This window comes from Cyprinodon tularosa, unplaced genomic scaffold (genome assembly GCF_016077235.1).
Source record: "Cyprinodon tularosa strain WSP-4 unplaced genomic scaffold, ASM1607723v1 ctg857, whole genome shotgun sequence".
In the NCBI taxonomy this organism is placed as follows: Eukaryota; Metazoa; Chordata; class Actinopteri; order Cyprinodontiformes; family Cyprinodontidae; genus Cyprinodon; species Cyprinodon tularosa.
The window spans coordinates 52193-106964 of NW_024039626.1; the positions used below are offsets into that span (position 1 = coordinate 52193).

At 39.2% G+C, this 54772-nt stretch overlaps 2 protein-coding genes across 3 annotated transcripts; one reads left to right on the top strand and one right to left on the bottom strand.

The window, feature by feature from the left end:
- The first annotated feature begins 3759 nt into the window (after positions 1–3759).
- zgc:56235 (uncharacterized protein LOC393186 homolog) lies at positions 3760–22581 on the top strand. 2 transcript variants are annotated; one of them, XM_038273096.1, is made up of 10 exons: positions 3760–3918; positions 8925–8996; positions 10552–10601; positions 10938–10940; positions 15570–15722; positions 15804–15856; positions 18900–19121; positions 19205–19355; positions 19439–19496; positions 21245–22581. In XM_038273096.1, the coding sequence occupies exons 1-10, from the start codon at positions 3789–3791 to the stop codon at positions 21334–21336; spliced, it is 984 nt and encodes a 327-aa protein (XP_038129024.1). In that variant the 5' UTR covers positions 3760–3788; the 3' UTR covers positions 21337–22581. The 2 variants fall into 2 exon arrangements, with proteins under 2 accessions (XP_038129024.1, XP_038129025.1); XM_038273097.1 differs by lacking the exon at positions 10938–10940.
- Positions 22582–35539: 12958 nt separating this feature from the next.
- On the bottom strand, positions 35540–48539 carry tor4aa (torsin family 4, member Aa). The gene is made up of 3 exons (XM_038273094.1): positions 48377–48539; positions 43962–44432; positions 35540–39210 (listed from the first exon to the last, which is right to left on the bottom strand). The coding sequence occupies exons 2-3, from the start codon at positions 44430–44432 to the stop codon at positions 38353–38355; spliced, it is 1329 nt and encodes a 442-aa protein (XP_038129022.1). The 5' UTR covers positions 48377–48539; the 3' UTR covers positions 35540–38352.
- Between the last annotated feature and the right edge of the window lie 6233 nt (positions 48540–54772).

Genomic DNA, 54772 nt, shown 5'->3' on the forward strand with positions numbered 1-54772 from the left:
ATATGGTAAAGCTGATCCTCCACACAGGAACTATATTATTTGGCTAATAGAAATCCCAGGGATATATCCGAGACATTTTCTCATAACCCTGAAGCTTCTAAGAGAAGCTGCACTACACTTTCAGTCCAGCAGGTGGCGGTAATGAGAAGATTACCGTCACCGTTTACATCGAGTGAGAGTCGATCAGGGTTAGGGTTAAACAAATTAATTGTTTGACATTGAATTAAAAGTAAATACAGAAAACATTTGTGGAGAACGGAAAACAATTGAACTCTACAAAAAAGCACCAATTTGATCAGATAATCATTTGTTTGTAATTTGACGTTATTTGTTCCCTAAAATTTAGGGACCCCTAGTGGGTCCTTGGAGGTACTGCATAGGGTTCACAAAACTTTTGGTTGATTAGACTTTATTTTATATATATACAGAGATGGGAAGTAACGAAGTACAAATACTTCTTTACTGTACTCAAGTAGATTTTTCTGATATTTTTACTTTACTTTACTACTTATTTTTATGGCGACTTTTTACTTCTACTCCTTACATTTTTACACAAATATCTGTACTTTCTACTCGTTACATTTTAAAAAATTGGCTCGTTACTTTAGTTTTGAATCATTTCAATGGAGTTACCGTTATTATTTTTCACGTCATCAATGCCAAATTCAATCTAATTGGATGGGAATCTACGTTGCATTTGACGCACCACTACAAGATGAATCGACAGATTCGGCGGTATTCATTGGCGGCAAATCATTGCAGCTTGGTGGCGGTGGCGTTAGCATAGCAGTATGGACGACGAGATGATTGAAAAAAATGAACACAACCGAGATCTAGTCCTATTGGCAGACATCCATTTAAAATGTAGGCAACAGCATGAAAAAAGTGGTTTCTACTTTTACTTTTATACTTTAAGTAAATTTACAGCCTGTACTTTGTTACTTTTAACTTGAGTAAAGAAGTTTAATCAGTACTTCCACTTTTACCAGAGTATTTTTTAACACAAGTATCTGTACTTTTACTCAAGTACGGACAGTGAGTACTTTTGCCATCTCTGTATATATATATATTCCCCCTGTAGTTTTTTCCAATAATTGAAATGTCTTTAAATCCACATTAACATGAATTCAACACACTGTAGTAAACAGATAAATGGAGGCAGAAGATGTCTTTCAGTCATCAATGCACACATTCAGCGACACACAGGAGCTCTTTCAAGCTGGGCACCGTTTCATTCACAACACCTGTCCCATCAACCAGGAATCAGAATCAGAAATACTTTAATAATCCCAGGGAGAAATTACTTTCATTAAATTAGTCCATCTATAATAGAGTGACTATAGGACCAGTTTGATAATAACACAATTTCATACAATATATATAATTAGGGGTTCCCTGCTCCATCTAGAGGTCCTTGGCCTTGAAAATGTTGGAAGACCCCTGACCTAAATTATAAAAATCTAGTTGTATCTCTGACTGATGTCTCCTTTTTTCTCTTACTGCCCTTTGTGTTTAAGGCTAGCCTGCTTCTGCCTGTCCTTTCTTTATTAAGGCTAATCATTTCAACATAATGAATGAAACATTAAAAATTAGATGTCTCCAGTTCATTAAAGGTTTGATCTTATTTGGTTTGTAATACCTGCAGTACATTTGTATTTTAAAAAGTTTTAAAAGTGATTTTGCTTTTTCTAAATTACATCTTTTGTTATCTTCCTTTCATCAACAGAGTAAAATTATGTTTTAACACAAGTCATTTCGAGTGGAAGGACATCTATATTTATGAAAAAACAAATTTGTTCTATTTTGTACTTATTAGACGATAAAGGCAACATGGAGGATTTTAACAACAAATTACAAGATAGTAATAAAGAATATTCCTAACGCTTCTGTTTAGTCGGTTAACAGTAATTTATCCTACATCACAACTCCAATAAGATTCAAATTAATGGTTATGGACATTTTTGTTTAAAAAAGTAATGATACATTTTCAATTCAATAACTGAGTTTATTTTACCCAAGTAAAGCAAAGAAGAATCTTATCTTTTGAAATGTTGATCAAACAACAACAACTAAAATTATTACTAAATATTTATAAAGTCTAATTCCTTCTAAATATATTTTTAAAAAAATACATTTTAAAGTAATGGAAAACATATATTCCCTTAAAGGAATTCAAAATTATACCTTTAAACATTTTACTTCAGTCTTCTTGTCTTTCAAATCCATAGATATATGTTTGTTTTTCTCATTTCAAGATATACAGTTCAGCTTATTCCTAAAAGAAATAAATAAATAATATAGAATTTATGTACTGGAAAAAACAATCTACAAATAAGTAATAATGTCTTAAATTAAGTGTATTTACCCTTAATTTGAGTAGGTAAATGAGACAGTTTACCAGTGGAATGAGTATTTTTCCTCTTAAAATTAGATAATATGCACTTGAAATAAGACAATGCAATTGCGATTTCTTATTTTAAATGTAAATTGTCTTGTTTTATTGGCAAAATGTGTCTTTTACCTCCTCAATCCAAGAACAAAAACCCTTATTTTAAGAAGAAATTTCTTATTTCAGTTTTTTTCCAGTGTTGTCAATGTTATAATTATTCCAACAAAATACTACATACCGGTATATACAAGTGGGTTTGTAAAATGCCCTCCTTCTTTTCCTGCTTTCAAAAATGAGCAAAATTTGTTCAAGAGGTTTCTGAAAGAGATGCAAAACAATAGTGCAAAAAAGAATTAAACTGGATATTTAATATTGTAGATTAGGTTTTCCTTTTTTTATTTTCCTTTTCTTTTTAACTCTCTGGTTTGTGAATTAAAGTGTCGGTGTGCTTATAGACGAAATCTACTGGGTGGGGGTCATGGTGGGGCCAGTGGTTTTTTTACGGGGGCAGAGAACAAAAGAATAACAGACACATGCAGAAAGAAGCAAGCGAGAGCATATAGTTTTCTATAATGAGTGAACCACAGCGCCAAAATTGCAGACTCTTCATCTAACAGATGCATCCTATCCTAAAGCTGACCAGAGTTTATAAATAAAGTCAATCAATCAATCAATGTAGATTCCAAAAACAAAATAATAAGTTGGTACAAGGGAAGAATCAGTAATAGTTTCTTCTATCAGAGCTATCATAAGAAATTGATTTTATATTGTTATCTCACATTGGAGAAATCTACCTCTGTATTTAACCCATCCCCTTGGAGAGCAGTTGGCTGCCATCATGGGCCCCCCGGAAGTGGTGTGGGGTTAAGGGCTTGCTCAGAGAGCCAGAGTGGCAGTCTGTGGGAGTGGGGCTCGAACTCAGAACCTCAGTATTCCAAGCTTTACGCCCTAACCACTAGGCCTCCACTCCCCTACAATGCAAAGACTAATCTAAAAATGAACAGTTCTTAAAAGAAGTCAATATGTTCTCAATTAGAGTAGATCTGCTCAATTAACAAAAAATATATTCGATATTGAATAATTAAGTAGCTTTTTTCTTATTTTAAACATAAATCATCTTATTGCATCTTCTTATTGTCTTAATTCTTTAAATCAGGGGGAAAAGAACTTATATATATATATATATATATATATATATATATATATATATATATATATATATATATATATATATATATATATATATATTTATATATATATATATATATATATATATTTTTTTTTTAACACAAGAGTTGAAGTCGTAGTTATTCTTTATGTTGACTAACAATCCTTCTTAGTTTATTATTTTGTAAAACTAACCTGCTCTCATTAAGCAGTCGGAGCAGCCGCAGTGCGCATGCGCAGCGGCAGTCTCCTTCATCGTGTCTTGTTAGCATCGCCTAGCTCGGCTAACTGTCAATCCTCTCAGCAGCATCACGCCAGGGACGCTGCAGGCTCTGCGGACTACTGTCGCCTCTGCTGCACTGGTGAGAAGCCTTTACCGCCGCGAATCAACCTCAAATACTCCACACAGCTTTGAAATATGTATTTTATCACCACATTCCGCGGCCGTTTCTAGTGTTAGCCGCAATTGTTCCTAATTGTGCCGTAGCGCAATTAGCTAACGGTCTCCGTTATGCAATGATGCTGAGCCATGGAAAGAACAGCCTAATCCCTGTATGGTGGCTTTTCCACCTTTTAGTGCAAACAGTTAAAAGCGACAGTCAGCCATGGGGGTGGGGGTCTGGTGTGACCGGCAGCAGTGTCAGCTAGCAGCCCCTTAGGTTCCTTAGGTTAGCCCTGAACTGGCCCATCTGCTGTCCTTTGTCCCCCAGCAGAGAGGCTTCATTAGTTCAGGAGCTTTCATCTCTCAACCTCTATCCAGCTGTGGTGCTGAAGGTTTACCTGCTCTCAGTTCCTACGCTGACAAGAAGGCCATGAAGTTAAGATGAAGCCGGTTCCTACTTTAGAAATAGGATAAAAATAGTCTTTCTTATGTGTCTCATTGTTTAAAGGTTACATCCATCCAACAACTTTCTGTCCTTTCTTTGTCCTTCATCTTTCCTTCCTCACCAGCCACCTACCCTCATCTGTCCTTGTTCCTCTCTTCCTTCTGTGTTCTCCTTTTCAACCCTCAGTGGATCCATTTGTCTATTCTTTTATATACTTGCAAATGCATTGGGGTAATGGATCCATTTCTTCCTTACAACCATTCTTCACTCTTTCTACACATAAGGGCTAAAACCAGAGATGGGAAGTAAACAAGTACAAATACTTCGTTACTGTACTCAAGTAGATTTTTCTGATATTTTTACTTTACTACTTATTTTTATGGCGACTTTTTACTTCTACTCCTTACATTTTTACACAAATATCTGTACTTTCTACTCCTTACATTTTAAAAAATTGTCTTGTTACTTTAGTTTTGAATCATTTCAATGGAGTTACCATTATTATTTTTCACGTCATCAATACCAAATTCAATCTAATTGGATGGGAATCTACGTTGCATTTGACGCACCACTACAAGATGAATCGACAGATTCGGCGGTATTCATTCGCAGCAAATCATTGCAGCTTGGTGGCGGTGGCGTTGGCATAGTAGCATGGACGACGAGATGATTGAAAACGAACGCAACGGATATCTGGTCCTATTGGCAGACATCCATTTAAAATGTAGGCAACTGCATGAAAAAAGTGGTTTCTACTTTTACTTTTATACTTTAAGTAAATTTACAAGCCTGTACTTTGTTACTTTTACTTGAGTAAAGAAGTTTAATCAGTACTTCCACTTTTACCAGAGTATTTTTCAACACAAGTATCTGTACTTTTACTCAAGTACGGAAAGTGACTACTTTTGCCATCTCTGGCTAAAACAACTAATCAATTAATCGGGAGTAATCGTTTATTGAAATAATCGTCAGTTAATTTAGTAATCGTTAACTGGAGTGAAGAGACTGTAAAATGTAGCTGTAGCTGACAGAGCGACCCTTTTAGAGAAGTAATTATATTAAAATTGTTAAAAATATACAAACATTTTGAATTTAAAGTTGTAGGGAAGTCATATTAAATATCAAATCACTCTGGCTTAAACATTTATATAAATGTACTCTTTATCAGGCGATATTGTCCCAAAATAAAAATAAAAAATCCTGTCTTTAAATCTGTATTTTTTTTCGTTATCTTATGCAGATTATCTTATGAATAATCTTATGCAGATTAGTTATACGTCAGCCTGAACACCTAAATTCGGCCAATCGTATATCAACGGTCATGTTAATCACATTTTTTTGGTCATAGCATGAAAGCCGCAGTTTCTCAATTCACAAGGACACGAGTCCGGACTCGTGTCCTCGCCACGTATGTTCTTGAGAAGAACACAGGAAAGTCTGGACTCTGGGAGAACGGGAGCACGCAGCATAAATATGAGTTAATTGGATGACGTCATACACGCACCGCTTCGTTTAAAAAAATATAACTGCGGATGTCTGGGGGACAGTGATTCGCCTACATGTTATGAATGCTGGCGTACCATAAAGAATAAATTATGTACAGTGTAGTTTGTGCCTTCAAGTTGTTGCCCATAGGAAGACGTTACTTTGATATAATCTAACGGAATATCATCAGAACGGCTCCAAATGACGCAAAACTCATGGGTGAGCAGAACATGACGTAATGATATAAAATTAAGGGCCCAATTTAAGAAAAACAGCGTTTTCCTTTTTAAACAGAGCTCTTAAAGGAAAAAAGAAAAGTTAAATGGTCCAATGGAGCTATCAGTTTACTGTTTCTGCTCCAGCACAGGTCAGCATTGGATACTGATTTTCTTTTAGTATTTTATATTCAAGTGCAGGTGCCAGTTCTACAGGGGCACCGGCCCCCCATTGAAGCTGTCTAGAACCACCCTTGACTTCATCCCTTTTATCCTTTTTTCTTTACTCCTTCTTTACTCCCATCCATCCATTTCCCTCTGTCTTGTTTCCTCTCCTCTTCCACTCCTCCCATCTGGCTCTTCCATTATAAAAGTTTAATCCCAGTAGAAATCTTTGCAATAATTTTTTACTGAAATTTGGTTTAAATATGAGAACATAGAATTGGGTAACATTTGGAAAAATCTGTTGGAGCTCTGAACCTTTCTTGGGTTTTGTTTATTTATTTTTTAATCTTTCAATCCGATATGTAGGTTACGCAAGCTCTGTTTGACCTTGGATGTATTGCTGTGTTTTAAATTAGGCAAGAACTCAGAATAACACTTCCTTGTTCTATGTTCCCTTTGCTGGGTCTGAATCCTTTACCTTAGCTTGGTTACCTGATAAATCCACTTGTTGTCTTAAAATGTGCAAGAAACATCAAAAAAGTGTTTCTACTTATGCACATCATTCTTTTCATTGATATATTTAGTTCTTTATCAGATATTTTACCTTAAAAAGTCTTTTATAAAATGGGAAAAATAAATTGATAAGAGAATCTGAAATGTTTGGCATGCAATTATTCATACAAAGTGCCTTCAGATGTTATTTCATTAATAAATTCTATCAATGTCTAATGTACTATCTGTATAAATCCAGCTGTGTTTCAAACAAATAGTTTTCTTCACAACACAAATCCCAAGTATCTGTTAACAGGGCTGCCTGGAAGCTTCTGGAGATAGAAACCATTACTGTAACAAAGTCATAGCAGTTTCTGTCTGAGTAAAGGTTGTTAGAAGATGGTGAACATTTGGAAGAAGGTACCTTGGTTAGATGAGGCCGCAGTAAACTTCATTTCAGCCCTATGGCGGTGGGATCATCATGCTTGGGCGACATTGTTGGAGCCAAAGTTACATTAGAATGATTTTAGATGGAAACATAAGCCCCATTTCTACTAACCTTTTGAAACCGTGCAGAGATCAGTGCAAGCACGGTAACTGAGATAACTGTTGAGTGTAAATGACACGCAAAACTGAACAGGGCCGTGCCAGATAGAACCGAACCTCGGCTCTCAGATAACAAAGAGCGCATGAGCAGACCGCGTCATCTCCTTACAGTCAGCCTCCAGTGATGATTCTGCTTAGCAGTGTGAGGAACCTCAACTCCTGTTGTTATTTAGCCTAATAAACTGGCCCCACCCGCCAGCGGCCAAAATCATTTCTGCCTGCGAGTGTTCTGTCCTCGATCAATGCCCCAGGCCCTAGAACTGGCGAGCCAATCACAACGCAAAGATGTGTTCACGTCAAAGGTGTGACGAGAAAGCACAACAAGGAAGATGGCGACAACTATTGAACAGTTCTCGTTTGACTCAGCTTTGGAATCAGTTCTGGAAGGATTAAACTTGGGGTTTTGCGTTGAAACGTGAGCAGGAAGAGGCTCTACGCTCATTAATTTTTTTAGGAGGATGTATTCGCCGTTTTATCGACAGGCACTCCCCCACCAGCTTTCTGTCACGCTTACTACGTCACAGTCAGTTGCTCTCATTGGTCAGAGTGTTGGCCAATAGGCACAGACAGGGTTTTAAAAACAACGGATTGTTCTCATCGACAATCTTCCGATGTCTCATTAATCGGAGCCAGACTAAATTACACATTTAATCTCACATTTAATCTGGTTTATCAGGCTAGTTGTTGCTTCCTGCCTCTCTAAGCCCTGATTAGACCATCGTTTGTCGTATTAACCTCCCAAATGCCGACTCTGTCAAGTAAAATTCACCAAGGCTGCCTGCTTCGCCTGACTCTCAGCAGACTTCCTGAATGTTACGGCAGCCGCCATGTTGGTTTGCTTGATTCCCTCAAGAGACCAGTAGTACTGTAGATCGCCACTAGGAGGCGATCAAGCTTGCTAGCGTGATATGTAAACGGCGGTAAGGACCTGAGCTCGGCATGGTTAACTGATCCAAGCTCAGTCCGAACTGATCGGTTTTCAGAGGGTAGTGTTAATGGGGCAAGTGTTAGTTTCAGTTTTGATCTAATATCCTAATTAGAATCTGTGGAAACACTTTAATATCAATGGTTTCAGATGCTTTCATCCCAGCCGGACTGAGCTAAAAGGAGATCCCCGCCTCTAGATGTGCAGCAATGGTTGAGACATCACCTAAAGTCATGCCACATCTTGCTGGATTTATAATCACAAAATCTCTGCTGCTCAGTCAAGGCAAGTAAGAGGCAAGAAAACCAGCTGACTCAAGTTTTGCTTGTAACACAGTAATACAAAAAAAAAAAAAAAAAAAAGCTTTTTTTTTTTAAATCTGACCAAAGAGCCTGTTGCAGATAGTTGGGTAAGCTCTGCCAAGGACCTGATGAAATAAGTCTGTCACCATCAAACACCGCTTCTCTTCTTCTCCTTCATGTTTCATCTGTTCAACAGTTGTTCACCAAGATCTTTGTCAGGTTGTATTGCAAGCTGAGAAATTATTTTTGTAATCTTAACACAAAGAAAAGGGTTATTTCCTTCCTTCCATGCAGTCTGTCAGTTTATAAACGACTAATAACTGAACGATTTTTGTATTTTCTCGTTGTCAGAAAAAATGGCTGCCCCCCCTTCGTACGCAGACCTCGGCAAGGCCGCCAAGGACATCTTCAGTAAAGGCTACGGTGGGTAAAGCACAGGACAAAATTACCTGTTTACAATCCTTTTTTTTTTTTTTATTTCCTGTGAGGTGTCAGTGCAGATTATTGACATACGAAGTCAGCATGGATCAGCACCATCTAACCCCTAACAGCTGTGCCATGCAGTACAGTACCATAAACCACAGTGCTGATGAAATCATTACAGAAAAGGGATAAAGAAAAGAAAAGGAAGACATCCAGCAGACAGAAAAGGAGTTTTTACAAAGTTGGAAGAGACTGAGAGATAAATACGTGAAGTTCTTGCGAGTTCTGGAATAGCCTCCCCCTTGTGCTTTGGCAGGAAACTGCTGTGTGTCCTTCCAGACCAACAGTGCAGAAACATCAATACCAGCAATACTGGTTCGCAACCAGACCCTTTAAAGTTTTGTTTACCTTTTTACTAAATAGGTTTTTTGCTTAAAGTTTTGTGTAACATTTGTGATCATTGTTTAGGTTTGTAAATGGTGGAAGAAAAATAAGAATTGGCTCTAATACCTAATCCCATTTACACTACCCTCAGTAACTGAGATAATTATCGTGTGTAAATGGAAAGCAAACTGAACCGAACCGAGCTAGACACAACCGAACCAAGCTAACTGCAGACTATCCAGAGGTGGGCTCGGCTCGGTTTTTCCCTGGCTCGGTTCTCTGATAACAAGAGTGCATGAGGAGAACGCGTCATCTCCGTCTGGTTGCACATCCCAATTCACACTCCATTCCAGTAGTTGGCGGTAATGCCCCTCCGGAAGTTGTTTGCCAACCAACACAAAACAGAAGAAGAACAACAACTATAAACAAGTATAAACAACAATCGAAATCTTCCCCATGCAACATTTTGATTTGCTTGATGCCCACCTTCTTCGTCTTCTTCTTCTTGTGTTTTATAGCGGTCGGCAAATAACTTTTGGTGCATTACCGCCACCAACTGCTTGATTTCCTCCTTCAATACTGGCAGTAATACCGCAGATCGTCACGAGGAGGCGAGGAGTTGAGGAACCGAGATAGCGTGATTGGTAAACGGTCGTCAGAACCGAGCTCGGCCTGGTTAACTGATCCGAGCTCGGACCGGTCTGGGCATGGACACTGGAAAAAATATAAATCTAGAGAAGTCTTTTTTTCTTAATGAAGGTGCATTTGTTCTTTGATTGAGGAGGTAAAAGAGACATTTTGCCAAGGGAATAAGACAATTTAGATTTAAAATGAGAAAACAAAATTGCATTGACTTATTTCAAGTCCATTTTATCTAAATATCTTATTTAAAGAGTAAAAATACTCATTCCATAGGTAAACTATCCCATTTACACACTCAGATTAGGGGGAAAAGGCACTTAATTTGAGAAATTTCTACTTATTTCTAGATCGTTTTTACAGTGGATCGGTTTTTCAAGGGTAGTGTAAATGGGGTATAAGAATCAGCCAAAATGATTGGCAGCACATATAAAAGGATGCATACAGGGATATAAAGACATTCAAACAGTGCAGATGGTGAATAAATAACCTTTGCATTCACATTTGAATTGTTTTTCTTTAAACCCGACAGGCTTTGGCGTCGTGAAGCTTGACCTGAAAACCAAATCTCAAAGTGGAGTGGTAAGAAGCATTTTTTTTTTTCCTTTGCCCCCCCCCTGCCTCCATTTGTCCTTTCCTACCCTCCTTCTCTCCAACACTTGGATCTGGCTGCATAGATACCCGCTGACTTCCACTGCTGCTTGCTCCTTGAAGCACCAATAACTGCTGTAAATCTGAGCTTTAAGGTTTCCAGGTGGGCGATTGCTGCTGCTGCTGTGGAGCTGCTCTGCTTTCTCTGAGCTCACCAGTAGAGAAACATGACAGCCCCCCCATTGGCTGTCAGTCTCTCTGCCTTCCTTTCCTAACCACTGCTCTGTCTCCATGCTGCCACCCTGGACTACTCACGCTCTAATGTAGATGGTAAGATCGACTCCCAAGCCTACCGCTCCTCCCCCTTAACTCCCTCCTCCTTCTCGGTGTCGGACAGAACTCTCCTCTCCATAACTTTCCTGTTTATTCATCCCCTCCTTTGCTTCCTTTTATTTATTTTTTTGTCTCTAAGTGCATCATTTATTTGTGTGTAATTTCTATGTGACTCTTTAGTTATGATCTCTGACTAAAACTTAATTACCAACATTTCAAAGCTTATCTCTGGTTGCTAAATGATTTCCACACAGAGAGGAGTTCAGGATTCCTCATCTTATCCTCCCGTTAGTCCTCTATTATATCTACTCCAGATTAACCTGATGAAATCATGGAAGCTTGTTGCAGTAGTACACTGGAAAAAAATCTAAATCTAGATAAATCATTTTTTCTTAAAATTAGTGCATTTGTTCTTGGATTCAGGAGGTAAAACAGACATTTTGCCAATGGAAGAAGACAATTTACCCTTAAAATAAGAAAACACAATTGCATTATTATTTCAAGTGCATGTTATGTAATTATCTTATTTGAAGAGTAAAAATATTCATTCCATTGGCAAAATATCTCATTTACCTACTCAAATTAAGGGTAAATGCACTTAATTTAAGGTTTTTTACTTAGCGTGTTTTCACGACTATAAGGCGCATATAAACGTCTTTTTTTTCCCTCAAAATGTGCGGCGCACCCTATAGTGCGGTGCTCCCTATGTGTGTTGTTACTGCGGACGTTTGAGACCACCATGAGAACGTTAGAGGGGGAAGTGTGGGCGTGGATTGTGCATAAAAGAACAGGTTTGTGCTTTGTGCAGAACTCCTCATCTCCTCATTGAGGAGATGATGAAAGAGTGGCTGAGGGAGGTGAATGTAAGGAGACCCGGTGGTTAATCTGTAACTCCATGCGTGCCCATCTCACAGCCGATGTGAAAAACATGGTGAAACAAATGAACGCTGTGCTTGCTGTTATGACGCGCAAGACGCGCTGCTGCTCGAGATGGAAAAATTGAAGTTTTGCTGCTTGACGCGCCGCATCAACCAATCAGAGAAGCTGATCTGGGAGCTGGCAGCGAGACAGACGCATTGCTGATGATACAGAGCGCTGTGATCACTCCTCTGAAACAGTTTATTAACGCCTACATTAACTTAAAATGCAGAAACCTGCCGACAGAATATGTTCGCTTTTATAATCCTGCTGCCTGCAGTTTGGATTATTTTTATGAAAAACACCTACCAGCCGCCGCGGTGAACCGCGAGGAGGCGACCCGGCCAGAGGCTGCTGTTGAATTAAGTTTTCAGGTGGATTTTCCCACTTACAAAACATATTAAACTACTTTATTCCCACTGAATAAAGTAGTTTTTGCAGCCAGAGCAGCAAAGCTGCTTCAGCTGCGCGTCAGAACTAACTGGTACAATCTAAACTGTGGCGTGGAATAACATAGAGCAGACCACGCTTCAATATTGGGCATAATCCAAAAATATCTGTGACAAACTCACTGCAACACACTGCTGCAGGAGGATAACCAGGCCATAAGTTCTTATGATCCGTGACTCTTAAAGAATTGTATATATCGATGTGGGAAAGTATTTCCTGCAACTAACAACCAGTTAATCAATCTGCTGATTATTTTCTGATTAATCGATTAATAATCTGATGACAAAATGTTCCTTAAAGAAGATTTTACACAAGTGAAGCTAAAATTATGGCACTTGAGGACATTTTAATACAAGACTTTTGTTAATTTAGCTGTGTGCGTTCCTGGATTGCTTAAAATATTGTTAATTATTTTCTCAGCTTTGGAAAACAACTTTAGTTTTTGCATGTTTCTGTTTATGCTGAACTTTTTTTTCTCACTTGTGCAAGAAGGCACTAGATATTATTGGTCTAAAAATTTTGTTCATCTTGAATGCAAATTGTTTATTTTATTTTTTTTTTACAATTTTGGTTTAATAATTGTTTACAGTTAATTTCTCTTTTAGCTGATTGCATGTTTTAAAATCTCTGCTCAAGTTAACATCGATTACTAAATGAATCAGGAGTAATCCAATCAATTGTTTCAGCAGTAATCTATATCCTTACAAACTTTTTCCAAAGAAAGGAAAAAAAAATCTGGGTTGAGTTTAAAAGCCAAAGTCCAGATTACTTCCCTTTTAATGACTAAACCTTTTAAATAGAGACTGCCTGACAGATTGAGTTAGGCTAATAAAGCTCACAAAGCAAAGATCCTGCCCCGGTTTAAAGATTTAAACAACTGGCCATAGGAGACTATAGTTTGCCCTCTCCCAGAAAATCCTTTTGGAGGATGTCCGGCCATCTGTTCCCAGCGCTAAGCTTAAGCGCGCATAGTTCATGACTCGGATCCAAAGCCTGCCGGGTCCTGGAAGTCTTGAAATAAGGCTTTTTATGCTCTATTACCCTCCTCTGTCACTAAATTAAACTGTTTCTTTAACAACAAATATCATAATCATCTTTTCAAAGCTGATTGTTGTACTTATGCCAAGAGTCTAATATTTGAATTAGTTTGATGATCTGAAACGTGACAAAAGTAAAAATGGAAGGATCAGGAACGTTTCTGTAAATTTACAAAGATACGTTTTTTTTCTTTGTATTATTCTTATGGTAGGTTTGTTTATTCAGGTTTCCTACCTTCAAATTAAGCTCCAATTCAAAATTAAAGAGACTTCATCTGCTAGATAAAGAAGCAGCTCACATTTCAGAGTCTTTGCTGCTCTGGCAAAAATCAGACTGATTTTTTTTTTTGTCCACCGTTGTGCTCTCTGAAACGTTAGCTTCTTTTCTCTATAAAGATGTTTTCAACTCTGAGTTGATGAATAACATCTTTTTTATATACAGTTCTTATGAAGAGTCCTTTTAGAAGTCTATAATGTGTGTAGTTACTAATATCTGCCACTTGGGGGCAGTGTTTGAATGTTCTTAATTTCATCCTGCTACAACGAAAGAAGATACTGGATGAACAGCAGTTTGTTTCTGTTCTCTTAATGTTTGTTGCAGAGAAAACCAGGGTTGTCATCATAATGAGGCATAAAATAGCCTTACAGTGGAAATAATGCCTGATTTAAAGTATGCTTTTACGAAAGTATATTCTAGAAAATACGAAATATCAAATCAGTACAATATATTTAAAATGCTGGGGAAGATTCTCAGTCATCCAGGTCCTAGTCATTCCAAAAAAGTTGAAAAACAAACTACTGCACTGGAAAAACGATCTAGAAATAGGTAAAACTTTTTTAAATTAAGTTTACCTACCCTTAATTTGAGTGTGAATGAGATAGTTTGCCAATAGAACGAGTATTTTTACTCTTAAAATAATATAATTAGATAATATGCACTTGAAATAAAGCAATGCAATTGTGTTTTCTTATTTTAAATGTAAATTTTCATTCTCTATTAGCAAAATGTCTCTTTTTACGTCCTCAATTCAAGAACAAATGTAGTTATTTTAGGAAAAAAGTATTTATCTAGATGTGGATTTTTTTCCAGTGTGGACTTTCCAGGTTTGAAGACGTTCCGCTTCCCATCCAGGAAGCTTTTCAATTAAAAATGCCTGGATTAAGGTTGAGTTTTCTAAGCCATAACAAGGCTTTGTCGGGCCAATCTATAAAAGGCTGAAACTCAACACTAATCTAGATATTTTGAATTTAAAAAGCTTCCTGGATGGGAAGCTGAATGTCTTTAAACTTGGAAACAAAGTCCAGTGGATTTTTTTTCAACTTTTTTGGAATATATTTAAAATGTATTATTGTATTGCATATTATATTTTAAATGGTTAAAAAATACTAAATAAAAATGTATATAATTAGGAAAATACAACAAACTACTTAACAACATTAAACATGTAATTTAAGTAAATGTTCTGGATACTTTCTTTAAATCTGTGGGATTTTTCTCTCAAAGGGAGAATAAATCCAATATTTGACAATATAGACATTTATTTCCATTTTATCCCTTTAATTATTGTTAAAAACTTCTTTCTGTTTGCTTAAATGTTTTAAAGTTTAGATTTAGAAGATCAATATATGTGTTTAATGTATTGATTACAGAAAGCCGGGAATAACTGATCTTTATTTTGATTGATTTATTAATCATGGCCAGATTCTCTTCCATCTTCCTTTTCTGTTTTATTCCTGCATGAGTTCAGAGGAATCTGTATGTTTTAAAGTAGATGTTATGGAAAAAAGAAGAAAAAACTTGTTTGATCCTGGTTTTTTATGTATCAGGCTATAAAATTGATTATGTTCTAAAAAATGTTAAAGTTTAACCACATCTAAAACATGCAGGGCAGTTTTCCCTGAAGACCAGGACTGAGAACAGCTTCCTTAAACTAAGATTATGTGACCTTAAGTGTTGCGTTCCTGAAACAAATCACGTTTAAGGAAATTCCTCCCCCAATGTGAGACTAGTAAAGTCAGACTAATTTAAGATCCTGAATTAGAAAAGACCAGATCCATAGAACCCCAGAATTAAAACCTGTTTGGACTCATTTTTTCCTCCCTGATGAGTTTATTTCATTACTAATCCAGTTCAGTTGTAGTTGAAGGTATTTTCTAAGCTGTATTGATGAAGGAGCACCATCACCCCATTACTTGACTTTTTCCCCTTCTTGTTCTGCAGGAGTTTAACACAACAGGCTCCAGCAACATCGACACGGGAAAGGCTTCTGGTAACCTGGAGACCAAGTACAAGATGAAGGAGCTCGGCCTGAGCGTCAGCCAGAAGTGGAACACGGACAACACGCTGGCCACGGAGGTCACTGTGGAGGACCAGGTGTGTCTGGTTGGTTTTTCGATCATAAATATTCCAAATGTTCTTTTATTTTGAATGTGTTAACTCTGTTCTCCTCCTCAGCTCGCTCAGGGACTGAAGGTCGGCTTGGATACGTCATTCGTACCAAACACCGGGTAAGGCCACTTATTTTGTTTGAATGACAGCTGAAATGGGGCCGATTGTATTTCTTCACCCTAATAATACCTACTAGGATGCTTTTCCACCAACACTGTATCAGCATAAGTAAGTCTGAGTTGTTGGTGAATCCTTTTTCCACAATAGCAATGTTAGCTGTCATTAAATTCTTCCACAAGGTTTTAACAAATTGAAGCCTCCACTTGAACGCATCCTAAAGATGTAAGCTTAAGATCAAGATTCCTCAGGCCAGTTTCAAGGTTCTTCACTCCAAAAACTATAGTGGCCAAGAAAATGCAAACCACGTGTTAATGCATGATTTCACTGCATGTTTAAAAGGTCTTGCAAACACAAAAATTGGGCCAGCAAACATAACGTTTAGAGGAACTACAAACCAGAGCTAATCCGAACCACCTTTTAGAAGTCCCCTGCATGGCGTCCTGTTATGTTTTTGGCTAAAGGGCTTCGGTCCATGAATATAAACTCAAAGTAATGCCTCATCTCTCCGGTCGTCTGGAGCACTTCCATAATGTGGCACCGGTTTGCAGCTTAAAGGTATAGTGCAGGATTTTCCTTAATTTTTTAGAAGACCCACCCTCTGCATTTAAAAAAAAAATGCACATGGACAACCCTGTAGGGTAGGTATCCCCAACCTCGGTCCTCGAAGCCCGCTGTCCTGCAGGTTTTAGAGGTTTCCCTGCTTTAGCACAGCTGATTATAATGAGTGCAGTGGACCAAAAGCCTGTTAATCAGCTTTCAATTAAAATCAGCTGTGCTGGAGCAAGGAAACCTCTAAAACCTGCAGGACAGCGGGCCTCGAGGACCGAGGTTGGGGATGCCGGATGTAGGGAACTCCTATTAAACCCGTGTGAAAGCGTGCACAAGCCCATTTCTCCTCATGCACGCTCTGTTTAAAAGTTGTTGTTTGCATCGCTCATACAAGCTTACTTTCCAAAGGAAGAGGCCATTTTTCCACTATGTCAGACTCACCACCGGTACGTGAAGATGGGGACGAGAATGCAGGATGGCCTAACCCCTTGCTCACACTGGCTCCGGTCCGGTTACCGAGCCGACGGAGACCGCAACTCCCGCACACCCCCTCTCACACGCCCTTTTGACTACGGTGCGGTGCGGCTCTGCGGCTCCGGCAACAGGTCCGGAGATTTAACTCGCGAGAACAGAAGTTCACTTGAGTTCACGTAACTTCACGCGATAACACGGCCCAAATAAGGATATTTGCGAGAGCTTGTTGCGGAGGGCTCCGGCACGCTGCAAGGATAGCTTTCTTGCGGAATTTTCTGCAGCACTGGAGTGTCTCGGTAACCGCAGCCGGACAGCTCAGCAGCCGCTGAGAGAGGTTTACGTCTTTTTAATGACTTGGAATCACTGCGGCGCCACACCCACCGCACTGCAACGGTAAGACCGGAGTCGGTGTGAGCCTGGGGTTACGTAAACACATCACCAGAACGATTGACAATCAGGAGGACCACTTATTTAGATGATCCATCCGGAAAAAGAGCATCCTCCACTATACCTTTAACTTGCAGGTGTTTTTCCTACTTGCAATATCTTTCCTTTGCAGTTTTTCCTGTGGTTGTGTGTTAACATCATTGAATTTTTTTCAGCTTCTTTCCACTTTGCTGTTCGTTTTCTCCGATTGCAGCAAGTGATGTAAACGAATCAACTTTGTAAAATTGTTTATTAGATTCAAATTTGTTCGATCTGTGTTGCAAAAATGATCTAGAAATGAGTGAAAATGTCTTAAATCAAGTGTATTTACCCTCAATTTGAGCAGGTAGATAAGATGATCTGCCAATGAAATGAGTATTTTTACTCTTAAAATAATTAGATAACATGATCTGATAATAAGATATGCACTTGAAAGGAGACAATCCAATTTGTGTTTTCTTATTTTAAATGTAAATTATAAATTGAAAAAAGGTATTTAAGAAAAGAGGACTTAGTTAGATTTATATTTTTCGCACTGTTATGAATTATCTGCTTATATTTCTGCCGTCCACAAGAGGGCGCTCTTTATCAGAAGAATGAACCATCCAGAATCCTTTCCAGGATTATTTATGCTTTTATAGGATCAAGGATGCAGAGTGAATACTCTTTTTGTGCTCCTGTTTATAAACAAAAGACTGGATAAACTTTAGTTATCTCCTAAAAAAGTGTCCATTTAGATGTGCTGCATGGTCTCTGCTGTGATTGAAAGATGAGGATATGAATATAGAAAGTACCAATCGAATTACACTGAAAACATAGAGCTATCCTTAATTGCAGCTATTCGCCTTTAAAGGATTCGTGTTTTTTGTGTCTTAACTTACTTTTGCCTTGAATTTACTGTGGAAAAATGTATTTACACAGCATTTGCACCCCTAGGCCACTGTGCTAAACACATGGAGCCGTGGAAGTGATCTAAACATCCAGGTTAATTGATGTTAGTGGTGCTACTTATACTTTAAATGGTATAAGGATCCTCTAATTAAAAAGACAAACAGTACAACTACATGTATGTATGTGGATGTGAGGAAGCAACTTCAATGGTTCTGTCAGGACAGGAAGAATAGAACAAAATCTAGCAATATTCTGTGAAAGAAAACACTTGCAATGACCCTAATAGGAAAAGTTATATTCAATTTAGTTTATTTCTATAGCACCAATTTACAACACATGTCATCTCAAGGCACTTTATAGTTCACCAGATCATCTAGTAAAATTGATTCAAAGTTTTCCTTCTAAAGAAAACCTGTTGATTGCATGGACTCATCGACTCGAATGCAATCCATCATACTAAGCATGCTTGTAGCGACAGTTGAGAGGAAAAACTCCCTTTTAACAGGAAGAAACCTCCAGCAGAACCAGGCTCAGTGTGAGCGGCCATCTGCTGAGGCCGACTGGGGTTCAAGGAGACAGAAGCAGAGATATCTAAATCTGATAAAGATGTCAGAGATATCTTATATCTTAATAAATGTCTGAGAAAAAGTTTTGAACTGTGGTTTTGTAGGAAGATAACCTGATGTTTGACTTTTCTTAAAGCAAGAAGAGTGGTAAGCTGAAGACAGGCTACAAGCGCGACTTTGTGAACCTTGGCTGTGACGTGGACTTCGAGGGGCCCATCGTCCACGCCGCTGCCGTGCTGGGGTACGAAGGCTGGCTGGCGGGCTACCAGATGGCCTTCGATATGGCCAAATCTAAACTATCTCAGAACAACTTTGCCCTCGGCTACAAGACCGGCGACTTCCAGCTGCACACCAACGTGTGAGTGTTTCATGTTGACTCTGCTTGGAGCTCAGCATCCTGCAGCAGCGTCTCTGAATGCATTTCTCTCCTCACTCGATCAGAAACGATGGGACCGAGTTTGGCGGCTCTATCTACCAGAAGGTAAACGAGGGGCTGGAGACGGCCGTGACTCTGGCCTGGACCGCCGGCAGCAACAACACCCGCTTCGGCATCGCAGCCAAATACAAGCTGGACAAAGATGCCTCTCTGTCTGTGAGTCTTCAGCAGTCGTCACCGAGGCAAATTCCTTTAAAGTGTTGTCTTTGGTTCTCACCCTATTATGTTTCTGCCCTTAGGCCAAAGTAAACAATGCTAGTCTGATTGGAATCGGCTACACCCAGAGCCTCCGGCCAGGTAGGCTCGAACCCAAACTGTTTGAGACACACAAGTTCAGGCTGCATAGAAACAAGGATAACAAGGGCTGTAAAATCTAGTTCTAGGGGGATTGTGGGGCACAGACTGCAGGTTTACTTCACATGTAGAAATACAACATGACTGTTTAGTACATTAGTACAACCCTCTTCATGTCAAACTGTAGTTTTACTGTTATCGTAGTCATATTTATGGGCTAAATCATAAAATGTCTTTAGACGTTTATGTGTGTGAACCCTCGCCAGCAGGAGCGATCACTCATCCCCCTTGTTTTTCTGCTCATAAAAATTACAAATACAATTTTTCCAAAGTGTGGAAGAGAGATGCTGATGCTGGGAGGAGAGCCATGGATATTAAAATGGCACAATTTGGCATCAAACTTTAACCCAGGCATATAGAGTTATCCATACGCCTTGGAACAGTTTCTATTATGTTGCCATTAACGTGTTTGTAAATGTGATTGACCAACACATGGCTGTGAAGGTGAGCCTCCAAACCAGGGTTTCCGCAGGTCATTAAAAATCCTTAAAAGTCATTAAAGTGTTATTTTTTAAATTCATATATGTGTATGTGTGTGTGTGAAAAATGTATGAAACAGTCATGTTGTACTATATATATATATTAGGGGTGGAACGGTTCACAAAATCCACGGTTCGGTTCGATTCACGGTTTCTGGTCACGGTTTTCGGTTCGGTTCGATTCATGTTGATTGTTACACCAAAATCCCATAAAAATTTATGGAATGAAAAAATCCCCCAAAAAATAATGGATGGTAATTATTTTAAATGATCCGCGGAAACCCTTGATCATTTCCGTATGTTTTGCTGCTTTTGAATTTAATCATCTCGAGCATGCGCTCTACCGCCACTTTCTGCTCTGGAGTGTAAACACTTCGCCTATGAGAAAAAGGAGCAGCGCATGAACCGAACGAAACACACGCGAACCGAACCGAGACAGTCGAACCGAACGGTTCTGACGGTTTTCATAAATCGTCCCATCCCTTTTATATATATATATATATATATATATATATATATATATATATATATATATATATTTAACTTTTGCTGCTGAACGCGCCACATCCACCAATCACAGAAGCTGATCTGGGAGCTGGCAGGGAGTCAGACACAGCACTGCTGATGCAGAGCACTATGATCACTCCTCTTAAACAGTTTATTAACGACTAAATTTACTTACAATGCCGAAACCTTCCGGAAAAACATGTTCGGTTTTATTATTCTGGTGCCTGCAGTTTGGATTACGTGAAAAACGCCTTCCAGCCGCTGTTGCAAACCGCGAAGAGGCGACCGGGCCAAAGGCTGCTGTTGAACGGGATTCCCAGGACAGAGCGGGTGTCTGGGGTCTGAGTGGCTCTGACAGTGAAATGATATTTGAAGGCAGGATGTAATCTGGATGAACTGACTGCACAGATTAAGTTTTCAGGTGGACTTTCTCCCTTAAAAACATATTAAAACTAGTTTTTACGCACTTATAACAGCAAATATGGCTGCCATTGTTACAGGCAAAGAAAGAATAGGGAAGCTCTGCCCACCACACATCAGACACACTTTTTCCACCACTTTTTCCAAGCTTCTGTTTGTCCCTGTAAAAATGCACACCTCTAGCTAAATGCTCTGCTTCCAGGATCCTTTCAGAAGTAAATCCAGAGTCGGAAAAGGTCTGACTGATTCTCTCCTAATGGGATAATTGTTGCTGTGTTCTTGCAGGGGTTAAGGTCACCCTCTCAGCCCTCATCGACGGGAAAAACTTCCAAGCAGGCGGGCATAAAGTGGGCATGGGCTTCGAGCTGGAGGCGTAATAATGGCTGCTCTTCAGAACCCGACAGCTCCATCTCCACCTTTCATGTGGCTCCTCTCTGGACTCTCCTCACACGCCCTCCCCCTCGTCCCCCCAGTCCGCACTCCTAATGAGCATTTCTGGCACCGAACGTCGAGTCTGGAGCTGAGAGATCGACCCTGAAAGTGGCGGTGCGTGGTCGTGAAGAAATTTCTCACGTTCCGGGCGAAGTCACACTATTTATTTCCTTGTAGGTCTCGGATGACATAGATGTTGTTGTTAAAGAGTGTAGCTCATTACAGCAGTCGTACCTAAAAGCATGTGAGAATAAAACACGGATGCAGAGGCTAACGTTCATTGCTTGGTTAAAAAGGTGCAGTGTGTCTGCTTTTCTGTTTGTTTTCATTTTTTATTCCTTTTTCTCAGTTTATATGTAAACGTGTCTGCAAACTCAGTTATTCCCTGAAACTTCAGCCCCAACCAAGAAATAGACACGAAGATAAAAAATAGATCAGTTATCTAAAGTGGGAATACTGTTGGAATGTAGAGAAAAAGACTAAAGTTAATTAGGATTTGTAGCCCCTTGGTAGGTCACTAAATAAATCTAGATACAGTAAATAAAACCAATGACATATCTGAAGATTATTGTTGATTTTTAAAGGAGTGAATGTTGCTCTTAATAATTCAATCCACACATTTCTTTTCAAAATAAAATAAATAGAATATTGGTAATTAGTTTGATGCTTTCCATTTTCTTTTATACATTTTTCATGCTTTGGGATTCTAATGTATTTTTTTCACACACACATTAGCTGACTGCTGTTTTGACTAAACAGCAGAACAGGACGGACGGCGAGTCCAGACGCCATCTTGTTGCTCCTCGTTCTGACAGGTGAAATCAATGTGGTGGAAGTTAATGTGCATTTCTACCACATGGTTCTCATCCGTCCCCGCTGAGCTGCTATGAAGACGGCGACCATATTCTGCGTCTTAGTCGCTCTTGGTGTGCCGAGTTGACGGCCATCTTTCTTCTCATAAAACTCCAATTAGGTGTTGCGTCTCAAGCAGTTCATGTTTCTCGCACCAGTGCAGCCGCTTGTCCCAGTGATTCCTCGACACGGTGTTGTGATCCCCGGCAGCGTTGTCTCTACATCCACTTCAGTCCTCTAAATGTCTTTTATTTTATCCTCAGATTGTCATTATTTAGACACAGTAGCTATTTTTTTCCATTGTAAATTAAAACGTTCTAATAAAAAAAGGAAAATGTCTTGTTTTGTCGGCATGTTTGACGTATGTAGGTAGAAAACTTAGCAGAGAACCATAACTATTTTCCTACTTATCAAACCTGAATGTTTTTAAATTGTAAACTGTATTTTGGGGGATTTAATGTGACAGACAACAAAGTGGAGCATTTTGTAAAGTAAAACAAAAAAAGGTACTTAATTTTCTTTTGACTTTGCATATTAGAAAGTAATTTTACATAAAAACAGCCAATTTGTGCTTAATTCTAACTTTTAACCGGATATCTTTTAACATCATTTTCCTCTTGAAGATGAACGGATCAATTAGTGTGACACAGAGATTATTTGCTGTCTGTTTTCATTTAAGGCATGTTTTAATATTTACACTATGATTTGTCTACTAATTAGGGAACTTTGGAGGGAAGTAAACTTTATGTAGGGTTCAACAGAAATAAAGCTGAAGCATAAATTCACCTGGATCACCACCTCTGAAGATAATCCTCGTCCAAAAGCTTCATAAGCTCCACATCCAGCGTTTCCCCTGCGTGAACCTTTACCCGCCTCCTCCCTCTCTCTCAGGCTATTCTCAGACCCATTCATCCTCAGGCCTATTCCACTACCAGTATCCGGCCCATGAAGAGGGAAGACTACTACAATCCTTTACCTTAATGATCCATCAGTTCTCAGCATCAAGTCTTCTGATGGGCTCTAAACCCCAAAGAACTTATTTGATTCATGTCAATAAAATCTTTGTGTTATTCTCTCCAGGTTAAAATGACGCTGAATGCAGCATATACTTTGTAGAGTTTTATTTGAAAAGATAAACGTATCGCTTTCATTTCCACATTACAACTGTCCTAAACTATATGCAAAAAAGAAGCACATTGAGGTTTGCAACCTTAAAGTAACAGAAGGTGAAAATACAGTTTGGCCAAAAAGTATTTAGTCAGCCACTGATTGTGCAAGTTCTCCTAGTTGGAATAATAAGAGAGGTCTGTAATTTTCATCATAGGAACACTTCAACTATGAGAGACAAAATGAGAAAAAAAAAATCCAGGAAATCACATTGTAGGATTTTTAAAGAATGTATTTGTAAATTATGGTGGATTGAGTTGATCTTTAGTTATTGGCTTAATACTTTTTGGCCCCACTGTGCATATTTTAATAAAAGCAATTCCTGCACCTGGAGGTAAAAGACAAATCTTTGTTGTAGTTTATCTTAAGGAGAAGCATGTGACTACCCTGTAGTCTCCACAGCTTATTCTGGATTTGTATTGTTTTTGTTGAATAACTTCATTAGTATCTGTAAAAATGCATCATTAGCAATGTTTTAAAGCATATGCAGTCTTTTATTCAATTATGGTAAATTACCGGTACTTATATAGCGCTTTTTCGAGTCAGGAGACTTCAAAGCACTTTACACTGCATTAAATAATTCATGCACAGACACTGATGGTGGCAAGCTACATTGTAGCCACAGCTGCCCTGGGGCTCACTGACACCATCAGTAGGCAATGCAGGTGAAGTGTCTTGCCCAGGGACACGACATTGAAAGCTGGAGCCAGGGCTTAAACCGTCAACCCTTCGATTTCATGGAAAACTCCGGACGCCACTGTCGCCCGTTTTGATGTCCTTCAATAACCATCATATTAACGCACTCCTAATGAGCATTTCTGGCACCGAACGTCGAGTCTGGAGCTGAAAGATTGACCCTGAAAATGGCGGTGTGTGGTCGTGAAGAAATTTCTGATGTTCCTGGCGAAGTCACACTATTTATTTCCTTGTAGGTCTCGGATGACATAGATGTCATTCATGCACACACACTGATAGTGGCAAGCTACATTGTAGCCACAGTTGCCCTGGGGCTCACTGACACCACCATCAGTAGGCAATGCAGGTGAAGTGTCTTGCCCAGGGACACAACACTGAAAGCTGGAGCTTGAACTGACAACCCTTCAAGTTTATGGAAAACTCCTACATCTGACGCCACTGTCGGCCGTTTTGATGTCCTTCCATAACCATTATATTAACTTTTCTGGTTTAAAAACCTGCCCAGCAGACTCAACAAGTGCATTGATAGGAAACCAGCTTAGATGCTTTACTCCCCGGACAGGATGGTTTGTGTACGAAAGACATCCCCAAACTCGGTCCTCAAGGCCCCAAGTCCTGCAGGTTTTAGAGGTTTCCTTGCTCCAGCACAGCTGATTTTAATTGAAAGCTGATTAACAGGCTTTTGGTCTACTGCAATCATTATAACCAGCTGTGCTGAAGTAGAGAAACCTCTAAAACCTGCAGGACAGGGGGCCTTGAGGACAGAGTTTGGGGATGCCTGGTGTAGGAGAAGCCCTCCCTGCTGTGTTTCAGAATGTTTTCGCAGCTCTACATAGAGAAGAGCATAAATTAGTCTTGTATTGTCTCTGTAGCCCAGATATTTATTGGTTGGCAGTGACTTTCTGTCCATATTACTTACCCAGAGAGTTCACCAGTGTTGTTCATCTTCTGACATGACACCCATCAGCATTTATGGTAAAATCTTTACAATTTTAATCACAGGTATCAGGACTTTGCTGCATTTCCAAAGGTTTTTTTCAGCAGCTTGACCAGACAAAACCAACTTCTGGGCTTGTTTTATATAAATGTCAAGGACACGTACATCTCTAAAACACCATCATCTTGTTTTTCTGTCAGACTTGAAGGCTTTTTTTTTTTTTTATGAAAGAGAACGGCCACAGAACAAAAATCATGCATGGTTGTTTTGAGGTTACAGACTGGGATGCACTGTCAGACAAATGGAGGGGATTGTGTAACTGACTGTATAAACTGTGTGGATAATATTTTTTACCAACAGAACAGTGAAAGTTTCCCCAGTAATGAACCCTAGGTCACCAATTAACAAAAGGAATTGATAAACAAGAAAAAGAGCCATTAGAAAGAGAGAAAGGGAATTATTTAGGAGAATGCAGAGTCAAGTTAAGATAAGAAAAAGCAAGGAGGCATAGAGAGAGAGGGTGTAAAACAGGCTACAGCATAGTGACATATCAGGGCTGTGTGGGCAGGGATGATGATCAGACAGATGGAAGTCTGGACAGAGCAAATGAACTGAATACATTCTTTGACAGCTTCAGTTCAGGAATAAACTCAGCATCACTCTCTATTGCCAACAGTCACATGGAAACCCAGCCTGCCTTTGACCTAAAACTGCCCTCAGGCCTCAAATGTTCCATCTTTCATCTCTGCTATGAACCCTCCTCTCTTAATGTGTTTGTTCTCAACCAAATCAGAAGATGATGCTGTTCCAGTTGCCCCATCCCAGCCTGTTTTTATACACTGGAAAAAAATCTGAATCAAGATAAGTCATTTTTTCTTAAAATAAGTGCATTTGTTCTTGGATTGAGGAGGTAAAAGATAAATTTTGCCAATAGAACAAGACAATTTACACTTAAAATAAGAAAATACAATTGCATTGTCTCATTTTAAGTGCATTTTTATCTAATTATCTTATGTTAAGTGTCAAAATACTAATTCCATTGGCAAATCATCACATTTACCTACTCAAATTAAGAGTAAATACACTTAATTTAAGGAAATTGTACTTATTTCTAGATTGTTTTTCCAGTGTAGGTCAGCTACAGTGGCAACTGGAGAGAATGAACCAGATGGTTGGAAAAAATGGAATTCCAGATAAGTCATTTTACCTTAAAATAACTGCATTTTTTATTGGATTGAGCAGGTAAAGAAACATTTTGCCAATGGAGCAAGTCAATTTACATTTAAAATAAGAAAAGACAATTGCATTGTGTTATTTCAAGTGCATATTATCTAATTTTCTTATTTTAAGAGTAAAAATACTCATTCCAAACTATGTCATTTATCTACTCAAATTAAGGGTAAATACACTTAATTTAAGACATTTTTACTTATTTTAGATTGTTTTTCAAGCATTTAACAAGATTCAGCCAGACTTACTTTGTGATATACTCCAGAAGACTCAGGTGGAGGCATCAACAATCACCTGGATCAAAGACAAACAGATCCTAGTTTATTAGACGGCCAGTTTATTAGGCTGAAGGGTCAGCTGTCTAATCAATCAGGAGCACCACAGGGGGCTGTATTCTCACCATTCCTTTTTACTCTGTGCACGTCTGACTTTCACTACCAGGCAGAGTCCTGTCATCTGCAGGAATACTTAGATTACTTTGCAGTCAGTAAATGCATGAAAGATGGATAAGAAGCTGAGTACAGAGAGTAGGTGAACCGCTCTGAGGCATGGTGTGGAAACAACCATCTGATCCTGAATGGCAACAAAACAAGGAGATGGTTGTAGATTTCGGAAGAAACAGGAACAAGTTGAATCCTGTTAAATGGGAGAAGACGTTAACAGGCTAATAAAGAAGGCATATTTCTGAAGGAATTAGGATTAGGAATCTTTAGTGTCAGCACTTTATAAAAACCATTTCTAACATCCAGGTTACCCGACCCGAATGCTTTCATTAGGTTTTTGAATTTTCCAAAAATTAGCTTAAACATATATTTATTAAATGCTTTCCTTTTGTTGAGAACACAAGAGAACCATAATATACTGATATTTGTGTTATGTATATTTATAACAGCCGGTTCCAATGCCAAAATCTATATATGAAATGAGATTTATTTTGAACATGATACAAATATAAAAAATAAAAAAAATAAAATAGTGCACAGTAACAAGAAGTGCATAAAAAAGAAGAGAAAAATACAGATATTTGTTTCCATTAACATATCATGCTCAAAAATGGGGTAGGAAGAAGTGAAAACTTATTAACTCCTACCCCCTAAACACATAAAAACTTACAGTCCTACTGTTATAAAAAAAAAAGAAAAAAATCAAAGTCAAGTGAAAGTCAAAGTGGCAGTCAGCAGTTACTAATATTTACCTATAACATTTCCCTTTTTATGCTGGTTTGTCTTTTCAAACCCTTACACCAAGTTGTTATCTGTAATACACACATTTTTGCTTTCTCTCACTCATATGTCTATCTCTATTGAAAATGACCTCCTTATATTTTCTATTGAATTGTATTAAACTATTGCTTTGTTTTAAATCTTCATTTAAGTTGTTCCATAACTTTACACCTTTAATTGAAATACAGAAGCTTTTTCTTGTTGTTCGCAACTTGCGCATCTTTAAGTTTGAGTAACCCCTTAAATTATACCCCACTTCTCTTTCAGAAAACATGCTCTGTATGTGCTCAGGTAACAACTTTTTAGATACTTTGAACATAAATTGAGCCATTTTAAATTCTACAAGCTCGTCAAATTGGAGAATTCTGGATTTTTTGAAGAGTGGGTTTGTATGCTCATAATAACCAACATTATGGATTATTCTAATGGCTCGTTTCTGTAGGATGGTTACCGGATGTAAAGAGCTCTTGTAATTAACTCCCCACACTTCACAGCAATATGATAGATATGGTAAAATCTGAGAATTATATAGGATATGAAGTGATTCAGCATTCAATACATGTCTAGCTCTAGCCAATATAGATATGCTTCTACTAAGTTTACCCTGTAAATGTTTAATATGAGGTTTCCAACTGATTTTGTCATCTATTATTACGCCGAGAAACTTATTAGCAAATACCCTTTCTAAAGTTACGTCCTGTATTTGAACTTGGATTTCAGTATTTTTGTAACAGTTCCCAAAAACCATGATTTTTGTCTTGTCCAAATTTAATGATAATTTATTATTGTCAAACCATATCTTTAACTTACTAATCTCTGAGGTGACTGTTGAGAGGAGATGTTCTAAATTGTCGCCAGAGACTAGAATATTTGTGTCATCAGCGAATAAGATAAATTTTAATACATTGGACACTTTACTGATATCATTTATGTAGAGATTAAATAAGACTGGTCCTAATACTGATCCTTGTGGTACTCCACAGACAGTCTCCTGCCAGTCAGATTCCACATCTCCCAGTTTCACAAATTGTTTCATGCATCACAAATTGTTTCACAAATATCATGCATCCCTAGAAGTACAATTTAAATTCTATCTATCCATCCATCCAGATAAATCTGGATATGCTGCATTTTAAATATAGTATAGGATTTTTTTTCATGTAAAGTTTCTGGTAAAATTGGAATATATTTTTTATTGCATGTTTCATATCCCAGTAAATCTGTTTCACCTTTATATTTGCAGCTCTACCTGCTTCTCTCTGTGCTCTGTTTAAAAAAGATTTTTGAACCTCTTTACTAATATAATGATGCCAAAAACATTTCAAGATATTTAGAAGCTCTGCAGTCTGATTCTGTCTGTACAATAAGAAAACATGTTAATTTTAAGCTGTAACTGGGACTCGTGATCCTCAAAGCAGCCAAACATTTTGAAACAGGTAAAGAAGAACATTTACTCTGTTTTCTCAAGCTTCTTGCATTATATTACTAATTTGTCTGTTGCTATTTTTGCTGAAAAAGCTCAGTATGTCTCTATGGCATGTCTCTCTATGACCACTAAGAGTATCTATTTTGGCCTAATTAGACAAATAATCAAATTAATTATGCTAAAAGGAGAATGTATTGGTTAGAAATCAAAAGTGAGACATATTTTATGAGTGATTACATGTAATAATTACTGCAAATTTCATATATATGACATGTCTATACTTGCCCATAATATTAGAATAAAACATAATATCATTTCAAATATAGCACTATGCATTCTGATTTGCACCTTTCCATTTCACTCACTGATAATTAAACAAAGGCAAATAAAAACACTGCACATACAACAGTCAAGATGCTCTCCTTCTGCATTAAAAAGGAGCATCTTTAATAAAGAAGTAACTTTGGCTCTTCCACAGGAGACGCCATTTTGCCACCTGCCTTCTTCTTTAGCTGAATTTTCACGCCAATTTAGAGGAAGTTTGCCTGTTTCCCATAACTTATGAACAAAAAAACACAGAATATTAACCAAAAAAAAAAAAAAGCTGGACACTCTAAGCTTTGTGGCATTTAAACAGTCAGAACTATACAAAGTTAACAGATGTTGGGATCTGGAGGTCTGTCCACCTTTCTCCAGCAGAGGGCGTTCTAGGTCTCCTGGGGCTGAAGCTGACCACCACACCTGCGGCTCATGAGCTCATCAGGAGACCAGCATTTAAGGAGGGGCAGAGCTACATCCGACGCCAGAGTGTTTGCCAGTTATGGTTAGCAAGCCTGAGCCAACCTGCCTGTCTGAATCTCTGACTCCCTTGAAGCCTGAACCTGAACCTAATCTGCTTTTTGTCCTCTCTGCTTCTCAGGAAGAACCTGCCTGGAAAACCTGAAAACCTGGAAGAGTTTCTCAAGCGTGAAACCAAGCTGTCTGTTCTCAGAAGAACCCTGGAAATCCAACTCAGTCTGAAACCTGCCTGCCCGCTCTCAGTAAGAGCTGAGAGAGAAGCTCTGAACCTGCTCAGTAAGATTTACTGCTCTGCCCTGCCTCTGACTAGCCCTCTGCCTGCCTTCAGCCTCTGGACCCTCCTGGTTCCCCCCTTCTACCGCTCTGCTCATCTCTGATCAGGTATAGACCTGCAAACTCCCAACCTGCAAGTTCACTGAAAGACTGCTAACCAATCTGTCCCTCTCTGCAGTGAAAACCAGTCGTGACCAGACCCGGACCCAGTTTATCCCAGAAACCATTGTTCTTTATTGTGATTATTCTTCAATAAACTTTGTGAACTTTTTCCCTGCCTCTGAGTGTTCTGCATGTGGGTTAGATCCCTGAAAGCCAACATGACAACAGAGTCCCATCTTCGGGTCCCCCGGCACCTTCCTCGGTGCTTTGTGGGGGCGGGTCTCTGGCTCTCCACAACCACTATTGAGCATTTTTCCTTTCGATAACTTTTACATGCACAAGTACATTTTAATAAACAACTCCAGGTGCTTGGGTCCAGATACTTAGAGATTCACTTCCATGTAGAAAGCCCATATTCTTATTTCCAGTTACCACAGTATACATGTCAGATTAAATAATACTACTTATACTTCAATGATATTATCAAAGTGCTACTTTATTGTATCTCTTATACTATATATGTTGGTTGTGTTGTTCTCTTTACAGGTGATGAAGCGGACAGAAGAAGTTTTATCGTTATCTCCCTTTTATCTCCTTTCTTTCATCTTTTCTCCTTTTTTCTTTTTTTTTTCTTTCCTGTTCTACTTATTGCAGTGTCCATATAATATGTAAAACTCCCTGCATGATTATTATAAAGCCTTTTATATGAATAAATCAAGCGAAACCCTATGGCAATTTCCCCACTGCTCCACTTGTGAAAGTAAAATCTGTTGAACTCTTTTTGGCATCAAGACAATTATTCTTATTGCCACATTGCCAGACAGGACACTGTAGGAAAAATCAATAAATAAATAAATCGGCCTACAGGGTTCTGTTTTTTGCGGGTAGTCAAAGATGGTTCACGCGTACATGGTGATTTTGTAACCTCATCTAAATGTTAAAATATTTTCTGTTATTAAAGCAATTACTTTTTTTTTTGCCAACATTTGCATGTTTAATTAATAGAAAGTAGAAAAATATCTGAGTTTAGATTCAGCTGCACTGTGGAGGTTTGTTAGAGAGCATTAATGGCCAAGCATCACAAAGATCAAAGAACACAACAGACTGGTTATTTAAACAGAATCACATGCCTGGAACATCTTACAGATCTCTATCCATTATTAGAAAACTGAAAGTGGATGATACAGCTATAACTGTTTATTCCCTGGAAGTAATAGTCTTAGATAGTTCAGCCTCATTGAGCGCCAGACCTGCAGAGATCCTTAGCTCAGCTGGGACAACATTTGATTAAATGGGAACTTAGAAGTGAAGGAATCAGAAGTACCAAAATACTAACTTTCAAAAATGCTTTGCATCATTGGCATCATACTTTGGGGGTTGTTTTCTCCAGTAGGATGCTGGAACATCATCATCATCATCACCAACTTTATTTGTAGAGTGCTTTAAAACAACAATGACAATAAAAGTTGTCTAAGTCTAAGCTACAGCTTGAGGGATATTTAGGGCAAAGGTTTGGGCACAGTAAGCTTGTATGAGATATAAGAACATCAACTTTTAAAACAGCTTGCACAAGGAGAAATGGGCTCGTGCATGCTCTCGCACGCGCATTTTCTTTTTAAACTGGACAGGGCAGGTCTTTTAAAAAATTCACAAAAATCCTCCACAATACCTTTAAGTATTCAAAAGTACATGCAAAATAGGATTGTCTTGATTCTCCTCATACTTTCACTATAGAATAGAGATTAAATCTGTTACCACAAAGAAATTACAACTCTGATGTGAGAACTCATCCTACTGAACAACTTGGCAGCAACTAACGCCTTGATAAAATGAATAAACTACAATTAATATCTGACCTGATTTTCACACGTGTGGAATGTCATGCAAATCTTCAAATTCATTTCTAAGGCTTTCTATCTTCCATGTCGAATTGCATTTCAAGAAAGACAAACAGCAACAGTGGATTAGTAGAATGGGAGGCAGATCTTTTAGTTATCTGGCTCCTCTCCTGTGGAACCAACTACCAGTTTTAGTCCGTGAGGCAGACCCCCTGTCTACTTTTAAGGCTAGGCTTAAAACTTTCCTTTTTGATAAAGCTTGTAGTTAGAGTGGCTCAGGTTATCCGGATCTATCTCTATAGTTATACTGCTATTTTCTTAGACTTCTGGAGGACATGGGGACCCCTATTTCATCATTCTGCTTCATTCTATCTCTATTCTCCCACTCTGCAGAATCTGTTAGTTCAATCTCTAACGTTCTGCTCTCTCTGCTTTTTCTCATAATAGCCTCATCTGGTCTGTTCCTGTTTGGCTGTGACTCCATCCTAGAGAGAAATATCAGCTGTGCTGCTTCCAACAAAACCTTTGTTTGTAGATGTTGGAGATTGGCCTGTTTTTCCAGTGTAGTCCTGTTTCTCTGACTGTGACTGGCTGGATGTGCTCTCTTCATCCTCTGACATGGGAGCTGGCTCAGAGCTCGCCTGCCTGGCTGTGTGTTTCCTGGTTGGGGCCGCCTGTGGAGCTGGTTTACAGTTGCTTCTTTCTGTATCTCTGCTTCTGTCTCCTCAGCAGATGGCCGCTCACACTGAGCTTGGTTCTGCTGGAGGTTTCTTCTTTTTATAAGGGAGTTTTTCCTCTCCACTGTCGCTACAAGCATACTTAGTGTGAGGGATTGCTTTTGAGTCAATAAGTCGATGCAATCAACTGGTTTTCCTTAGATAGAAACCTTTGAATCAATTTGACTTTATCATTTGGTGAACTGTAAAGTGCCTTGAGATCACATGTGTTGTGAATTGGCGCTACTGAAATACACTGAATTGAATTAGGAAGCTAAGCTGAGCCAGAAGGAAGAAGTACCTAGCAGCTTCCTGGAAATGTAGTGGAGTAGAAAGTACATTATTTGACTTTGAAATGTAGTGGCATGGAAATGAATGAAGTACCCCCCTAAAACATTAAAGTAAAGATACTCAAAAAATGTAGCTAAGTACAGTGACGTACTTAGTAAGTCACTGTACGTACAGTGACGTAAACTGGAAAAATGATCTAGTAACAATAAAAAATGTCTTAAATTAAGTGTATTTACCCTTAATTTGAGTATGGTAGGTAAATTAGATAGTTTGCCAATGGAATAAGTATTTTCACTCTTAAAATAACATAAATAGATAATATGCACTTGAAACAAGACAATGGAACTGTTTGTTTGTTTGTTTTTGTTTTAAATTAAATGTAAATTGTCTCGTTCCATTGGCAAAATGTCTCCCTTTACTCCTCAGTTCAAGAAAAAATTCACTTATTTCAAGAAAAGATGACTTATGTAGATTGACATTTTTTGCAGTGTAAATGTACTTTGTCACTTTCCACCACTGCAGTTGAGGTTAGTTTTGTAAGCAGCTGCGGTGCCTCCTTCTCTCATTAAGATCTGCAACAAATTAAAATACCAATAATTCATTGGTGAAAATGGTCTGTCATGTCCTGCGCTCAGCCTGGTCTCCATTAAACACAGAAATTCAGGCTGTGAAGAAATCCCGCAGAATAAACCTTACCAAGGGATCTGGTGCTAAGTGAATACTGAGGCGTATCCTTGATGCTATCTTTGCATCATTTTTCTAATGTTAGTCTGTCCCTAAAGGTTAATGCAAAGTCCTGTAGTGCGTAATTTACTTCAGAACTACGATATATATATATATTATACAAACTTGCTTTAAACTAAAGACTATGACTCTACATGAGGACCTAAAATGATTCTAGAGAAAGCAAATAAATGCACAGCAGTAAGGTCATAAAGTGAGATAGTGTTCATAAACTCAGCAACACGGAGCAACTAAAGGGGAATCCAGAATGATTTGAAATGGCTGCAAAAGCATTGCAGGACCTTTATGACTGTCTCGGAAAAAAGATGTCGAGACGTCAACTCATTGTAATTTAGTCTCTTCACATTTTCTCTAGGTTTCTAAGGTATATACTGAGGGCCGGATTTATCAAGATCCAATTTTGCGTGCAGTAATTTGCGCTCGCAAACTGGAATTTTGCGCGAGGGGCTGGACCATGGTTTGCGGGTGATTTAACAAGAGCGATTGCGTAACTGGTGGAAGGTGCAAAATTGTTGGAGACGCCCTATTTAAATGATGGTTTTGCGCGTTTTGTGGTTTGCGGCAAAGTAGTTTGTAGTTTGTGCAAACTAATGCATTAAGAAATTTAAATCTTACAGTGATATATAAAGAAAATTCCGTAAAAATTCAAAAAATATCCACTGGACTTGGTTTTTGAAAACCAAGTCCAGTGGATATTTTTTGAATTTTTACGGAATGACTTTGACCTGGATGACTGAGAACCTTCATCAGTATATAAAGAAAAAACTTTTGCAACCTTTATTCCCTAAGGTGGTATGTGGCTGAATTTCTACTTCACTGCAGTAAAAAAAAACAAAAAAAAAACAACAACAAAAAAAAAAAAAAAAAAAAACAGGTGTTTTGTATTGGCCTGTAGAAAAATGCACATACCAAATGGCTCACAAGAAGTGACTGTGGATGAGATTACGCATCCCCGCAGCATTGGCATGTTGCTCCACAGGCGCAGGGGGAGAACCCCGACCCCGTCGGACAGCACTTCTGAAAAACGAGATTGGGAGATCCCAGCTCTCGCTGCAACCGTACGCAGGAATGACCCAGATGCAAAAACGTGCAACGTTGCAAGGAGTTTTGTGATATCTGGTATTGCGTGGGTCCTCCTTGTGGCTGGCTCCAAATCCATTCGGAGTTCCCCCAACAGCTCCAAAATGGCAATGCTGGATAAACGATATGTTTTGATGATCGTTTCCTCGTTCATTCCAAAAATATTCACACGGAGTGAAAAAATGCGTTCTCTGCGTCTCCTTGCTTCATTTCCATGTCTCCTTCTTGCGACAATAACCGCTGCCATGTGTGCGCAATTACGCATACAGACCATTTGCACCTTCTTTTGAAACGTGTTAAATATAGAGTCAGATACCGTTAGCAAAACTGATTTCAGGTTTAATAAATCACTTTGCGAGTGCTAAATTAATATATTTACATGTTCTCCTCCCACAAGACGCACTTTAGCGTGTAAACGCCCCATATTGCATATTCATTGCAGAAAAAGTACTAAATGGATAAGAGGAGCTATTTAGCACGTTTTAAAGACCAAATCCTTTTAGCACGCTGTTGATAGATCAGTTTGTACATTTTTTAGCGTGCGCAGTTAAATAGCTCACGTTTTTATACACGCAAACCTTTGATAGATCCGGCCCTGAGAGTTTACAAAGGACTGTGAACCTTTTAAATCAACAGTGTGTTTACATGTGTGATATTGCAAAGCTTCAACTCAAAGTTTGGTTTTGTAAAAAAATTAATAAAAACAATAGCCTAGAGACAAACTCTGACATATATACTGCACTGTCAGTTAAATCAAGGCAGATCCCACAGCATCCATGTTTATGAAGCATTTTAATTCATTTTTATGACACAGGAAATGACCGAACAATAAGAAAATCCATCCTCCCAGATCCACCAAACAACATGAGAACAGCTGGTGTCGGTCTGAGCTCCTTCCAAGTTCATTCTCTTGGCTGTAAACTTGCAGTAAATCATAACATATCTGAATGCGTAATAAATAAACACACGCTCTTTTTTAAAGATGTTTTTGATGCAAGCACATGTCCCATTGCTGCAGTGTAAAAATAGTGTCCGCAGCTCCTTCTCAGGCATGATGGCTGCAGGTCAGGCTGAGTGGTGAAACTTTAGGTTTCAATCATCAGAAAAATGTAGAAGGAATGTAGGTCCTGGATGAAAGTCTCCATTTATTTTTATGGTAATACGAAGTAGAGTAACGTATGTCCTTCAGTCTTCATGGAGTCTTTTCTGTTTGAGCTGCCTACTTTCTTCAAGGATTAGTCCACCCAGATCACATTCACATGAATAAAACCAGGTTCACCTTGGTTGAATTATACTAAATAATATTACTGAATATGTGAAAGGAGTTCTCAAATTATTTCTCTTTTATACATCACAGAAACTTGGCCAGAGTTGTCCAATCATTCAAGAACCACTGCAATAGCTTTTTGGAAGGTCAAATCTTGATGAAAGCGCTTTCCACATGGATCCTACATGCAGGCTGGACTGGTAATCTGTGATACCGGGCATTTGCCCACTGGGCTGGTTCTAATTTCAGCGTGCAAGGACCCCAACATTTACTCTCTGGCTGAAGCACCTACCTGTGACAGTAAATAAATCAAGGAGCTTAAGAAGTAATGCAATGTTAACTACCGGTACCTAAATGATGCATGCAGTATATATAGCCCTTCCTTGTCATGCACATCTTTGTGACGGTTTGCATAAGGTGTAATTTTCTATTTCTTCAAGCCGTAAAATCCTTGCACCAAACTAAATTGTAATAAAAGTAAAATGCTTTCTTTAAACTCAACTACAATGTTCCTCTTATATTTGGCGAATTTATGTTTGTATATTTTGACAAAAATTGGTTGCTGTGCATGATGGAGTTTTGCATCTAAAGGCTACGTTTCCAGTCTTACATGCATTGTTGCCAGGTTGGGATGTTTACCAATCTGGCAGTTTAGGATGGCCGTCAATGGGTAAAAAAAATTTTTCTTTACATTTATGGTCTAAGAGATCAATAGACTTTGGTTCAAATTGGGCGAGATTTCGTATATCCAGGCGGTTTATGAACATTGTTTGGGCTGAAAAAGAGAGCCCAACTTATTTTATACATAAAAGTTGCATGTATTTAAGCAAAGTGGGTTCCATTCGAGGAAAGCCAACACAATGCATTCAGAGCCCAAGGTCACGGCTTATTAGCTGTATATGTTTTTTTTTTTTTACATCTTTATATATTGTACATATGAACTTTTTATGACTTCCTATTGTTAATCTGTTGGCTCCGATTTGCTGTTTTATAGCCTAGCTTTTATATTCAACACTTTTGGCAATACATACGTCTAAATTCTAATATTATGACTTGGAGTATATTTTCTGTCTTTTTTTTTTTGCCATCAATATTATGCCCACTTTGCAAACTGCAAGATGTGGTTTTCCTCAGAAAACAGTTTGCTCGAATGCTTTGAATGTTGTTTTAAGGAAATTCAAAACCAACAATGACCCAAATACACACCCTTGTTGACTTCCCCTCGTCTGCGATCAATGTAGTATCAAACAGTTGTGTGGGTTTGCTTCGTAGTGGAATCAAAAAAAAATGTCAGCAAAGGTCGCATGAGGAGGTAAGAAAAAACAAAGAATAAAATAATTTCTAAATGTGTAAATTTGACTGGTTTTATTCTAATTCATACTTTATTTGAATTGTTCAGTGAAAGTCTAAGTAAATTTTAATCCTAAAATTATGGGTGTGCAGGTGGCATACCGGCTACTGCACAGAATCGTAATGTATGGAGACCTTCGTCCTTGATGTGGCCGACCTGGGTTCGAATCAGGTCTGTGGTCCTTTGCCACATGTCTCGCCCCCCCTCTCTGTCAGGAAAAAAGAGCCACCAGTGCCGTAAAAAAAAGACTATATGTTTTATATTCACCTCCCGAGATTAAATCCAAGCTCTGTTGCCTAGCAACAACTTTAGCTTAGCTTGTCATGTTAAAGTGGAGCTCAGCCTGCTGTAAAGGGGAGCTCTGAGTCACATGACTCAGTTAGCATTGAGCTAACCCCTTCAGGCCCTCATACAGCCCTCGTGGAGCATCACTACAGAAGTAGCGCTGATCTGAAAATGTAACATATCAAATTAAGCTAATACTTGGGTCAAAAGTTATGCAGTGGTGCTTAAATGCAGTAAGACCAGCCTAAATATAAAGATAACATGATACAATAAACTATAGGTAGTTTAATTCAGTCCTGAGATTTCATACCTAATAAGTAACATCGCTGTGAATATCTACAGTGATGTTTTGAAATTTGCCATATCCTTGGAAACCACATAATAAAAAGTATTGCACGGAGAGGGAAACATACGGTGGTAAGTCATAAACTGTTGTGTAATTTGGGTGGACCAACCCTGTAAGGAGTGTTTGGGATATTTTCAAACATTTCACAGGATTAATTTCTCTTTGTAGAGTCTGGCTCCTAAACGCTTAACTGTCTGGTAAATGGCCAGCTCTGATTCTCCTGACAACTTTGGGTCTGTTTTTTTCAAGTTTCATATTTCATCACTCTCATGATCTTATATCTTTATTCTTCATTGGAAAAAGAGAATGTAAAATAAAACAGAGGCTTCCTGCAGAGTGTTACAGCATGTTGACCTTTGCCACCACTTGCTTGCAGCCTGTCTGGGAGTATTGGTGCCCTCCAACTATAGGGTAGTATTCAATCTCCCCTGCGAGGCGCTCGATGTTGCTGTGATCTGGGTAGAATCCCTCACGAGTGATTTCTTCCAAAAAGCATTCCATCACATGATCTTTCTCCAAAAGTCCAAGAGGTATAATGTCAGCCTCAGTCCACAGTGGGTGATGCTTCTCTAGCTTGTTGCGTAAAATTGGAGTCAATTCTTTCACGAGGTTGCTATGGCGGCCAGAGGCGGTCATCGCCATGGAAATACTCGAGGAGTTCTGTAGCATGTGTTTGGTGATGTGCGTGTGGCCCAGGTTGCTCAGGAACAGGTAGATGGCGTTCAGGTACTCGTTGGACTGTTTGGAGGCGACTAGCTTCAACAGCACGTCCAGGATCTCCACGTGCATGTGCTCGGCCTCGTCGAAGATGAAGAGCGGGATCTTCTCCTCCTCCTCGGCCTTCTCCACCATCTCCGAGATGATAGCAGAGAGGTTGCGAGCGCACTGCATGGCTTCAGCCTCCTGGGGGCAGTGGTGAAGGACGTAGTACTGCAGCACTAGGGTGTCCCCCACTACCGAGCGGAAGTGTCCGGCCAGGAGGCGCCCCAGGTGGCTCTTCCCTACACCGCTAGGCCCGTGAACCGACACCACCAAGGGTTTGTTGTGAACATATGTGGATAAGTAGTCTTTAAAATGGGACAGCAGACCCTCCACCGCCCCCTGCTGCCCAAACACCTCCCTCCTCAGAGTCTTCTCCAAGCCATCCAGATCGTATCTGAGAACATGGTCATCAAGGTTTTCTATGGCGTTGTACACCTGAGGAGATAGAGTCACATGTTAAAGAAATCTGAGGGCACACAGAAGTATTGATTGCTTTATTTATGCTTCGGAAGTCTTTTTTTTCTTTTCAAAAGTATAGATAAGAATAGAAAAGCCATGATTACTGTTAGCTGAATTGTTTTTTTGTTTGTTTTTTTTCTGACTCGAGTTCATTTCCCAAACATGTTCTTATCCGCATCCTTTTCCTGCTTCGCCATTATTGACTGAAGGCCATTAGTGCTGCAAAATCAGATGCTGCTCTGCACCAGGCCCTGGTTAACCATGCCGCATGGACTGCTGCGATTGGCTGTGAGGTCACTGGGCCCATTTTACATGCTGATTGGTCGATTTCTGAAGCAGTGGACCAATCGAACATGTTAATCATAAACCTCACCCTTTAAAAGTCTCTCTCTGAAAGCCTCATTCATAGGGAATGAACAGTCAACGTGCTGATTGCTGGTTTTAGTGGAATTTCCTGTCTTATGAAAAGCTTATTGTTTGGGAAATCTTTGAGTCCTTAGTCCTTTTTAAAACTTAACCGGTTACTTTTAAACCAACCTGACCAGTTAGTTGAAAATGGAAAAAAGTCAAGTAAGATTTTGGTTTTTGTTTGGTTGTTTTGATTTCTTGGTTAGTTTTTGTGAACCTGATTTCACCTCTAAATGTATTTAGTGTTTCTACCTTAAATTGACCACATAGTCTTTAAAATAACCCAGGAGGAATCCTGTAAACTGTGGGAAGAAAACATTTTTCTAAAAGAACTTTTTTACTTAGCTATGTATTTTTTTACAGTTTATTTTATTGATATCAAATGTATTTTTTTTTATTTTTATACACATTTTGCATTTATTTTATTTTCTGTTCTGTTTTCAAATTGAGTTTTAGCATTTCCATTCTTTTTAGATTATGATTTACCCGTTGTTATCTCATTCTCTAAACTTCTACCCACGAAAAAACCCTGCAAGTTACCAGATCAGAACATCAAAAATGATTTCCCTTCATCCTTCATCTTACAGCGTTCAATGGTCAGGAAAAGGTGGTAGCTAACAGCTCTGCAGACCCCACACATTCTGGACACAGACTTTTAACTTCAGGTTGCTGATACGGACTTGTCATACAAGCTAGCTGCCATAGAAACAGGTTCTTCCCTCAGGCTGTTTACGTGATAAACTTAAAGAACAACTTCCCCTATATTTAAATTAAAAGAGTTTCCATACGTGCATGCAGCTCGCAGAGCAGCTTTTGCTTCGATCATGCTGCTTGCAGACAACCTCTAAAACAAGGGCGCATTTATAAACGTTTTTGTATGGAAATTATAAAATTGAAAACCAGATGCATAAATATTTTTGGCAAAAATGGGAAACATTCTCACTGAAAATATTTATGCAACTACATCTCAGGCCTGCAATTCTAATGAGTGTAATTAATGTCTGCATGTTGGGGAGAAGGCGGTGTTTACTGGAGTAATCCACCCATGCTGCTGCAGGGCTTAATCACGTGTGGATCAACCGAACTCTACTGAATAATAACTGGGCTCTATTCATAGCACTAACGAATCCAGGCATGACAAAGCATGCAGGGAAAATGTCGGGGCTATATTTAAATCCGAACATGATGAAACACATCAGAAGCTTTGCTATTTTCAGCATGAACTACTCAATGAAACGTTGGCAGGGAACTTTCCTACCATCATTTGCAGATTTTTAACACATTTTAGTCATCTTGTTTTCATTAAATACATCTTTTTCTTCTCTCTGTTGTTGTAGATTGTTAATTTCAAACAAACTGAGTCAAACCTTTATCTCTTAATTTATTTTGTTAAATACTAGAATGTGTTAAAGTTTTTTCCTCACATTAGATTCAAGTAAATTACATGGGGAGTAAATATGATTCATTGAAATGTATAAGTCAGTCTACATTCCCGCGCTCACGTCCAAAACTTAAGCCCCATTTACACTACTCCTCCGATGCGGATCCATGCCGAGTGGATCAGTTAATCATGCCGAGCATGGTTCCTTATTACTGTTTACACATCACCCTAACACGGTTTCACGGTTCCAGTTCTTCCAGCAGTCCACACTTTCTCTGCTTTCTTTTTCTCATCATCTTCTTTCCCATCGCCCGGCTTGCCACAGGTTTGCCTGCTGTGTCTAAAGTAGCAGCAGCAGCAACCCAGACTGACAGCAGCTCATTGGCTAATTTGGATCACATGTAGCCTGGAGCCGGACGCTCTGGAGGGCTTTACCGTATTAACAGGAGAAGCGGCGCAAGTGAAATTAGACACTGTCGTCTAACAACATGCGGTAATTTATAAATGTTTTAAATCAAGTTGGGTCCGGATTAGCCAGCAGGTGGGTCCGGATTCAGACCGCGATCCGCTATTCCGTGACCTCTGATCTACGGTACTACTGCTTTCTAGAGGTAAACAAGCAAATCAACATGGCGTGATATTTCATTGTTTGCTGAGAGTCAGGCAAAGAAGGCAGCCTTTGGTGGATTTGCTTGACAGAGTCGGCTTTTGGGAAGTGGATACAACAAACGATAGTCTAATCAGGGTTTACAGGCGCAGAAAACAAAGACAGATACTAAGATTCATCACACTGCTAAGCAGAATCATCACTGGAAATCATCTGGCATGGTAGGGAAGCTAGTATTTTTATGAATGTCTGAAATATCATGATTACGGAGGCTGACTATAAGAAGATGATGCGGTCTGCTCATGCGCTCTTTGTTATCTGAGAACTGGTACCATGTTAGCGTGCTTCGGTTGCGTCTGGCACAGTCTGGTTTAGTTTTCGTACCATTTACTCTCAACAGTTATCTCTGTTACGGTGCTCAGACCGATCTCGGCACAGTTTTCAAAAAGGTAATGTGAATGGGGCTTTAGAGATACAGGTCATTTAGAGATGGGGGAGGAGCTCGAGTAGAGCCGCTGCTCCTCCACATCGAGAGGAGTCAGCTGAGGTGGCTAGAACAACTTTTTTTCTGATGCTCTGTGGGCCTCGAAGTGGGAGGAGGCACAAGGGACGATCCAGGACAGGTGGAGGGACTCTGTCCCTAGGCTGGCTCTTGAATGCCTCGTTCCTCCTTCAGAGGAGCTGGAGGAGGTGTCACGGGAGAAGGAAGTCCGGGATAGGTGGAGGATGACGAGTATGAGTACAAAAACAAACTACCATGAGGTCATTTCAAAAAGGGAGTCCAATTTTCTCTTATTATTGTCGATTTGTTTTCTTTTTTGACAGAACTTAATGGAAATCCTCTTGAGTTGTTTTGCATCATATTAAAGACATTTCTTGGAGCCGTTTGAGATCATTTCTGTTGCTCTTTTCCAGGTTATCTACGGCTCTTTGTAGATTTCTATGATTTTCTTTGTACATTTAGCCTTTTTCTTTTTTGTTTCACATATATTTATTGAAAAACACTCCTGTAAACGTGTATTTACTCTGACATTTACAGATTTCTATTTAAAAAGAAACATAAGTGATAGTAGAAAAAAAAAAGCATGGACAGAGACAACAAAAAGAAAAATAATTGAAATGAGGAAAATAGAAGGAACCTAACTGCCCGCACCTTAGCGCATCTAATCCCAATACCTATGCCCCCCCTCAACATTGCATTGCTAACCATTATTATTACTATATTTGTTTGAAGAATCGGTCTTCTTTACCTCTCTAGATTAAATACAAGCTTTGTTGCCTAGCAACAACTTTTAGTTTAGCTTGTCATGTTCAAGCAAATTCTTTCCAAAAGGAGTCTGTCAACCAAGCTAGAAGGAAGGTACCTCTTTTTTACTAATAAAGAACATTATATGCTTAACCCCTGAAGCCCTGAGGGTTTTAGGAGCAAATTATTCCTGAAATTACATATGTGAATAAAAGCAAGTACAGCTCCCAAACTACAAATTGGAAATACAATTGTTTGTATTTGTATAACAGAAAAGCATTGAGGAATAATTTTCAGGTGGAAGCCCTATTTTAAATGTCTCCATGTCTGATTTATTGGGGATAGAACAAAGAAAAAAAGGAAAAAAATTATCCTCAGGAAATTCTTTCCCAAAATAAACATTGCAAGACACCATGAAAGCCCATTCGAAACTCTGGATGAACCCTCCGACTTTATAGATCCACATCTCGCATGCTGGTTACATCACCTGAAACGGTCGCACAATTACCTCCGACCCCTCCTTGGAAAGGTCTGAGCCTCTAGTTTCCAATGATGCCGGCCATTAGGGGGTGTGGCTAAAAATGAATACCACTCCAGCAGAGTCACACATGTCAAGTGGAATTTTAAATCTCATTTTATTTGTTTACAAAGCTATGAAATGAAAAGTGTTGCTTATTTTTTCATATATTTGTGAAAATATACATTTTTAGCCCCTGAAGTCTGCCGGGCTTAAGGGGTTAAATCGGTGCTGTTGTTCTATGCTGAGTTTCTAAAGCTCATCAGATAAACCAAGAATAATCAAACACGGATCTCACACCATCTGAACGAAACACATCATCCCAGTTTCCTGCACGTTAACAACAAAATGTTTTCCTTTTACTTTTGAACTTAAGCTCCTTTCTGTGACTCTTGGTTTTATTCCCACTGACTCCACTCAAACAGGCATATGTTGTAGATTGGGATTCCTTCATGTTTTAGGAAGTGTATATGTTTATTTTTCTATATTTACTTTTTAAATGTGGTTAGAGTTTCAGAATGACGACAGGTATAAACTGTGTGGATGAGGAGGGTTGTTGCTGGCTTACTTGGAGGAAGACTATGGCGAAGAGCAGGTAGAGACAATAAGTGGCTCTGCTGCGCTCCTGCTTGGGGACGGCTTTGCACGGCCCGCCATTAGGAAACATCACTCGTCTCTTTCTCTTTCGCTTCTTCTTCTGCGGGACGGGAGGAAAGGCAGAGAAGCTGGTGGGGGTGAGTGGGTCGAAGGTGAAGATTTTGGGGCTGGTGCGCCCAGGAGCCCCGGTGAGGGCCCCCGGTGCCCCCAGCCTGAGGGCCATCTCCTGTCGCCGCTTCTTAATGGCCTGGTATTTCTGTTTGATGCGTATGACGGCACGCAGAGAGGCGAAGCCTGACAGGCTGGGTGTTGGACTGCCCCTTCCACTCTGGTTCTTCCCTTCTTCACTGTCCACCTCTTCATCTAGCTCTTCTTCAAAGTCCTCCACCAACCGGGAGGAGGAGGAGGAGGAGGAGCTGGAGCTGCTGCTTTCGTCAATCATCTATAGGGAAATAAAAGCACAGGCTTTAACATTAACATCCAGACACTCTGCAGGGGTAAAACATTTCTTGATTATTAGAGAGAACCTGTGTTTTTATAAAAGGAATAACTTTCTAACCGGCATTTCAGGATCTGACTTTAAAGCTGACCAGAGGCTGAATTTCATCCCAGCTAAATGAATCCAGACCTTATTTTCATCCCATTTTGTCCTTCTGACCTCATCCATGTGGTGATGTCCCTCATTTCTTCAGGGAAATACAAACTACAGCTTATCCCTTAATTTATTCCCAACCCGCTGGGGGATTTAGACTGAAAATTATTTTCATTTAATCTATAAGCTTGTTTCTGACAGGAAGGTAATAGATAATAAAACATAAAATTGATATAAAACAGAATAAGAAATAGCGGTCTTTGAACCGCCCTTCCATAAAGCCCAATCAGCATCAAGAGTTCATCTTAAATGGTCTCCAAATCCACGACTCCACTTGCTTCCCAGCAAGCACAAGCAGTGGTTGCGCTATGTCTGATTTTGACCCAGATTACCCCAACATCCATCCCTTTCTCCAACATCGTAGCTAAAGCTCCATCTGGCTTGTCCATGGTGCTACTTAAACCTCGTCCCTATCAGAGTGTCATTCCTCCTGGACTCTGACTGCGTTCCCCGCCTCAAACAGTCTGATGTTGAGCCTGGTTCTACCAGAGGTTCCTTCCAAAAGGGGAGTTTTTCCTTTCCACTTTCGCTTCATGCTTGCTCATCATGGACAAGTTCATGCAAACCTGTGTTTATCCAAGCTGGACATCTATCCTTCGGGTCCAGAGTGAAGCACTACTATCTCCACTCCACCACCAGTTTCAGGCCTGGGGGCAAACATCCCTGTTCTCACACTCCTGCTCATGCATATTAAAGTAAATTTCAGCGCTAATGTTTCCTGCCGAGGTCTGAGCGCCAAAGTCTTAAAATAATTGTATCAATAAGATTCTTCTAATTGTCTCTTTCTTTCCGTGTGAGTTTTCAAGAAAATAAACTTGTTAACGATTTTAAATCCTGCAGCTGGTTGGTCTCAAAAATCTTTACTACATCATTGCCTCTCTGTCAGCTGATTTGCAACTGAGGCCACTTCCTTTAGCCGGTAAGTGATGTAACAGAAGTGGGTTGACTTTAACCCCCCTCACCACATCACACATGGACTGCAATAAGGGGTGGATCCTACCCCTCTATCTAAAAAGGGAAAGTTAGCATCTAGCCAGCAGTAGGGCGGGTAGTTTTATAATTTTGCATTAATATGGTGATTTATTTTTCCTTTGCACTTTTACCAAAGGGTCCTTTCACTGTTGTATGGAAAAGTACTTAGTTCTATTGCATGAAAATTGCACTGCAGCAAACCCACTTAAACCTTATGCTGGTGAAGATTCTCAGTTATCCAGGCCATAGTCCAAAAAAGTTAAAAAGCACAAAAAAAACCAATCATTTAAACCTTACTACTGCCACCTAAAGGGCTGGAATCAGAGAGTCAATATGTTACCCTTGATAAATGCAAAGTGACCTAAACTGAGCACCTCTGTGGTTTGAAAATTGTTTTGCAAATGCAAGTAACTGTCCAGCTTTGGTAGATTCCTCTCCTTTAATCCCGCTTTTAATTTAGTCGATCCTAAAAAAATTTTTTGAGGGGATCACAATGCAATAAAATGGTTTAATTACACAATTTATATAATTATCAGTATCTCTGTAAACATTAAAACAGTTTATCATTGTTAGGGTGTAGTAATTAACCTTCAGAGGCAAATAAAGAAAAAAAAATTGCACTTTTTAACACTTAAAAAAACATCTCAAGAATTAAAGGACTAATTTCTCACCAAAAACTAATTCATGCCTTCATCTTCAGTGGAATTGATTAGTAGTAGTTTCTTCACAGGTCTCCATAAACAGTGGATCGGACAGCTGCATCTGATCCAGAATGCTGCTGCCTGCATCCTCACTAAAACTAAGAAAGTGGAGCACATCATCCCAGTTTCCAGTCTAACTTTTGTTCCATTTTCTTAATCATTTAATTTTTTTTTATCTTCCTCCTATTCTAATGCCTCACTTTAATTCTCTAACTTTTCGTTTTGCCTTTATGCCACTGCAGTGCATGCTTCTTTTTAATTTGTTTTCCATGTGCAGAACTTTGACTTGTCTTGCTACTGACATGTGCTACAGAAATAAACTAGCTTGGCCTTAACTATGAAACTTTGGAGGAGTCAGCCGACAGACACAAAAATCCAGAACAGAGAGCAAAACACAGACATCAGGTAATAAGTTGAGGTTCTAATAACCCAGTTGAGCAGACAGGTGTGAAATAAAAGTGGAAACGGTGAGTAGAAACTCATAACCCCAGTTCTCAGAGTAAAGAACCATCCTTTGATGCAAATGAATCTGCAAAACCTAAAATAGCGTTCACATGAATAACTATAAAGTGTTACACCTTCAAAATGCCCGAACCATGATGCAGACGTCTGCTTTTCTCTGATTAAACAACAAGGAAGGTTTTAAGCTCCATGCTGTCCCATCATGTCTGCTGTGCAGTGTTTGCAAAAATCAAATGTAGCAGAGTTTGTTTATTTGTTTTTGGATTTTTCTTCACTGTAACCCATTTTAAAGGCGTTGCATTCCTAACAGCTTTCACTTTGTGGTATGCAGCACATCTGGATGTTGCAGTTGGGAAATGGAGTTTTGGCTCAGAGCAATGAGTGGAATAGGTTTAATGCTGCAGCCTTTCGCCTTCACTCAGTTACCAAACTAAGTGTTGCATAACGTGAATTAGGTTCGTGTCGATAACACATGTGCCAGTGAGCACACAGATGAGAGCTTTTAGCAAGTTCCAGCTGCATGAAAATGCGGAACTACGGCGAGCATTGGGTCGTTCTGCAAGTGGTACAGGACAGAGGGGGGAGAGCTGCATGTTAAAACATTAAAACAACTTAAAGTCATTTTTCTCTTATATGAGAAACAATTTGGCAACATAAAAAAGCCTGTATGCCTAAATGCAGTAAAAAAAAAAAAGTGATTCAGCCAAAGCTGACTTCCACACAGGCATCAGATAAGATAAGGATCACACCTTCATTTAAATAAAAGCTTCTCCTTTTTTTTTTTTTTTTTTTTTTTTTTACATAATATTCAAATAGGTTTCAAAAATCATTACTGGAGAGAGAGGGAAGTGTAGAAGATTCAGGAAGCTTCTCAGGCCTGCAGGATAAAATGACACAAAACTGCTTTGTGGCAGCTTTTTGCTTAACACATGCAATGCATGAATACATGTTAAGCTGCGTATGGCTGAACATCTGGTTTAAGTTTACCCACAGTTTTTTTTATAAAACAACTGACAGTTTATTAATATGTAATAAGCACTTATTTTAATCTGCTAAAAACTTCACATGCACTTGGTGTAAAAACAGTCAGGGGAACTATCATTAACATCTGGGCAGTGTTAATAATAGTTAACAGAAACTGAGGAAACTGAAGGCTTTGTCAGACTGATCAGAGTCAGACATTATTGTTAATATCAGTAAAGAGGCTTGGCCGACTGCTGGGGAAGTTGGTAAACACATATCAGCACTGTAAAATTCCAGCAGGCTCACTGGAAGCAGAAAGTACGAGAAAAGGGGAGCTATCAGAGCCACATCTGCTTGTTTTCCCTGCGTCCTCACATGCAGAGACCTGAAAGCTGTGCAGCATTCCAGCATGTTAAATCATTCCCCCCTTCTTTAAGGTCACTTCTCAGAAATGTTACTTTAATGACCTCTCCAGCTCTGGATCCTGCATGTAGGTGCAGCCCCATGCACGTTTCACCTAAAGCTGAAGCTGATTGTCTACTAATACAATGTCACTGATTTTGAATTAAATGAGATTAACAATTAAGCTGCAAAGCTGGAAGATCAAGCACAGAGTTAGATGACTTTTTTGTTTACCTTGAAATGTGGTGTGAAACTCTCCAAAGTGAGCCAACGTTCATGAAGGTCTAGTCCATGGTTTTGTTGGAAAACTGCAGTAAAAGGCCCACAGCTCAGCTCAGGAAGCCTGGCTATCTACACCTCTAAACGTCTTTCTTTACCCTCTGCTGACTCCTCCTCTGTCTTCCTCTTTTTATTCTCACTGCTCTCTCTCTCTCTCTCTCTCTCATAAACCCACGTCTGTGTAATCATTTTCAGAAGCTCAAACAAAGCAGGATGGGCTTTTCTATGGGGCGCCCAGCAGAAGGGAATTTGAAGTAGTTATTCTTTAAAAGCAGACTTTTTATTTCCTCGTGTGAATCCGCATTAGTTGCGTTTTGGCTTTTTTTTTTAGCTGTGCCTAACCCATCTGTAGTGAGTTTAACTGGAAACCTAAATTATCGCTTCAGTTACCATAAAGAAAGAGAACCACATCAGTTAACCACAGAGAACATGAAACATTAGATGGTCTGGATGTTATCTCAAAATGAAAGAATAGAAAGCCTAGTTGTTGCAGAGAGAATAAAGAGGCATGACTGTGTGAAATTGTAGAAGTGAATGTGGTAAAAGTGGGGCTGCTTACACCATTAAGGTCAGATATGATGTTAAATCTACTAACTTAACATCTAACGATAAGTTTGATTCATGGTGAAGCATCAGAAAACTCATCCTGACAGAAAATTTAACCGGAGCCCCTCCAAGGCCATGACAGAAAGGTGATGTAATGACCTGAGGTGGGGGCAGGGAGCCTTAATAATAATAATTATGAATTTTATTTATAACACACTTTACATTTGACTTCAAATCTCAAAGTGCTACATTAAAAAAGGGAAAATTAAAACAAGTTTAAAAGACCATAACATTAAAAACAGAGTAAAAAGACAGTCATTAAAATCAATACATTAACAGGCATACGTAGCCTATTAAAAAAATCTAAAATCAACAATTGTAGGTATTTCTAAAAAGGAAAGTCTTTAGTCCATTCTTAAAACAATCCACCGTCTGAAGGGCCCTAAGGTGGTCTGGGAGGGCATTCCACAGACGGGGAGCTGCGGCTTCAAAGGCCCTATTGCCCTTTGTTTTTAGCCGTGTCCTGGGTGGGGCCAGACGGTTCTGTTGGCCTGACCGGGTCCGGGAAGAGGTGTGTGGTGTGAGCAGCTCAGTGAGATACGTGGGGGCCGCACCGTGCACACAGTGATGGGTGCGCAGAAGAATCTTGTACTCTTTACGTTCTCTGAATGCATCTTTCATGTTAGAGTAAGCTAAATCTAAAATGTTTTGATTTGTTATGTTTAGAGTCCACGTGTTGGTAGAAATGAGGGAGAACAGTCTTGAAGTAATCTGGTTAAAATCCCCAGCAATGATGAAAACACTCTCTGTGTGCAGATTAGAGCTCAGAGAAAGCCTGGTATAGAGTCTTCATGGACTCTTTTGATTTGCGTTGGAGGGCACATATAGACAGATAGACCGGTCTGCAGTAAACAGTCAGAAACTCCATGTCTGGAGAACAGAAGCTGGCGGGTGATCTAGATCTAGATCTTATCATTGGGTCCTCTTCCCTTCATAAAAAGACATTTCATCCCAGCGATGGTAGCATCATCAATGACCCCTCACACCCCCACCATGGACTGGTCTCCCTGCTGCCCTCTGGGAAGAGGCTTCACAGCATTAGAAGGAACAACAGACACTGATAACACCAAACAAAAACACTGAATATTTGCACCATTTATATGTAATGTTCTGAACTTCCATATCAATGCCTTTTTTTGCACCATGTTTTTATTCCCTCACTGTTTACATTTGATCACTGCTTTACTTTTGGGAATGGAGATGTTAGGAAAGCTGTGCAAAAAGAGATTTCATTTTGTATACACTGTGTATACAAAATGACAATAAAAGTTTTCTAACTCCTAAACTCTATAAATATGTCAAAAATAAATCTCATTAACACTTAGTCTCTTTTTAAAACAAATGTTTAAGGATTCTTGTCACATTCTTTTCAATAAGGTTGACATTTTCATAAGATTTCATTAAAGACCTATGATTAATAAGAGAGAAGAAGAGATTGTTTATTGATCATTCGTCGTTTGTGTGTGATTTAACGAAGTTGGCTTACTGTCAGCTTTTCCTGAGCAGATGTGTGAAACAAGACGAGGAAAATCTGAGGTCAAGCTAAAAGAAAAAGCATGTACAAAAACAACAAGCACAGTGTAAAATATAAACGCTGGAGCTGAGGAAGATTCTCAGTCATCCAGGTCATAGTTATTCCGTAAGAGTAAAAAAAATATCCACTGGACTTGGTTTCCAAGATTTGAAGACGTTTCGCCACCTCTCCAGGAAGCTTTCTCAATTCAAATAATAAACGCTGGTGTTTTAATCAGAAACTAATTAGTTTATGAATTCGTGAGAAACGACGGCCAGCAGGTGGCGACGGTGTGCAACAATGTCTGTTGGTTGTGTCCGGTGCAAAAGTCCTTTGCAAGCATAGAAGAGGACACAGTAAACACTATCAAGGTGATCGTTTGGTGTATTTCTATTAACAGCAAAACGCCTCGTGAGCTTTTGCTCCAGCTTCACTGAACTCCAATGATCAGACTGTTTCCCAGCACAGCTCCAGTTTGAAGTAATCAAACATTTTCAGGATTTTTACTCTTGATCTTGGAATTTCATGATTTTTTTTTAAAACTACGCTAGATATTCCACTTTCCCTCGCCTCCATTGCTTTGACCTCTTCATTAATTGTAAGCATGAGCAGCGACTTAATCCTGGTCACATGATGTGATGGTAAATATACTCAGAGAAACAAAAAAAGCACAGTAAATACTACGCCAGCAGGACGCAGCATTTGTCATAAGACGGTTGTTTGCAACCAGAGTGAGTTCCTGACGTATAAATAACCTTTGAAATTGTATTTTTCATTTGTAAGGTCAGGGGATCCTCACACACTCTGGCCTTAAAATCCAAAATGGCTGCCATGTGTTTCAAATGCTATGATAGGTGCAGTAACAGAAAGGTCAAATTGGAATCCTGTGGGTTTGTTTGTCCCAATCCCAAGCGGTATCATGAGGGGTGCTGGTGCCTATCTCCAGCTGTCTACGGGCGAGAATTTAGAATGTGGGAGGAAGCTGGAGTACCCGGAGAGAACCCATGCATGCACAGGGAGAACATGCAAACTCCATGCAGAAAGCCCCCGGGCCGGGAATCTAACCCGGAACCTTCTTGCTGCAAGGCAGCAGTTCTACCCATTGCACCACTGAGGAGCCTGTTGGAGTAAACCAGTGACATCAAATGAAATTATGTCATTTTTTTCTACTTGCAATCACATGATCAGTGCGGTAATTATTAAAACTGTCCAATTTTGGCTGCAGGCAAAAACTCAGATGTTTCTGCTCTCTTTTTTTATAACACAACCTGGCTGTTTAGCGCCGTATAAAATGTTCATCTTTATTTGCTGTGTTGGTATTTTACTCCTCCTGCACGGGGGAAGGTAATTTCAACAATAAAAAATCCATCAATTTTCCCTCTTTTTTAAAGAGGCAAATTTCTAATTGAATCTTCTCTGTAAACCAAAAAGAAAGATTTTATTTTATTTTTAATTTATTGAACAATAAATAAACAAAACTGCCTGTGAACATTATAAGAGAGCTTGTCTGCTAAAAACCAATGAGCAGAATCTGCTGGTTTTCTGTCAACAATTTCAATGAGATGATGTAATTTCAAGATCTTAGTTCAGATATCTGAGATTAATAATCCCCACCCCGTTTTCGGATTAACATCCAAGCTCAATAGAGCTTCCTCTCAAATGCAAAGCAACATTCCAGCTGCTTGCTGTGGAAAAACTCAAAGGTATTTTTGGTTTCCCAGTACAGGGAGATCCAGTGTGCATCTGTCTTAATCAGGCAGTAACCAGGACTAAACAAAAAAAAAAAAACACCCAAACAGCACGAGAGCTACAGAGGGCAGCAGGAACGTCCTCTCTGGCAACATTAAGATGAAAAACCCAGATGAGGTAATCTAACTCTGTGAGAGTTTCACAGGGTTCCTCCCCTCTTTCGCAAAAACACATCACTGTATTTTACAAGTCTGTTGCACAGGTTGGGTCAGTTGTAACATTCAGACCGCCTTTTTGTGAAGTAAACTTAGCTGTTCTCACATTCTGGAGAAGTAGCCAAACTGACAGTTTGTGGAGGTTTTTCTTTTTCTGCACTGTGACCATTTTAGCAGAGATGATCTGTCATTTCAGATGACAAAATACATCTTGGAGAGTTATCTTTCATCATTTTTTTAAAAATGATGACACAATCCCTTATCTTTATTGGTGCATCAGACTTAACAGCCGCAAGAGGATATGAATAGAATAGGCGTGAAATGTATTTCCTTAGAATATCATATGCTTGCACCAGTATTTCTGCATGCTGCACAAATACCTGTCGAGCAACTTAACAGAAAACACAGGAGTCATTCATACAATCTGTCAGTATTTCACTGACTGCTTTGCACAGAGCGAAAAACACTTGTTGCGCAGCTCGTGTGCATTTGAAAAACTGTTAGAAGGAAGTTTGTGAGAGCAGCAGCGTTCAGCCTCTGTACACAGTTTACTCCCACCATGCAGCTGTGCATAAACTGTTAGTGTTGTAGTAGGAGAGTAGGAGGAATTAGTCAGAAAATAAAGCTTCCGCTGCAAAGATAAAAAAAGATCTGAGGGATCTTCTGTGTCACTAATTGTAATATTCAAAGTCACAATTTTGACTTTCTTGCTGCTGGTTTTTGTAGCCGACTGATTCAGGTGCAACTCAAAGAAAACCAATGAGCATCAGGGGGGAGACAACATCACGTCTCCTGGAAACAGCAGGCAGACAATTTACAACACATTCGTCGATTTTAAAAGAACTGAAATAAAAACCTATGGCAGCCTGTTTTAGAAGTGAACACCCACAGCCCTAAATAACCTAAATGATATAAAGTTCCTGTTTTTCTGTCACTGAAAAAGTCAAAGGGGCAGGTGCTGTCATTTAGGAAATCCTCTTTTTTGTGAACTGTAAAAAAAAAAAAGAAAAGAAAAAAAGAACTCCATTAAAGGTTTATTTTATGAAGGAAAAAGTTGCTAAAAGAGGAATAAAATGTTATGTTTCATGGTTCTCTAATGGTTAGCTGTGTTAAAGTGTAGTTATACTGAGAGTTTATGAGTAGGTAATATATTACCTGGAGAAGTCAACACATTTATACCCAATCTATGCTTTGTTTGTCTGTTCTTAATGAAAAACAGCCATTAATGTTAGAGTAAAATCATAATATGACAACACAAGACGTTATTATGAGATAATATTGCCGTGATCTGGCCTGATAGCTCACCTTAATGGTTAATTTCACTCACCTGTCTAACAGCGCGGTTATCCCTCATCTTTTCCACCTGCGTCTATTGCTTTATATTCGGTTCAGCCTGAGCGATCAAGGCCTGATCATTATTTGTTTTCAGTTTGTCTGTTTTCTTATTTTAGTTTATTCTATGGCTCATGTCCTGACTCCGGAAAGCCAGTGGATTGAGGGGGTTTAATGTTTGTCTTCTGTCTTCTGGTCGTGTCCCGGCTCTTCTTTGCTGAGCCGTCAGGGTTTTGGCTCAGAACGCAGAGAAGGACAGTTTTAATTCCCGTAAGCCTGGTTCCAAGGAGGAGACCAGTTTAAAGTCCTGCTCATCCTGGTTCAACGTCTAGTCTCTAACTCTTCTCAACCACAGAGTCTGCCCGTCTGCATCTGAGGCTGCCTGATTGCATCTGTACAGTACGTGTCTTTCTGAACTCTTTCGGACTCTGAACCTGCCTGAGAGCTCTGGAGGATCCCTGGAAGCCTGGATCCTACTGTTCCTGCCTGATCTGTCTTCCCCTGACTTGGATCGGCTTCCTGCAATCTCTCTGGGACTACAGCATCAGAGACACTCTGTGTGACGCACGCTGCGTTGGTTGGGAGCCCATCGGCCCTGGACACCTCTCATGGACTGCACTATCAAACCAGGTAAGTGACTCGCACAGATAATCATATCCTGTCAGATGATCGTGGTCACTTACCTGTGTTTTCCCACAACCAGAGCGTCAGTGATTGGGCGGTGCCCCGCCCCCCTCTAGCAGTCGCTGTGAGCCAAAGCATCGCGCTCCTGTTCTGGTTTGGTTTGTTTTATATTAATAAACGTTTTGAACTTTCCTACTGACTGCCTCACCTTGAATACCGGGTCCATCTGTCCTGTTTTATGACAATTATATTAGAACTATGAGATTCATGATTAACATTATTAATATTTAATCATATTTAATAATTTTTTGCTAGCAAGGGAACAAAACTTTATTTATTTATTTTCACATCATAAATTCTTATTGGTAAATG

Coding starts and splice junctions, on each gene's coding strand:
- tor4aa (XM_038273094.1), bottom strand. CDS start 44,432: ATGATTGACGAAAGCAGCAGCTCCAGCTCCTCCTCCTCCTCCTCCTCC. Junction 39,211..43,961: donor TCGCCATAGTCTTCCTCCAA/GTAAGCCAGCAA, acceptor CTATCTCCTCAG/GTGTACAACGCCATAGAAAA.
- zgc:56235 (XM_038273096.1), top strand. CDS start 3,789: ATGCGCAGCGGCAGTCTCCTTCATCGTGTCTTGTTAGCATCGCCTAGC. Junction 3,919..8,924: donor CTGTCGCCTCTGCTGCACTG/GTGAGAAGCCTT, acceptor TCTCGTTGTCAG/AAAAAATGGCTGCCCCCCCT. Junction 15,857..18,899: donor TCATTCGTACCAAACACCGG/GTAAGGCCACTT, acceptor CTTTTCTTAAAG/CAAGAAGAGTGGTAAGCTGA.